The sequence below is a fragment of the Rhyacophila brunnea genome, unplaced genomic scaffold (genome assembly GCF_057557595.1).
Source record: "Rhyacophila brunnea isolate RB1 unplaced genomic scaffold, BYU_Rbru_1.0 scaffold_6, whole genome shotgun sequence".
Taxonomy (NCBI): Eukaryota; Metazoa; Arthropoda; class Insecta; order Trichoptera; family Rhyacophilidae; genus Rhyacophila; species Rhyacophila brunnea.
This window is the reverse complement of record NW_028233276.1, coordinates 15,513,790-15,570,264: the sequence shown is the minus strand read 5'-3', so window position 1 is coordinate 15,570,264 and position 56,475 is coordinate 15,513,790. Positions and strand designations below refer to the sequence as shown.

The following is a 56,475-nucleotide window of genomic DNA, read 5'->3' as shown; positions in this document are numbered from 1 at the left end:
TTTAATATAAAAATCAAAATAATATGGCGGCCTTAATTTCAGTACGACATCTATTGTTATAAATTCAAAACAAAAAGATGATGAAATTTCAAACATTTTTACGTCTTTGTTTTTTTCTGTATTTTAGGGCGCAATCATAGACTACGCCTGAATCAAGGTGCAGATTCATTCAATTTATAATAAATCATCTCTCATAAGTCATAACGAAACTATTACACGTTATGAGTAAATCCCCTAAAACAAGAATAATTATCATCACGTTTTTTCTAGGAAATTGCGTTGTTATTCACGTAACCGTAATATTTTGACGTCATCGTAATGCTGCCAGTAATAAAAAATAAAAGAATGTTGATTTTATTGTGGTAATAATTAATTCAATGATTTGATTTACATTACAAAAATTGATCATTTGATAACGCTATCTCAATATTTTATATTTAAATAATACTTCTTTATAAGTTGGTTGAGAAATTACTTTTCCAAGTCGCGTGTGGAGATTTTAAAAGAATATTGTGCAATTTTCAAAAATATATTCTCTTAGTCATGGCAATATTCCTTCAAAACAACTGACGAACTGACAATTTTTACAAAATGGCTGAATAATGAGTACTTACAAAATTTTATACGTGTGTTAAATATCTTAATAATGGAGTATTCTTGTGTAAAACGTAGAAATATACATCACAGTGTGCGTCGATCTAACGGTGTTTCATCCAGAAAGTGTTTTAAATCCATTCGTTGCATCCGTGTATCGGAAATTAGCAAAAATATTGCAGTTGGACTTTTCCGTACCAAGTGTTCTGTGAGGTGCCCTTTCACCTTGAGATCCCAAAACACTATCTGTACACAAAGAAATATGTTCGCGTCTAAGTGGTATCGTATTCCTTGAGACTGTATACATTATATCGTTATAAGATGCCGTGAGGAATACACGACGTAAACAAACAAAAAAAAAACAATCCATTTGTCTTAGGGGCAATATTTACTTATAATAAAATGGATTTTACTAGTTTCTTCGTATTCAGTAAACCCAATCAAATGAAAATGAGACAGCCAAATCACACACGGTCTTATGGGACCATTTCTGATTCACATAAAAAAATGGATACTTGTTACAACAATCAATCCTTAAAATTAACAACACCAGCTTGTATGAGTTTGGTAGATAGTAGCTTCAAAAGTAGTATCAATATAAATAACATCGTTATAGATAAAGGGTTTAAACCCACGGATAACGGTAAGACCAATATGGGTATTGGATCATTACTCAATACTACCCTAAGGGAGGATCCTGATAATCGTCTTCTGAGTGCTTGTCATGTCATTGCATTCAATACCTGCACGCCAATCAGCCGGTCTAAATCCATGCCGCCTGATTTGAAAAAACAGGACGGGAGTGAATGGGATTTTATTACACACATACAAGATTCATCTATGGATGCAGATACCATGGATAATTCCAAGAAAGAGAATCTAAATTCGTGCAAGCGTACAAAAGATATTAAAGTATCCAATTTTACCCCGAAAGAAAAAAGACAGATGTTTAAAAATGCTCATAGAAAAATGAACAAAACCAATATTACTGGAGTATATTACTCCTTAGATGAAGTTAATAAGCAACAGGAGTATTTAAGTACTGGTATTTTGTGCAATAATCTTTCTCGCCTGTTTCTTGAGATGACACAAAATATGACTGGTGAACAATTTTTTCTAAAATACCCCTGCCGCTGTGCGACGAAAGATTTTTGTCAACACACTGCGGCCGGTGAGAATGACAACACAGCAATCAATTTTTGCCATATGGCAAATGACGATACTGATTCGAAGAATGGCAACGGATCTGACAGAAATAATATGCAATCCATTGATACGAATAATTGTTTACACAATTCAACTCAAACTATAAACAACAGTAATATTACGAATGATTTACTTTACGAAAAAGAGTACCACGTTTTAACAGAAGGAAATGTTCATACGGAGGCGAACTCTAAAAAAGAAACTGAAAAAATAATTGCCAGTGTGTCCCTCTTAGATTCTAACGGATCTCAGTTGGCGGGGAGCCAAATTGACAAGATCGAATCGAACATAACGGAAATTAACGCAGAATGCGAAGGCGTAACGGTCGTCTGTCTCGCAAAAATTACAAGATGCGAACCGAAATATCGCAACGGCTTTGTTGATCGAACGTTATCTTTGAATATTGACAAGCACGGGGAAAATTATCAACCGAATTCGGATGGAAAATCAAGCGAGGCTCCGCTGTCAGTCGACGTCGTTGATTACGCTGCCGTCCCCGAAAGAGCCTCACAGTCCCGTCAGGTGTCTTGTGACAAATCGCCTGCCATGCCGTACTCTCTCCGACATCTTGAAAACCAAATCGACCGCAACAGCAGATATGCATCGTCTTCGTCGAAGACTAATTCTGAAGTCGTCGATAAGACTTACCAAGTATCTGAAGGAATCGATGCAATACTCAAAAGACTCGGTCGGCACGATGACAAGTCGCTCGGCGACACCATGAAGTCGCACGACAACAGTTTGCACCGGCTGTCGGCCGGAGACGGCGCCCACCCGAAAGGCAGCCGCTTTCTGCTCAAGAGGGCGCAGGAGAAGGAAGCGGAGGCCGCTAGAAAAGCTCAAAAAGAGGCTCAGGAACAAAGAGATTCCGTTTCGAGCTGCGAAGATAAAATGAATAGATTAAAACAGTTGTTTTCCTCTAAAAAGACGGACTCGTTTAGTGATAATGTAACGTGTTGCGGACCCGATCCTTTATATGTTGATTCATCAGCGACTGTTATATCCAATCGTGATACCCAAAGTAGTGTAGATAGTTCAATAACCGATAAACCAAATTCAAATAATGACAAGCCGACATGTAATAGTGATGAAAATTCCGATAAACAAAATAGTCTTCTATCAAAATCTGACCACAACTTTTACCACACAGAATCTGCGGATGATCAAGATTGTTTTTGTGAATCTGGACCGAACGCTACCACCATTCATTGTAGTGATGAAAATAATATTTGCGAATCTGTCATTATTGCTACAGAAACAGAAATAATAGACGAAAAAGAAATCAAATGTCAGATAATTCCGCCGGATCCGATTTTGCCTGAAACAGATACTGCCAATAATGAATTAAATAGTGCAGACCACTTGAACATCGTTGACAATGAAGGTCGACCACCGCCGTGTTTGGAAATGTGCTCAACGGCTGTCAGTGATGTTGTCGAGTTGGATTGTAGTCCTAAATCAGAACCCATCAGCTCAGATGACTCGAAATGTGTTCCGCCGATTAATGAAATAATGGAAAATGTAAAGGAAGATATTCATCATGATGTTGAGAACGAATCTTTGAAGTCAGCGCCGACTAATCATTTAGAAATAAATGTGGAGAGCGATCCATCTAAATGTAATACAATACCCATCGCACAGTCGAATAGTGCTGACAGCTATCCGATCGAAACAAAAACGGTTCTTGTCAAGCAGCCGAATGACATGGACCACGAGAAACCTGCAATCATTGACAATTGTGAAGATAAAATGGCCAAGCTGAAAGCTATGCTAGCGGAAAAGAAGACAAAAAAAACAAAAAAATATATTTCAAAGGAGGTTGAAAATGTCTCCGTAGATTGTGAAAAGCTGCAAAAATTACCTGCCCCCTTTGTTATTGACAAATTAAAAGATTCTATAAATAATAAATACGAAGAAGGTAATTCGGATACCAATAGTAAAACAATAGTGTCCAAAGAGATTAAACAGAGTAAAGATGTTCACGGTGTTGAAATTGAACAAATAAAAACTGCAGTTGTTAAACCTGTTGAAGTTAAAATTAATAATCCTGCCAATGTTAAAAGTGTTGAAATTAAACAAATAAAAACTCCTGTCAAAAATGTCGATATTAAACAAATTAAAACTCCCACTAAAACAGTTGAAATCAAACAAATTAAAACACCAGTTAAAATTGTTGAAGTTAAACAAATGAAAGCTCCAATTAAAACTGTTGAACTAAAACATATTAAACCTCTCCTTAAAACTGTTGAACTGAAACAAATTAAACCTCTGGTTAAAACTGTTGAACTAAAACAAATTAAACCTCTAGTTAAAACTGTTGAACTGAAACAAGGTAAAGCTTCAATTGGTAAAAATATTGAAACTAAAAATAAATTTCCAGCTGTCAAAACTTTTGATATTAAACAAAATAAAGTTCCACTTGTTAAACCTGTTGAAACTAAAGAAGATAAAACTACAGATCTTAAGACCGTTGAAGTTAGTAATATAAGTAAGGATCAAGAAAATAAAAATGCTGTTACCGTTTTGGACATTGAAAAGGTATTTATTGTGGCAGAAGATAACAATAAGAAGGAACCTTTGACTAAAAATGATGTTGAGATCTCTAGTCCGTCAATCGATATGCAAAACGATAGTAATAAATCGACATGTTCAAAGGCAGCGAGAACTAAGCGCAGAAAAGGAAAATCGGGTAAACTTGATAGCAAAAAGCACAAAAATGAGCATTCCTCAAAGAGACACCGACAAAAAGAACGGGATGACCACAAAAGAGACATCCGAGAGCACTTGACCTTCGACCCGGATGTCGAGCCTACAACAGGCCCTCTTTATTTTTCAACCGAAACATTGGAACTTCATACGCAATCTAAAAAACCTCGTCACGGAGGGAAGACTAAGTCGAGCGTCCGCGATACGCTGAGCAAGTGTGCCAATTACCTTTCCAACCTCCCTGCAAAGGTGGCCATCTGTAAACCCAATTTGCTGGAGTTCCAAGATGAAAACTCTTTGCCTGGCGAAAACTGCCAAGAGTTTGTCATGGTGGAAAAGGAAGATTTGTCGACTGCAGATAAAAAGTGTAATAGAGTGCGATTGCCATCGGAGTGCGAATCGGAAGATTCGTTTGTGATCTGTTTCCAAGGGTCCCAGGAGGATCTGAGGAATACCCTCGATGAAAGTGATGATGATGATTTTGGTGATTCGGCATGCTCCGAAACGGATTCCAGCGATGAGGACGACGACTCCAGCACGGGCACCTACAGCTCCGATGACGGCTATGAAGGCCTCGCCAAGAAGACCGAAGATATGGATTCCGGAGTCATTGTCGGCATTATGAAGAAGAGAGGGATCCGAGATAGTCCTGGGAAATCGGCCACTAATATGGACAAGAAGGTAGTTTATTCATTACAGTGAATATTTCCTTATTAATTTCTTTTAAAGTCTGTTGATAAAACTCGGGAGCCAGTCAAGGATTCATATCGGATTGTATAAGCCAATGATGGTGATTCAATGACAATCAATAATCCCATTCAATTAAGTTATAACCTGGTACAATTACTTATTCAGAGTTGTTTGTACCCTACTTTATACAGGGGGTGTAACTCAGTGTACCCTACTTTATAGACATATTTTAATTACAGAGAGTATGAAACTTGATAAACAAACTACTTTTAAATAATGGCTTTCCACCAACAATAATTATTAGCTAAGTAATAAAATTAAATTCTACTGCCTGATTGTGATGTTACCTGATTGTGATTGTTGTTCTGTGGTTTTATAATAATAAATATTTTTTATCGTTCATAATAATTAGGTGCTCAGCAATATTTTTGTTGTACTACGTATAGGTATAAAAAATTATAATAGTGATTATGACAAATAAAATATTTACTAATCAGACAAATAAATGTTTTGAGCATAATTACCAAGGTATCTCATAAGCTTTGTAAAATTTACGTTTTATTTCACAAAAATATATTTTCCGAATGAAACCACATAGCAACACATTCATTAAAACACCTCAAGATATTACCTTATGCATTGCTTTATTTATCTTAATATTTATTACGACTTGATAATAATTTTCCTTATCAAATAAGTAATAATAAAAATGTCGATTTCCCACAATCGTCTCGTCTCGGTGAGGTCTGTTACATTTTATGCTTCTTTATTTTGTGAGCGCATTGTTGACAATATTAATGCTCTCTTCATCTCGATTTTATTGCCGCAGGAATTAGAATCTATTCTCTACGGCGGCTATAGAATGAGCAGTCGTTATACTCGGGAGCGTCTGTAGCTGGCACTCTGCCCAAGGGCGGATTCGGGATCATATTTTTTCAGGCGGGAGTAAAATAAAATACGTGACAATAAATAATAACACGCTTAGGATATTATGCCTACCCGACCGACAATATTCTCATGCATTGAATTACGAGCAATTTGAACAATGTCTCTGGTCGCTTCAGTGTCTTGCATGCAGCACCGCCGCGTGAGTGAATTCATTAATTTTTGTTATCCGTGTAATTTTCTATCTTAATTGTTCTAGTATGTGCTTTGGTTTATTTTTTTTTTAAATTCGATGATGTACGTCCTCGGTAAACTTCATAAAATGCTTTGTTGTTTAAAACTCATTCCGAATATTACACATATTTATTTGTACACAGATCAATTCGACGATTTATTACTTACCTATTAATTGAAAAAAAAACTATTTAAGTAATTTTATTTATCTCAATTAGGAACCCCACTACCAGTACTTTCGTACAAAAATTTTTACTGTAATAATTTCATTACTATTTAAGTATTTATGGTGTGGCAACCCTGTATTTAATATTATCATATGTAGGTACCTATATGTTTTCAATGTAAACATCAAATCAGTCCACTGCTAGTCATACATTCTATAGATAAATTGGTTTCTATACGAACTGGTTTAATATCAATTTCTTGCATTCAACTTGTTCATAATTATGTAAATACCTACTACTTAAAAAACTTACTTTTTTATTAATTATTTGTTCTCCACATATTGATTTCTCCTTTTATTATTATAGAGACAATGAAATACTATTCAAACTGAGAAAGCATTATTTGATTGAATATTATATTGCAATAATATTTAGAGGTATTTCCAAATGTAACATAATGTGTATATTCCAATTTTGAAATTAATGACTTCTATTTAATAGTCGACGATAGAAGATTTTGAAAATAAACGAATGTAGCATTTGCTATCATTAGTTACTACATAAATTATACGTACATGTAGTTGACAGTAAATGGAGAACTGTTCGCAAAGCATGAAAAAGATTTGTGAGAAAATTTTAGCAGGCCACTCGGATAATTGTATCCATTGTGAAATCTTTGATACTTCTGCGTAATATGCAACATTTTTCCCGTACTAATGATTTTTCATGCCAGTTTTTTGCCGAGCATTACATCTAAAATTTGTACATCTAACATGCAAGCGTGTGGAGTGGGCATGCTTCATTTTATTGTGTTAATCGCAGATTAGTTCACAATAGTGATATATCATGATGACAATCTTCCAATTTTATATATTAATTATGTTTTCAATACCAAGTAACTCATTCCACACCTCGCCCAGTATTACGTTTGTCGATCATATTAATTATGTTTTCAATACCAAGTAACTCATTCCACACCTCGCCCAGTATTACGTTTGTCGATCAGTATCCATCAATTTAGTTTTAAATGTTATTCTTAACTATGGTTAATCTTAATTTCTAGTTCCTGCAAATGAGTGTTTAATATAAAGTAAATTCAATATTTTGTAATGTCAAGTCATCACTTCTGCAATACAGTGTTCAACTTACATCAGTTACCCCTTCTTATAGTCTTTTTGAAAGTTTTTCTAGTGCAATTGTTTTTGTTTACGTTGAAACATGTGAGTAGGTTGCTCTATGGACAGGCTACATTAAACAAGATACTTATCTGTGCTAGCAAACAGGGTCAAGCTTCACATATGGCTATAATTGAGTTCTATAGAATCAAAAGTATAACTCTACCAGTAAAAATATTGTGCATGTTTTTAGTAATGCATTATGTTATGATATATATTTTTTAAATTTTGTCATAACATAACTACTTGCAATCCCCCTTAGAGTTTAAACAGTGCATACAGAGGTCTATGTGATTATTAGTTTCGTTCATTCAAAACTGTTGTTTTTTGATTTTTTTTTGTAAAATGACTTATAGTCGTAATTATGGAATTTGATACTTATAAGTATAATATTCTTAATAATTGTACCTTGTTATTAAAAAAAAATTACGTCATATTTTAGCGCAATAAATAAAAACAATATTGAAAAATTATGAAAAATAAAATCTGTAATGAAAATATTACGATTTGTCTTTAACATTAACTGTCATAATTTTTTCCGGTTCTGTTGGCCGTGAACATAGTGTCAGTACTTATCGATTATCAACGTAGAGCGTTTGTTTGAGGGGCCGACTATGTTCAGAAAATTTAAGAACATGTTCTGAATAGGCACACTTTAAAATTGAGCATTTTTCCTTTTAACAATTTATTTTCACCAAGACTCATCGCAGATTATGATGGCTAAACACAGAGATCGCAGATAGCAGTCTAGTTGTACATTTCAGGGACAGTTCGTACACGGGGATATTATATGCTGGCGTGGGGAGGTGTTGCATGTTCATTAATCCGCTGCGCAACTGCCGGGAATTTATGACCAATGACCTTGGGTTTTTATTTTCCGACAGATTGTTCAATATACATTGTTCATATACAGATCTGGACTCTGCTTTAGACAGCACACTGGACACTAGTCTATACTGTATTATGATTTAATATAATAAACATATCGTCCCAGGGCGGCTTTGGACCGGTCAAGCAGACATCTTGTGCTCTGTCCTTGGAGTTTCAATTTCCGGATATTGAGTGTGGCCGTATTATTTTTCGTACAATTATTATAATATTCCAAATAAGATTGTTCGATCGGTGTGCTCTGCAACTAGGTAGGTGTATATATAGATATAATTATGTTACGCTGTCAACTTGTCTCTTCGATAACTTTATGGCCAACAGATGATAGGTATAACAAATTCTCTGTTTATATTATAAAGCAAATGATACTTGACTTTTATTACTCTTTGAATGTATCTTTTCTGCTGCCATCTGTCTACTTTTGCCAAGAAATCAGTATATTGTCTGTTTGCACATTTATAGACCATGAACCGCATGTTACGACTGCATACTATCTAATGAATTTTACTGACCAAAAGTAAATCACGTTTTTGTGGAGTACGCATAGTTGTTGTTCACAATGTGAAGGCAATAAATTTTAATATCGTAAGTGCCGCCAGCCTGGCCAGCCTTTAAAGGTCTGTATACCAAAATAAGATGAATTAGCGAATCTTTTGAATGTATTTACATATACTTGATTGTTTTTCTTAATTATTTAAAATCTTTCTAAATATTGTAACCAACATTTTTGTAACACTCTTGTCATATCAAACATATATTGAAAATCTTGCTTGAATACTTAAATTCATAGGATTGGATGGTGAATAATTATATTCGACTTCAGTCTGACACTTTATGCATCTCACATATTGTTGTATCAAAGCAGACATTCGAATATAAAATTTAGCTCCAAGCGGAAAGATACTTAAGTACTTGTTAATTTGATGTAGGCAGCGAAGAGCAATACGTTGACCATTATTTTTAAGATGAATAATCACATAAAACACTGAGAAATGCGTACATAGGTTATGTAAACAAAGTGACAGACTTAAAATTGGACTGCGAGCCGCCATTTTGTATTCAGGGCTGCCGGTAGAAGAATTAAATAATAAACTTGTTACCAATACAACTATACGTAAAATTAGACTGCCTCATAATTCCTATTACGAAATGCGTACAAGACTCCATCCATCTAGAGTCCGAATTCTTTGGCTTGCGAAAATTATGACAGCTGGTATGCTTTTGTCATGTCAAAGGATATATCCAAGTGTGGAGCGTAGATCGATTGCAAACACTTAGCATGCCATTGGCACGGCGGCCCAAAGATGGTTGTGATTTTAGAAAATATGCAAGTAGTGTTAATTAATAGCATTCAGTTGTATTTTACAATGTTTTCATTAGCCCGTATTCTTGTTTGTCCGATGTTTGTTTGTCCAGTACAAATCTTGCAATCGATTTTTAACTAACTTCCCGACTATCTAGACATTTGAAACTTTTAGAATATATCAGAACACGATGCCAATGCATTGTTTTAATACTTTTAGCCATCTTTAAGCAGAATTGAATTCATTTTCAGTTAATTCTGTTTTGTATGGAAAGTTATTTCAGAAAAATCCGTAAAAAGTAAAAGACTATTATTGGTTGTTAACACATCTTGAGCGGGAAGGGTATTTCTACCCGCGCGCCGGACCGGTGTTCGTCGGCGGGACGGGTAGAAATACCTTTTACGCCGGCTCTACTTGAAGTGCGGGAAAGGTATTTCTACCCGATTATTGCATACGAATATTTTATGTCAACGGTTTGAAAATGTTTCAAACTACACACACATCTACAAAAAAAAATAATTTACCGTCGATTCATTTAGTTACACACACACTCTTGCGCAGCCCATATGAGAGCTTGTGCGTGATCAGGAAATTTGTTTAGAGTCCTAAATCAGCGAACTATATTTCTGTAGACGGTAAGAATGCTAAAACTATATGCGTCTTCTTTTTACACTTGTTTATTTTTTGATGGGTGAGCAGGAAGACAACATTTTGTGAAATATCGATGTATTCTTTAAACATGGTTTGTTCGCTGTACTGTGAATGCGATTATATGTATATTTTTATGATGTGTGATAAATACATAGGCCTCCTTTTCATACTATAATATTATCCTTTGAGAGCGAGTGTAAAGACGACAATTTGTGATAGAAGGAATGCATTCTTCGCACGTGTTGTAAGTGATATTGTGCGGTGCGATAACGCAGGTATGCGAGCGGAGCAATAAATTATAACATGAGTGGAAACCAATGTTATTTAGATGTCTGTAATCTACTACGATCTATATTGAATATCAGTATTGAATTTTCAGTCTTGAAATACGGCGCTATAGAACGGGTGTGTTTTTACAAGTGAAATATATTTAAGTAATCGATATTTTATTTAATCTTTAAAAAATGGCTTCAGACAATTATGAAAGCGATGACGAAATATTTGCCGATAATTTGTCTGCCTATTCTGGTGAAGATTTACCAGAATTAGGCAGCGACATTGATAGCGACAGCGATAGTGAAGAGTTCCCTCGCACGAGAAGGGTACCAGTGATACCGTTACAAATCAGTGATTCTGAAGACAGTGAAGTGGAGGAAGAGGAAGTCATGGAATGGTCTGAAATAGACAACCCACCGCATATTGAACCATTTTTAGGCAACGTTGGTGTTTGCGTAGCACCAAACAATTCTGAAAATGTGATGGATATAGTTAGTTTATTTATTGGAGATGATTTACTTAGCATGATGGTAGAAGAAAGCAATCGATACCGCACACAAAATGAATCCCGAATCAAGAAAATGAAGAAATCTATCAAATGGAAGCCTGTAAATCTTGGTGAGATGAAAAAATTCCTCGGACTCATTTTGCTTATGGGACAAGTTCGAAAAGACACAAGAGATGATTATTGGTCTACTGATCCGAGTATAGAAACACCAATATATTCTAAAACAATGAGTCGTGATCGTTTTAGACAAATTTGGCAATCGTGGCACTTTTCAAATAACGATATCATTACGGATTCCAGCGATCGCCTTGAAAAGATTAGGCCAATTATGACATACCTAATACCGAAGTTTTCTTCGGTTTATAAGCCTCAAAGGGAACTTTCTTTAGATGAAGGTATTATACCGTGGCGGGGAAGACTTGTATTTAAAGTATATAATGCATCTAAGATAATAAAATACGGTATCCTAGTGCGCATGGTCAGTGAAGCCACTACGGGATACATCTGTAATATGCTCATTTACAGTGGGCAAGGAAGACCACTATTAGACACCATCCAATTGCTTCTTGGTCCGTATTTAAATTTGTGGCATCATGTCTATATGGACAATTATTATAATAGTGTAAAAACCAGTGAAGCACTTTTAGAAAATAAAATTAGGACGTGTGGAACAATGCGAATAAACCGAGGCTTCCCAGAATGTTTTAAACACGTCAATCTTAGTGCAGGACAGAGTATTTTCCGTCGGCGAAAGGATGTATTGTTACAACTCTGGAAATCAAAGAGAGATGTTCGAATGATTTCAACAATACATCCATCTACCATTTTAGAGAGTCACAACACCGATTGGAATACGAGACTACACATTTGGAAACCGCTATGTGTTATCGAATATAATAAATATATGAAAGGGGTTGACCGTGCGGATCAGTATCTCTCTTACTACTCGATCATACGAAGAACAAAAAAATGGACAAAGAGAGTTGTCATGTATTTGTTAAATTGTGCTTTTTTTAATTCTTTTAAAGTTTATAAAGTATTAAATCCGACCAAAAGGCTAACTTACAAACAGTTTTTGCGTAGTATAAGCAAATTTTGGATAGCCGACCATATCGTTGAAACCGACGCAATTTTGGAAGAAGCAGGGCCATCTACATCACGATTACCAAGAAGAGTGGGTAAAAGTGATCATCCTGGTAGGTTATCACTCGATATGAAGAAGCATCGAATGATAAAAATTGTTACAGATGGTAAAAAAAAATACCCACAAAGACAGTGTCGAGTGTGTTCGGTGCACAAAAAGAAAAGTTTGACTAGTTATATGTGTACATTTTGTGACGTCCCCCTACACAGGGGTGAGTGTTTTCATAAATATCATACTTTATCCAAATATTAGAATAATAATTTTTGTGCGGGAATTTATTTATAGTGAATGGAATATTTTTTACGAAACCTTCCTGTAAATATGTGATTAGCACCATGTACTTATGTTATTTTAAACAATTTGTTCTAAAAAGAAACACAGCACTGAGGAGCAATATATGGTGAGTGTGAATTCCAAATTTCATTTAAAAATAACTGATAGTTTGGAAGATAGAGCGATTTTTGTAAAATTCGATTTTATTTCAATTGCCGCTGGTTTTCGCCCGCTGCGTGTACCTGTGAATTTGTACTGAGGCCCGCGCAAAATGTGTTAAGAGGGTGGTCCTAGCAACTAAATTATTAATATATACCTACGTGCATTACTATGGAAATCAAAATGAAATGTCAAAATGACATTTCACTATTCTACATTTGTTTGTTTTTTATTTACATCATATCAAGTACAAGTTTTAGTATATTGAGCATAATAATTAATAATTCAACAAAAAATTTAAAAACGTTGTACATAAAAAGTTCTTTTTATCTTTTAATTATTTGTATAGAAACACTACATCTGCATATTTACTATATCTATAAAGATATCATTAAGAAAACAAAAACTATCTGTAACCATTGCCATCATTACATTATGTGAATCACTGCATGATATTTTAGTAGTATCTCTTCGATACTATAGTAACCATAATATTTTTGCTTAAAAGTATTTAATATTACACGCGTATGTTATTCATCTGCTCGCTTAGTCAGCGGAAAATTATTTCGTCCCTTGTTAGTACTGATTACTTTATCCTGTGGGAATGATTCACATTTCACAACATACGTACAATATATGGTAGGGATTGCTTGCTTACTAATGATTACGGACATTTTACAATATTGTTTGTATGTCAATGTCCAATTTTTTTATTGAATTTCTATTGTCATTGATTGATGTGTCGTCAGCCTTTCGTGATGCGGATGATGAATAAATTTCTTTCACGATGAAATTGCGCATCATCATGAAAAATTTCATAACCGTTTATCGTATCACATGATAATGAAGTAATATTACAATGCATCCTCCATTCTCAAAATAATTAATCAATAATCTGATCTCTATGATAAATTCTGAAAGAAATAATATGTAACAAGTATCCCTGTGTGGAGAAACGATTTTTCAATGTTTCACAATGGCAAGAAACATTAATGATAGGTACCTACTTAGTTACGTTAGTAGGCGCTTGAGACTTTCACTTAATAACACATTGAATCATTTCAAAAATCAATTTACAAAACCCTCATTAGCCATGTCCATACAATGGGAATACATCATAAATAACCAGCGAAGCTATTGTCACATAACAATCCAAAAAGAGCTACATTACATGTGATAAATATATCACATTTATCACTTTATGTATTCAGGCAGTTAATTATTACAATAAGTAAACCCTCTGAACTGTCAAAAAGTGCTATCTTTTAACAGCCCCTCTCTTGACTGTATTAACTTTTAGGTCGAGATAGAGTATGTCAATTTTACATATTGAGAATTGAGATGCAAGAAAGTTTTGAAAAATAATTACATCACAGCCTCCCTCCGCCTTAATTTATATTTCCTCGCGAGCTGTCAAATATCAAGTGACTAGTAGTAACATAATATTTATTTTACTACATGCTGCAATCGCAGTGACATGACTAATAAAATTGTAGGTTATGTTAATAAGTTTGACATTTCAATACAAAATTTTGGAGTTCGGGTGGATATGTCAGCACGAACATACTCGAATTTGACTGACATGTCTACCGACCTAAATTTTCACCGTATTATGATTTTACCAATTATTGTAGATAACCGCTGATGGCCGTCGATAACCATCTTGTGTATGGAATGCCTTCCGTGGCAATTTGGACCAACCAAATTAACAGAAACATGCTAAAGTGCTAACTGTTAAGAATAGCTGCGCAGGAATCATTAATTTTGTATAGAGAATTTGTACATGATGAGTTGATCATATTGATGAAACACTTGTCATATTATATAATTATAATATTTCTTTAGCTCAATTGAATAATGTTTATCTGACAAAAATATCATCTTTCCACAGTGGTTCCACAAAGTTCAAATTGTCCAAACTTGAAATTGAACTTTATTTTAATCATTGTGACTATTTGACATTTTTTAGATACAATAATAATCGAACCATCGATATGGTGAATATCAATCGATACATTTTATTAATTACCATGAAACACCGCCAATTTAGTGTTGAATCTCTTAAATCTGTACGTACCGTATTACGGGAAAAAAATGTGATTTAATATCAATCTGGTTCTATGTTACTTATAGAATGTTTCAACGTATTATTACAAATTATCCTACCTTGTCATAGACATTGTCCTGTCAATATGTAATTGTCTGGGTTTTTAAAATGTCATGGAATTTAAATTTTCTCTATCCAAATATTATTTAGTAGGAATTTTTATCAGTAATGGGACGAGTCCTTAGACAACAAAATTTTTGAGTACCAACTGGTACAATCTTCTTGAAAGAGAGTACACACTTGTCACAAGTGTTGCGCATGCGATGAAATGTGCTTTGTTTTAATATGTAGTATATTTGCACAGATTGAGCATACATAATATGTCAACGCAGAGGCGACAGTTGGCTAAGTCTTTTAAAACACAAACATATCTTCGCTTACCAGCAGTGGTAATTTTAAATACTTGTTTATAAATTGAGACTCCACCAACTCCGTTACCGATGCCGAGACCTCGTGAATTACATTATGATATCGATCATAGATAAATAGTGTTTGTCTGTTTTTACCTTTACTTTCATATTGTCGAGAATAGTTAATCAAACTATTAATTTAACAAAGCTAATGTATATATAGTTAACAAATAGTTTGCTGAATACTTAATTTCATACTTGTTTAAGATCAAACTAAATGTTGGAGAATTGCCAGAAGAGTTGAAAAAAAAGCTAATTAAAAATATCAACAGCTATGCTGGTAAAGAGAAAATGTATCTTGTTAAAACGTGTGTGGTTCTCGAGTCTAAAACGAACAGCTGAAGGAAATTTGTTAAATGATTTTTTTTATGTTTTCCAAAATAAAATGGGCAAAATGCGCACATAGCAGTTTGAAATATATTGATAGTGATATTTATGATGTATCACGTTCCATAAATTTTCGTTGAATATGAATCGCACATCTAGACGTGGATGATATATTTCCGTATTTAAAGATTCGCTATAAATAAAAGATAAAATAAACATTTTTGTGTGTGCTTATTTTTCGTTTTTACGTGTAAGCGCATTTTTGCTAGACGATGTATTGATTTTATTACAAGATAACAGCCTGAAACGTTCAATAATGATACTTATTAATAACATGGTGTGCGTGGAGGAAAAGATCTTGAATAAATTTATTATTGAGCCACCCAAAAATACTTGTCGGTCTAACGTGGAAAGAACAGCTGATAGTGACAGGTTTTGATTCATTTCTTTACTCGTGAAAGAAATGTGTTTTTTTAAAGATTATTTAAAAATGTATTATTCTCATTTTTCATTTGTTTCTTTCCATGTTGACACCCGCACACTTGCAGTATTGATTTCAATGTCTGAAAGCCATTTTATACATAACCATTATTTTAGTATCGTAAATAAACAAAATGCACAGGAATTCTGCCAATTTTACAATGAAGTATATTGTATAGCGTACCCGTTTACATCATTATCCATACAATTTTCTATTGTGAGCTAGTTTTTATAAAAATAAAATAAAAATTGCGCGGCTTGTTAACTAATTCAGAACATTAGGCCACCGTGTGAATAATGATTGTCTTTTTCATTCACACGTAATCATGTTATTTGAATAATACATTTATTTTTTCATTAGTTTCATTACTATTATTTCTGATGATGATGATTTTGGCTATCTTTTCCCTGTAGTATTACTGCCCTAAACAGGGATTTATTGCCGAGCTCAATTCAGTGTCTTCTACCAAGTCCTCTCGCATACCGGAAACCGTCTCTTTAACGATAAGATGCAAGAATATATAATATCACTCATCATGGTGTGGCCGAAGTATGCCAACATTCTAGTTTTTACATCAATTATTTCTTTGGTCTTTGTCAGCATCGATATTTTTAACTTATGCTTCACTTACATTATGATCACGTCACGGTACTGTCACACACTGGTATGGTGACAAATTTAGTGTATGGTTTCGTCATTCCACAGAATATTTTGAATGATCACTATCTCTATAAATTCTATTATGGAGAGTGCCAACTCTAATGTGTTAGTATTTTGAATTATTATTCATAATTCATGCTAATTTCAATTAATTTTAAGTTTCTACTAAAATTACTTGCGATATTGCATCCATAGATAATATTTTGAAGAGAACCCAACCTGCAGACCATATACCAATAGACAATAATTTAATAGAAAATCCACAGAGAAAATCACTAAAAACAAATAACACGCGATTTTGACTTTGAGGATTTGCTTATGCTCATGTATTTTGTCTTTTTAGTATGAAGGCCTTTTAGGTGTTATTATTTAGGTCTACTAAACACTTCCTTATTAATTATTAAAGTTCAGAATGTTTGAATAACAATTTTAAGTCTGTCAATTTCAATGTATACTATTATAATTGACAGGGCTGAGAACAAAAGTTAGGTGTGTGACGTTTTGACAGAATTTGAATCTGAAAAATTTCACGGTCACATTAATGTGTTGATTTATTGTTATGACTGAATTTTTACTCCTGGTAATTTTAGACAGTGAATGTATATTTGTACTAAGGTTTCACAGAATCATGCTGTAAAATGCATACATTTGCTCAAAACATACAAAACTTGACTTCTAACATCTGTGTAGTACTCCATTAACATTAACGGCCCACATGCGCCACGTAGGTCAAAATGGAGATTTTATGGTATTTTCAGAGCATAAGCCTGGACATTCCTTAAATGTTGTAGATAATCTATTTATATAATTTTGAAGCCTTATTATCCTTTATATTTATTTTAAACATTTGACGACTGCATAAAGTATTTTTATTATATAAAATAGTATTCTTTTAAACCTCTCGATCTAATAAATGTTTTAGAATAAAGTCATATTTCAGTACATCCATGTGCAGTGGCTCTATAAATGTGTTTAAAAATTAATAAACCTAAAAACTCTTTAAACCATGTACTTAATAAAAATACTTTATGCAGTCTTCAAATGTTTAAAATCAATATAAAGGATAATAAGGCTTCAAAATTATATAGATAGATTATCTACAACGTTTAATGTCCAGGCTTATGCTCTGAAAATACCACAAAACTCCATTTTGACCTACGTGGCGCATGTGGGCCCTTAATATAATGACTTGTAGTCGATATTCTTGGGGCACAAACTCAACTTTCATGTCCTGATCTTCCAAATTGTGTCTGGTCAAGACACCGTTTTTTATGTATTGGTCACAGGATTGCTCATGTAATGTCATTACGGTTGGCAACTATCATTGTCTGGTGCGTAAGGCACTGGGGAGTTTTGGGCTTAATTCCAGATAAGGTCACAATACATATTTGTAATTTTCTCATGTTTGAGTGTTTTTGTGATTATTTTACTGCTACTACTACACTACTACTAGTGTCAATCATTACATTGTATTTGTTTAACAAATTATTTGTAATTAAATTGTATTTTTACTAAAAGGAAATCATTAACTATAATTTTTTGGTATCAAATCTTTGCCACTGTTAGAAAGTTATTTATTAGACGACTGACTGAAATGATATTGAACATATTAATTGTTTGGTATAAGAAGCTATTAATCTTTGTTGATTTTTCGATCTAGTTAGGGTTCCTTTACACCTCACTTGCAGTATTAAGTTCATGGTTGAAGGAAACATATTAACGGCCCACATGCTCGTCGTAGGTCAAAATTGATTTTTATTGTATTTTCAAACCATGATCCTGGACACTCCTTAAACGTTGTAGATAATCTATTTATAAAATTTTGAAGCCTAATTATCCGTTATATTTATTTTAAACATTTGATGACTGCATAAAGTATTTTTGTTACATAAAATAGTATTCTTTTAAACCTCTCGCTCTAATGTTTTAGAATATAGTCATATTTCGGTACATGAATGTGCAGTCGTGTTAAGACTTTTTACATTTATTAATTTTTAATCGCATTTATAAAACCATTAGTATAATTTATGATGAGATAATTTTAGTAAAATATTCACGATAAAAAATTATATTGATAATCTCTGTGATCCCAAATTTGACAAGAATTAGGCATTTTATTATTCAAAAAATCGGCAAGATTAAAACATTTGAAGATGATTCTAAAGATACTTATTATAAGCTATGTCTTTGACCATTCAAGTGTGATAAACATCTTATGAATAATGATTGCTTTATAATAATTATTGACCTAAGAATAAGGTAGTGTTTTTTTGAAATACGCCATTTCTTTTGTCATTCCCCAGTAGTTAAGGTACAACATACGGCCGTAGCCATAAATTGACAAATTATAATTGAAGTAGGGAGTAAAATGATATTGACGCGCGTGTTTGAACATGTACCGTTTAAAAAAAAAATTTAAAAAAATTCGGTTAGGTACATGTTCAAACACGCGCGTTAACATAATTTTACTCCCTACTTTAATTATAGTTTGTCAATTTATGGCTACGGCTGTATGTTGTAGCTTAACCACTGGGGAATGCCAAAAGAAATGGCGTATTTCAAAAAAACACTACCTTATTCTTAGGTCAATAATTATTATAAAGCAAACATTATTCATAAGATGTTTATCACACTTGAATGGTCAAAGACATAGCTTATAATAAGTATCTTTAGAATCATCTTCAAATGTGTTAATCTTGCCGATTTTTTGAATAATAAAATGCCTAATTCTTGTCAAATTTGGGATCACAGAGATTATCAATATAATTTTTTATCGTGAATATTTTACTAAAATTATCTCGTCATAAATTATACTAATGGTTTTATAAATGCGATTAAAAATTAATAAATGTAAAAAGTCTTAACACGACTGCACATTCATGTACCGAAATATGACTATATTCTAAAACATTAGAGTGAGAGGTTTAAGAGAATACTATTTTATGTAACAAAAATACTTTATGCAGTCATCAAATGTTTAAAATAAATATAAAGGAAAATAAGGCTTCAAAATTATATAAATAGATTATCTACAACGTTTAACCTTTTAGCAGCCCAGCTGATAATACTAGGTATAATCTCCAGGGCCCAAGAATTAAATAATATATAAAAAAAAAAATTATCAGTGGAAAATTTTATATCTAGCACTTACATATTATGAGACATCATTTGAAGTTCGTCGAAAGGGTTTTTCATTCATAATTTCACGAAAATGTCGGAAAATTCGCACCAAGGTTAGGGTTATCACAACACTGCGAATTTACAAGAAATAGTTCAAAAATATTTTTAAAAAATTCAAAAAAAAAATTTATATAGTTTATAAATTTTACAAATACACATTTTTTTTTGCAATATCAGTATTATTTTCACTGTCCACATAAACATCTTTAAAAGTTTTCTTCCGTATGGTAAATTTCGAAACACGGTTCAAAGCATAGTGCAATGTCACATTGCTTGCACACAAACCGCGTTTCCCTACGTTTCTTATTGTTTTTTGTATTATAACATACGTAACACCTTTTGGTGGCACTATTTTTTTTGTCCGTGGGTGGTATTTTACCCAGAAAATGCCTCTCCGTAAGCCTAGTGGGTAGCGGCACCTTCCGCTTCAAATTTGTCTTTGGCTGTGTCTTGTGTTTTTGAATCAGTTGATCAATAACGTTCAACTGAAAGTCACCTAAGGGCTGTTTTTTACCAGTTTTTTGTTGGTACAATATATGCGCATTCAGTAATGATAAATCTAATAGATGGAAAAAAAGTTTTTTGTACCATTTCAGGGTTTTTCGTGATGAGTTTACGGATGAAAGCATCATGTCACTTTGGTCTACAGCGCCCATGTTTTTGTTGTAGTCCACGATGGACTCGGGTTTTGAAATAGGAATTTTTGTCACATAGTTTACTTTTCCCGTCGGTTTGAATACATTCTTGTGCACTGTGGTCAACATTGTCACGTCTTTTTTGTCTTTCCACGCCAATGCCATTATTTCGTCAGTGTGAAATGCCTCGGTTTCCCCTCTCTTCAATTTTTTTACGAATTTCGGCATCCCAATTCGATTTCTTCTCACGGTTCCGCAGGCATTTGTCCGGTTGTCATACAGGTACTTGAACAATGTTGGGCTGCTGTACCAATTGTCGATGAAAAGCGTATGTCCTCGTTCCAAGTACGGTTCAAGTAATGTCACCACAACGTTGCCTGATATTCCGATGTAATTTTTCTTCTGAATTTCTGTTTGTTTCCCTGTATAAATTATTATATCTAACACAAAACCAGTTTTACAATCGGCCATTACAAAAATTTTAATGCCGAAACGACTTGCCTTCGTTCTGATAAATTGGCGAAATAAAAGCTTCCCTTTGAAGAGAAGAAGACTCTCATCGATGCACAAATTTTGATAAGGATACAAGTACTGTTTGAAAGAAATTTTCAGCTCTTGCAAGACCTGTCTTATCTTGTACAATCGATCTCCGGGAATTTGGGTTTCATTATCGCTAAAATGCATCATTCGATGCAAGAGCTCAAAACGATTTCTGGACATTGATTCGGAATAATACGGTGAAAACAACGGTCTTTTGATAGACCAGTGTTCAGTAATTTTGTTGCGAGAATTACGTGACATGAGCATGCACACTCCCAAAAATGTGTATATATCGTCTGTTGTGCAGTCTACCCATCGTCGTAAACGATCACTTAGAACCGTGATATTTTTTGTAGCAAATTTAAATTGTTTATTTGTCTCTCGCACTATCATTTCAATAAAGGAAATGTGGATAAAACACTTGAAATAATCCATTTCAATTGCATCCGAAGCTAAACTATCTGCTTTGCATCCCGATTCAGTATCATCGAATGAAAATGCGCGCGGGTCAAATAAATCCGATTTCCACTCAAATGTCGGCCTTTCAGTAGCTTCGGATGTAGTTGGTTCATTTTCTTCAACTTCCAAAGTATCGTCAACTTCATCAACTTCGGAATCATCACTATCGTCTTCAGATTCAATCGTTTCTAAAAGATTGTCAATTTCACCATCTTCACAATATTCATCCATTTTGAATTGGAAAAATTGGTAAACTAAACTCGTAAATATAACACTTTTGTTTGTCCAAATTGAATGCAAAATATAAATAAAAATAGTCACAGTACTTAGTCACTCGACACTAATAAAATTTTCAATCTGAAAACATCGAAAATGTTTCAACTCAATAAGTAAACTCGTAAATATAACACTTGTATACGCAAATCATACGCGAAATATAAATATAAATACTCACAACACTTCGTAACTTAACACAAATTAAATTTCAATAAGAAAAAATGCAAATTCTTTCAATTAGAACGCAAATCAGACTATCATACCGACGACCAATTATTACGCGATAGCGGTGCGAACTAATGAGTCAAAAATTTCTCAGTACATGGGAAGAAATCGGTAACCCTGAACGGGCCTCTCGGGAATCCCCTTTATTCTCGCGATGTATTTGACTTTTCAAACATTTCTGCCTGCAGTTTCGCTCGTCACGGGCGCACGAAAGTAGACGCCCATGACGAGAACCACTCGTCAGTGGCTGTTTAAGGGTTAAGGAGTGTCCAGGATCATGGTTTGAAAATACAATAAAAACTCAATTTTGACCTACGACGAGCATGTCCCCCCTTAAGTCATTTCAATAAATTTCTAATTATCAGTACTAAGTTTAAGACAATGTCTTTACCTACCAGAGGCACCTAGCGGAAAAATACGAAGCTAGCCATTTGAGACATTTTTTTGATAATTTACAATTTCAACTGTGTTAATTAATATATATGTATCTGAAAACATTAAAAGAAAAATATTTTTTAATTCAAGTCAAAGATAAACTTACAATTATTGTAAAAAATGTAATAAAATTTGAATTTGTTGAATTGGACCCCATTTTATTATTACATATATTTTATGGTCATATTTATTTTATTATTAAAGCTTAGTTCATTATGTTTTCTAAGCATCGCCTAAGAGATTTTTGACAAATTCATAGTTTTAATATTTTTTATATTTATTTTAAAAAAACATCGATTTTTATAAAAATATAAATGTGTACAACTTGAAATCCTTTTTATTTACTTGAAAAATATTTTTCTTTTTAATGTTTTCAGATACATATATATTAATTAACGTTGAAATTGTAAATTATCAAAAAAATGTCTCAAATGGCTAGCTTCGTATTTTTCCGCTAGGTGCCTTTGGTAGGTAAAGACATCGCCTTAACTGATATTTCGTGCAATATTGGACCAACATACTGCATGGTCTTAATAAACCAATATTGCCTTCTTAATTAAACTTTGTCCTGATATTTTCAAATTTATTGATATGACTTAATATGTTTCCTTCAACCCTGAACTTAATACTGCAAGTGAGGTGTAAACCTGTGTATATTTGAATTGAAATAATTCTACGTCTCCCTAAAGTTGGCAACGCCTATTTATGATTTCAGGTGAGCTTCACTGCCAGCCCTCCGAAGGTTCACAAGATGATCACGTGGGCGTACGCTTACCGTCAAGCCAGAATCGGTACGTGGGAACGCTGCGCCAGAGATGCTGAACGCTTCCGACAACGAATCACCGACACTTCCCTCTGCCTAGATTGGGTTCTCAAGCGGGAGCATAGGGCCAGGGTCTACTTTCAGCGGTTTAGACCCCTGCTTATGAGAGCCATCAGAGAAGAGAAGGAAGCCAAGGCTAAACGAGCGAAGGAAGACAAAGAAAGAGCTATAAAAGAAAAGGAAATGGAAGAGGAACTGATGAAACAGAGAGAGATAGAAGAAAAAGAGAAGGCTGAACAGATAGAAAGAGACGGCGCAATGATTGTCGAGGACATATTAAATACTAAAAGTCTCAATAGTCTTGACGATATGAGTTTGACAGTTATCAATGACAGTGATTTGGTGGTCGTGGGTAATTTGAATGATACAAATAAAATAGGCGATGAAAAATATTTAATTGTGAATAATAATGAAAAATGTGATTCTAATAATAAAATTTTAAACGTTTCGAACGGTAAAAAGGGTGGTTTGACAGTTCACCCAGGTAAAAATGGCACTTGCAATGTCAAGGCGGTCTCGCCGACCAAATGAATCTGAATTTTTTCTGTCGGATTCTGCGTGCTCACCTTGTCTCGTGGCTTCATCAGAGAAACGTCGAATTTATTCAGGAGAATATAAGTTTATTTACCTACCACGGTGTGGCAGCTAACAGATTCCTTAGATGTACAGCCATTTTCAGTATATTGCGTGGGATAATCTTTCCATTAATTTATTTTGTACAATCATTTATAACAATGCTAAAATTTTACATTTACCATTGGTGAAATAATACGCCCTATTTTATAACGAGTATTAATTTTTATTTCTGTTAGCTAAATATTTTGTAATAATATAAAAAGCAATGCTTTCATATACTACAAAATGTTTTATTTTGTAGGATTAATTTGTTTAGAAAGAAAAAAGGATCTGCGTATAATCTACATTTATCAGTATTAATTTTTTGCTGCCTTACTCATAGTCCTCATAGCATAGTCTGTAAATGTTATAGTGAATTATCCCCATGCTACTGAAAATGGTCATTATTGAAATGACTCAACAATTATATTATTTGCTACACAAACATAAATAATCTTGTGTAGGTAATTGTGCAAGACAGAAAAATTTGATGGCGTACTTCAAGGCTCCAATCTTGGTCCAGGTGTTTTTCCAAAGGTTGTGCTGTTGGAATTTCTTCCCGCTTGGATGTTTCCATCTTGATTCGAATGCGAATTAACCATATATTTAGTAAATAATGACTACTCATGTACCTTGGTTCCTCGTGGGAAAAATTCTAACAATTTATTGTGTTTCTATTCATTAACTATTTTTAGTTGATTGTAACACCCATCTGGATCAATTTTGAAGCATCAATTGAATATTATTTATTATTTTGCTCCTAATAATTCTTGCTATTGACATTCATGATAATGTTTTTAGTAAATGTCATATTGCTTGGTACAAAGATGCCGAATGATGTCGTCAAAAGCTAAAACAAAAATATTTCAGTTAATAATTATCGCTGAATCAAAATTCCGGAGAATGATGCATTTTGTAAATAAATACACAGGTAAATTTATGGATATTTGGCATATATTTCCAAAAACTGATACACATTAAATATCACTTTGTGGCAACAGGCTATATAAAAAGAAGTAGATCAAATTTCACATATGTAAAGGATCTGTACTGCCCTGCTAAGTAAAAAGATAATGTTTTTGGTTTTAGTGAAATGAGAACCCAAGTTTTAAACTATCTTTTCTCCTATAGTATGTATAATTATTGGATTGTTTTGACATAATGTGACAAATGAGAGTGTCTATATGATTATGTCAAAACAATCCAAATTTATTCAATAATTTTACATAATATAAGAGAAAATGTAGTTTAAAATTTGGGTTCTCATTTCACTGTCTTTTTACTTAGCAGGGCAGTATAACTTCCATAATCTGCCAGTAGCATATGAAAGAATGTTTAAAAACTTAATGACTTACAAATGCTGATACATTCTATTTATTGTTCTAATTTTAAAATAGAATACGGTGGGAAAAACTCACGTCTAAGGTTAATCGCTTGAGGTACAAAAACATCTTTTACCACAAATATTGAATTGTGGACTTATCGGTATTTGGAAATAGAAGCCGCATATTTTGCAAACTAGAAAGATGTCTTTCAAGTATGGCAAAATGGTCATCAAATTTTTCTATCATAATGAATTTAAATAAATTGTAAAGATCTGTAATTAATGGTAATATCCATCACCAAATACCTGTGAAGGCTTGAGAACTGGTTTTCCTACAGCCATTGGTAGACACGTTCTTTCTGAATGCCCGACAATCTGTGATAATATCTACATACTGTACATTAAATAATCGGTGTTTGGGTACCATTCCTTATAGACACAATTTTACGATGGTAATAAATTTTGCATCATTATTGAAGCCTCTGATAAGTATTCACAGAGAGGACTATTTTTTTATGTAAATGAAGCCTTGAATTTGAATTATTCATATATTTTTGACCTGGCAATAATCTAGTCGCACTGTATTTTTTTTTTTTGTTTATTTACGATTGATTATATTAAACGGATGTATATTAATTTGCAATGTTGATCTAGAGAACTGTCGAAATGCTTGTTTTATCGTCTTTAATAATGGAATAGAACAGAGACTCATGTATGAATTTTTTTATGCAGGCAGGCACTACTCTGTTTTCCTAGTCACTCATTATTTGTTCATCGTAGTTTTATTTTTTATGTAATATATCTTAACAGTGTTGGGTTAATTAAGTGGAATATGGGATCCTGTGATTATTATCATATCATCAGGGAGAATTTGACAATATTTTTATGAATGTTAATTTGCAATATAAACATGAGTAGTTAAACCTACATACATTTTGTATCTTACCTGTTCACACCATAAATCTCAATTCTAAGGAGCAAGTATATTATCTTAGAATTCGATGGGTAATTAACACAAAAACGTATATATATAAAAAAATGCATTTTTCAGTTGAGTATGCAAAATTGTTCACTATAATCGGTTCTATCTGTAACACAAAGATGTATCTCCGTATATACTATGAGTAAGGAAATAGTCTAAAGCGTATCCCATAATTTAAACGAAAAAAAATTAACACAAAAACATATCAGCTGATACATTTTTGTGTTTATGGATTTTTTTTCTGGAGTTGGAGTCTGAGCCTTGTTTTTCAACTGTCAAACTGTTTCTTTTTAATTTTGAAGTTATTTTACATAGTTTTTTCTCAAGAAATAATACATAAAAATAAAAAGACAATATTTGGTATGGTAACTCAAAAACATAGGATGATATCCCATCTTTTTATAAGTAATGAACATCAGGTATGATGAATCTCTAAAAATTTTTCTAATGTTGTATTTTTTTCTTCGTATTGAAAGGGAAAAAAAATCATTCTGACGCATAAAAAAAAATTATTATCCATACTAGTTTTGCTAAGGTTTAATCTTGAAACAAACTTATTTTGTCCATTCATTAAAACTTGCCAATTTGTCGTTGCTTTTTTGTTTTAGGTTTACAAACTGCAAAGATAATTTGAAAATTTATTGGTAACAAAAACGTAAAGGGGGTGGGTCTATTTTTTTTAAAACAGTATTTTTTTCACATTTTGTTTTTTAATTTATTTAAAAGAGAAATGATTATACTTTAAGAAGATGAAATTTCATCCTTCTATCATTCTTAATTTTGTTAAAAAAACCTCTTGAAACAAAAAAAAGTTTGTTTTATCTCTCTTGAAAAATCAACTTTTTCTAGATAGGTTTTTGTGTAAATCACCCAATTATTGTCCCTTCAAATTTGAGTAGTGTGAAACACCTCTATTTAGTATTTATACCAGTGATTCCGAACCTTTCTCGCATGGCGAAACCCTTGAAACATTTAAAAAATCTCTCGGGGAACGCTAGCTAAAATCGCATAATATGCGTAGGAAATGACATGCATATCTAGGCGATGTGCCGGCTTTATGCAGATTTATAATGTTAATTTTTAGTTCCAAATTTCATCTAATTTCATTACCTATAACATTTTATTATTTCTATGTGGCTACTAAATATTCCATTAACCATGTCCGATTCTAATAGGATCTCTGTGAAGGCCCATAGTGGAGGTTTGTAGTGACATATTTTATATTTTTACGAGAAATGGATGTTAGACACTTGCTCAACCTATTAGGTCCATACTCTGACTCCAAAAAAAAATCGAAAAACAATATGTGTATTTGCCAGACTCAGGATTCGAATCTGGGACCCACGACATAAGCCAATGCATAAGCCGCTCGGCCATTGTGGGTGTCAAATAAATATCACTAAAAAGATTTAAATATTTTCCCAAGCTTTTGCGAACTCTCGCGGAACCCCTGACACGTCTTGCAGGACCCGGTTGAGAATCACTGAATTTTATACTTCTGCAGAATCTCACTCTGATGCCAAGTATTTCAAGAAAGATATAGAAAATTGAGAATTCGAGTCATCAATTAATGGAATAGATCACTGTTTATTTGTTGTCATTTACTAATTAATATTTTATGTGTGTATGTAGTAATATGTCAGTTGACCCATCAGCACCAATCTGGCACCGCTGAGATGGATGCAGGAAATGATGAAGATGTACATATCATTTTATGATGCCACTAATATAGACCTTGATATACTGTTTGAGAATTATTTGGTTAGTATGATCGATTCCCATTTAATATTGAAATGGCGACCGGTTTGGCGGAGTTTGAGAAGGTAAAAAAATGTAAACTAGCCCTCTATCTTCTGAATATCTTGAAGGGTATTTATAACCTTGTTACTGTTTTAGTATATATTTTTGACATATTTCTTGTTTCCACTGAAGACTAATTCAAGAAACTTTTTGAATTCATGAACAATAAATTAGTTATATCAATTTTAATATCGCACCGTGAGTGTAAAACCAAGGCATAAAAAAAGACATATTTTTGGATATATGTATTAGGGTTTGAAGTGAGAAATAGAGTTTCTAAAAAAAACCATATTATTTGGTTTATATCTACATTATATTGTATGTTCTTTCAGTTACTTCACTTTTACATTATCAAGTTCACGACTTTTGCAGTTGTTTTGCATTTAATCTCGAAATTGAAAAATTTGCAGATGCCTTCGTTTTACACTCACGGTGCGATATAGCCATGATGTTCAACTGCGAACATGATGATTTTTTTCCTCTATACTTCTGTGGGTTCACTGCAAAATCGTTTGTCTCAATGGGTTAACAAAATAGATGATTCCGCAACATTGGTTTGTTATAGAAAAGCTTTTAAGTATTCTAAACTGTTTCTCAACCTTTTTACACCTGCGGACCACTGAAAATAAGAGACTTGCGGAATGCTAAATTTTGCTAATGCAGAAATAAAAAATATTATTTGTATATTAATGTGTGATCAGGGTTGATTTTGTCATGTAAAACTATTATTTTATTGTAAGAGCAAAAACAGAATGCACAAACACTTGCAGGTGCACGGGTTTTGAAGATTTTATTGTAATTTTTAACATAGGGATGCCGAAAATTCGCGGAACACCGGTTGAGAAACACTGTTCTAAAAGTCAACAAATGTAACAAATGTACTGTATAATGTACTTTATCATAATTATATTAAAATATTATTTACTTATTATCAACAACTCGTGCCCATATAAAAATTAAATGATATTTTTTTTTAATAAATCGACATAAGTAAAAATATTTGTAAACACAGTATGATATTCCAAATTCAGACTGATTTTTACAAATCCGTTACCAAAGTATCTAACTCTCAAGAAGTATCATTAAGCAAGGTATTAATTCGGGTGCTGAAGATTGAAGGAATAAAAGTGCACCGGTAAGCGAGTTGAGTTAATGTTGAATATTATGTGACTATGACTGTTTTTCAACACTCTGTAAAAATGTGGTCTTATTCTCAAACGGTCCATTATTACTATTCCATGATTATTTTATCTTTTTTTATGTTAATGTTTGCGAGAATTTTTCTGATATGAGGGGGGACTGAGTCTACTACACTCTCGCTCTCGGCATTGCTCAGGTAGTCTCAGCGAGATTGGGATATGCACAGCATTTTCTACACCATGACCATGTCTGTGGGATAGTATCAAATGCTAGGAGTATAATGCTTGCAAAGCAGCAACATGTTTTAATTGCGGTGATGTGAATTATGTCAGTTGTACCCATTTAATTGTCAGCACCTCAATTTTTATTGCTTTATGTTTTAATGTGCAATATTTCCCGTAGAATAATCACTAGTATTTAAATATGGGGTTATTGTTTTTACTTTGACTGAAAAATTCTATCGTGCACTTTTTTAAATAACATGAAATTTTGAGTTACTTTGGATTTCACCGATTTGCATCTTGTTTGGACCCTGCCATGTGTTTTTTTTATAAATGATTAAGGGGGGACATGCTCGTCGTAGGTCAAAATTGAGTTTTTATTGTATTTTCAAACCATGATCCTGGACACTCCTTAAACGTTGTAGATAATCTATTTATATAATTTTGAAGCCTTATTATCCTTTATATTTATTTTAAACATTTGATGACTGCATAAAGTATTTTTGTTACATAAAATAGTATTCTTTTAAACCTCTCGCTCTAATGTTTTAGAATATAGTCATATTTCGGTACATGAATGTGCAGTGGTGTTACGATTTTTTACATTTATTAATTTTTAAACGCATTTATAAAACCATTAGTATAATTTATGATGAGATAATTTCAGTAAAATATTCACGATAAAAATACATATTGATAATCTCTGTGATCCCAAATTTGACAAGAATTAGGCATTTTATTATTCAAAAAATCGGCAAGATTAACACATTTGAAGATAATTCTAAAGATACTCATTATAAGCTATGTCTTTGACCATTCAAGTGTAATTATGTAAAAACACGTGCGTCAATATAATTATACTCCCTACTTCAATTATAGTTTGTCAATTTATGGCTACGGCCGTATGTTGTAGCTTAACCACTGGGGAATGACAAAAGAAATGGCGTATTTCAAAAAAACACTACCTTATTCTTAGGTCAATAATTATTATAAAGCAAACATTATTCATAAGATGTTTATCACACTTGAATGGTCAAAGACATAGCTTATAATAAGTATCTTTAGAATCATCTTCAAATGTGTTAATCTTGCCGATTTTTTGAATAATAAATTGCCTAATTCTTGTCAAATTTGGGATCACAGAGATTATCAATATAATTTTTTATCGTGAATATTTTACTAAAATTATCTTGTCATAAATTATACTAATGGTTTTATAAATGCGATTAAAAATTAATAAATGTAAAAAATCTTAACACCACTATTCATGTACCGAAATATGACTATATTCTAAAACATTAGAGCAAGAGGCTTAAAAGAATACTATTTTATGTATCAAAAATACTTTATGCAGTCATCAAATGTTTAAAATAAATATAAAGGATAATAAGGCTTCAAAATTATATAAATAGATTATCTACAACGTTTAAGGAGTGTCCAGGAGCATGGTTTGAAAATACAATAAAAACTCAATTTTGACCTACGACGATCTTAATTTTTCTTACAGGGACAATATTGCCATACATTTGAAAAAAAAACATTAAAATTTGAATTCTAGATTTTTTTTTGACAGAAAGTGTATTCAAAAAATCTGCCAAATTTTATCGTAACTCTTGTCAAACTGAAGGGAAATTATAAGGAGAACAGTATTTTTCATAAATCATCTTGAAATATTAAAGAAAATGGTTCAATGTTGTCACGAAAAATCATAATCTTACTTATCTTTACAATAAATAAATAATTTGGTGTCACCCTTTATAAATTTATTATAAAAATATATTATATAGTTTACTTTACTTGCCTTTTTATAAATATGGTGACACATTATTGTTAACATAAATATTATTTTAGGTTTTTTTGGTTTTACATAATCCAATGGACTGACAGTGAAAAAAACAATTAAAATTATAAATTACCTTTGTTTTTTTTGAAAATTTATTACAATTTTATCTATTTCGATGAGAATATAATAAATATTTAAGTGTCTATCTATTTTATTTATAGCTTTAAAAACGTTATTACATTATTGTAAAAATATAATTATAATTTCAGTTTTTTAGCCTTATTTAGATTATTGTAAAACATAAACACTATTCATACAATGAATATTGGCTAAAATTGTTGGCATGATAAATTTTATTCTTGATTGTATATATTTTAATATTAGGTGTGAATATAGTTATCACAATTAAGATGTACTTGTAGATTGTATCAATTATTTGGTGTTATTTTTTTAACACTAGGGTATTTAATTTGGCACATAAAATCTTTGTATAGGGTTAGAATTATAAATAATATGTAATAACTGTACTTTTACTGTTAGTGGTTCACTTTGTATCAATATGGAAAAATCCTTGTAAAAAATAGTATCTTTATTATTAATAATAATATATTCAACAGAAATGCGTTTTTTTTTATTCAACCATGTTATGGACTAAACAAATTAAGTACCTACTAATTTAAGAATTGAAGAATTATCACAGGAACATTATAAAAGATCGATAAATTGAACTAACTGTTTAATTAGCCGGAATAAGGTGATTCTTCATCGTCACGACAATGCATGCATTTTTACAGTTTTGAGAGTTGAACTGAGAGATTCTAACACACCCTCCATTATTCTCAGGATATCGCTTTTCAAATATTCGCCAATGTAAAAAATTAACTTAATTGAGTATGTATGTATTTTAATTCGAAACTGGCAATGTTTTATTAAAAGGGAATTGAAAAGTTTCAAAAGAGAGAGAATAGTTGATAACTATGTATGGAATGAATGTTTTTTTTCCGGTGCCCCTAATACAGTAAATGGAATATATAGATATCAAGAGTATTTTAGTTGTACATATATACATAATAATTTTTCTATCGATTGACATCACTAAGGCTTTAGCCACATAGGTAGGTGCTTCGCTAGTGCTGAGCACAGTGCTATGCTTGTCTACTAAAAAAACTACTGCTACGTGCTTAGTTACAAATTCATTTGACATTTGGGAGCGCTCAAGTCAACGACGATGTCACTCTCAAAACTAACTAGAAAGCTACTTCTCACAGAGAATTTAAGTTTAAAATTTCGAAAGTCTCAAATTCGAACTTGTTGGGTGCATAATGTCAATTCATCCCATGCGTCATTATTCATAACCTCAAAATATACGGTGTTTGACGTTTGTCATAGTGAAGAAACATCCGCCATCTTGCAAAAACACTAGGTGACACAAAAATAACCAATACGTTTGTTCGCCGGGAGACTCACTAGGTGACTAATAATCACGTAGCGAGGCGCGAAGCGTGCAGTGTGGCCATTGTGATAGTACAGTGTGAATCCGTTCGTTAGGATATGTCACCTAGCACGTAGCCACCAAGCAAGGCACCTGCCTATGTGGCCTTAGCCTAATGATTAGTTGTTAATACAGTCCACACACCTTGGGAGAAAAATGAATGATACTCTCGATTTCTGACTGCTCAGCTCATCGTAGCAGATTCCCTATTTAGACTAGATACTTGACAAAAAGCTCACCGTGATTATAGTTGGGTATTCATTAATATGACAGAAATGAGACTTGTCACATCTCAACGTGCTGCAGATACTTCAAAAGATAATCAACCTGGCCTGCCTATTCTTCAAGCCAAATAGCATTCATACATACAGAGTGTATACCTACGCCAGAAATATTGGTGCTGACATGCCACAGAGGTAGATTTGAGGAAAATGTAGGAGTAATAGATAAGACAAAGATTACATTATTATCATTACAAACCACTGTAGATCTTGGATGGCTTCAGTAAATATCTTGTATATATTTCGTATATATATTGTATCTTGCAAATATCTCTCAGTAAGTCTATATTGTAAGCCTCAATCAAGTCCAAAATATCGTCACTGTACAGGCCAATTGCCGTAACCGTCACTTTTCACCAAAGTGACATTTTGATGGTAACGGACTTATTGCATACTCTTACACAAACTGGCCAAGTATCATAAATCCCAAAAAAATATTTCACATCAAAATAATTCAAAACTTATTTTTTAAACCATTTGTAACTTGACAAAAAATATTCCAGTCAAATGCTGTAACCCTCTCTAAACGTAAGCCACAGGGTACGTACAGAGTAAGCCAATCAATTTGTAATAAAATAATAAATAAATATTATATAAAATAATAAGTAAATCCAACGCCCACAGTTTTTTCACTTCCTGAACAATAATTTGATATTTGAGGGTTACGCTACTTGGCCTGTGCAGTGACAATATCTTATTTTTCATGAGGTTCAAAATTCTAAAAATAAAACAAAGTAAAAACTATTCAAAATGATTCCTCGTATTGGAGAGGTTTGGAAATTTTTCCATTATATGGATGTAGAATGTTTTTGTGTATTGTACTAGAATCTTACACAAATAAGACTAAGTGTACGGCCTGAGTGGTCAGCCTTTGGCGAGGCGTGAGCGGCGTACGTGATATTGTGTGTGAAATCTTTGTAGACTGTTCTTTTTGGTTATACGTTTGAGTTGCGTACGCCTCGCCGAACGCTGTCCACTTATGCTGTACACTAACGCAATCAACGAAAGCTTTAATTTAAAAAATGGAATTTATAAGTTTTGCTTGATAGAACGACAATATTTTCAATCACTTCTATTTTGCCACCAACTGTGTTAGTTAGAATTTGTGATTTCTTGATCTTAATTTTTTAATATATATATCGGCCGAAATTATTTACCGAGGAATTTAAGATATTCTGTTATAGGCCTTTTTTTCACCAAGATTTTCTTAACTGGTTCTATGCCTTTGAGCGAGTTTTATCGCTCTATGAGTCCGTGATCGACAAGACGTACATACAAATTTCGCGAGTTATCTCATCCGACTTTAAACTCGAATACTAGCCTTGATTTGCATAATCTAAAAAATTAAACACAGTGACATCTGTCAAATACTAAGCCACAAATTATCGGTATTACAGCGATTGTAGTAAGAGTTTTGCTCTATATTCAACATTTGGCGTTAAAAATCTGCGGCCTGTCAGACACTGCCATAGTAATATGGTGAGCAGCAGCGGCTCCTCTAACACCATGCAAGTGCTACGCACTGCCTGCATTTTTGAAGACATCGCTCAACTTTTCATTGTTATTCATACGTGTATCACTCACTTCGCGAAGTAGAACATGTAGCAGTATAATGAACAATACTCCGTTCATGAGCGCAAAGCGATTGCGATCCAAACAGATTTTCAGTTTGCACAGGATTACAATGAGGTCATTGTATGCTACTTAAACGGTGGTCGAATGTTCCTGTAATGGCGTTTTGTGTAGAATTTTTTACACACTTTTAGGTTGGCGCACGAAACGAAGGACTCTAGAAACAAAAACGCCAGTTTATGTTTTATAGCAATGTTGGCGAGTTAATTTTTAACAATTTTACAGTTAACATATTTAATGAATCGCCAACATTTTACGAAAATACAAACTGCCGCGTTTATTTCTAAACCACTCAAATACATTCAAAATAATAAAAAAAATACATTAGCCGGTTATTTATTTGGCTAATGCATTGTTCGCTAGGAGCGTAAAGCCATAAACTGTGACATTTATATTTCTTTATTGATATTAAATCATTCTAGCTGTTCAAAAACTTTTTTGAGAAATAGTATAAATAAACAAAGATATATTTAATTTACCTTCTGAGAAGCCGGTAAGAGAACACGGCAGCCTTCGGTGATTGAGGTAATCATGAAAAGACGCTATACGACCTTACGTGGCTAGTACAAGTGTTCCGGATGCCGCCAAAGAGTGTGACACTTCGTACTCTTATGGCACAGCCTCAAGGGTTCCGTCGCCATGGCCGGCCCTCCCTCACCCTGCAGCGGTGCCACAAAAGCGACCTACGTGCTGCAGGTCTGACATGGCGGGAGGCGCAAGAGTTTGCGATGGACCGAGGCAAGTGGCGGAAACTTGTGCTTGCCCTATGTCCCAATGCTGGGTCGTGACAGGGTGAAAGAAGAAGATCTTCTTTTTAGAAGGTAAACCATTGCGCACTACCAGAAAATGCTATTCTGAAGACCACTGGCCGCCACTGATGGTGAGGCATAGAAAAGGTTGGAATTCTAATTGGTGTTGTTTAAATTCCGCCTACAGTCGACAGTTGCTTAACTTAGTGACAATTTCTCGAGATTCGAGATTAACCATTTCTGATTATTTCTCGATAACAACCTCTGGTTTTAGCTCAAAGGATACCAAGTGTCTTCCTACACAGTCCAGCTATCTCAGGTCTTCAGGCCTATCTTTCCACACTATTGAAGTCAGTGGTAGACTAATTCTAGTAGACAAATTAATTTTTCTAAAAAATTTTAAAATTATAATAATAAATTTTGGAAACAACATTCTATTACCTATTTTAGTGTTTCCAAAACGTTCTTGTGACTGCCATCTATGATTCTTAAAAGTTAAGTGGTGTGTGGATTCATTCCAAGTAGATTGAAGTTTCATTTTTAGATGGCATTAACAACACTAAAATTTATTATTTTTTTTGAATTTCAAACAATATTTTTTTTAACTATAGATACGGAAGGCGTTCAAAGGGATTCGGGAGGAATAGCACCGTCCAATCTCATAGCTGTACCGGCTTATCTTCATTTTTCAAAAACATATTAAAAATTATTTAGAGATTTAGAGAAGGTGTATTTCATTTTAATAATTAGAAAAAATCACTGCTTTCTTTTAAAGTTTAAAATCTATAAAATGAGATGCTCTGGTTTCTTCAGTCCGGAATATTTCCATTGGGTCTATTCTTTACCTATCGACCGCTAAAGTGATAAATATTATTAAACTTAGGGTAGGTTTGTATAAAAGTATTAGCACTTATTGTAACAATTACAATACGTTGGCTGTAATTGTTGCAATAAGCGCTACATTTTAAGAGCACCTCTCTTGGTGCTGTTAAAATATAGCATTATTGCAACAATTACAACCAACTGATTGTAATTGTTACAATAAGTGCTAATACTTTGATTCAAACCTACCTTAAGTTTGATAATATCTACCACTTTATCACTTTAGCGGTCGATGAGTATAGAATAGACCCACTGGAACCGGAATCGTAAGTTTAGTAAGTATGTTTCGTGTTATCTATGGTCATGTGGTTCGATGGTCGCAAAAGTGTAAACACAGTAAACAGACTGCAGAAAGAATGTAATGATCATTAGCTTAATAAAAAATAAAAATAAATACTGCCGAAAATACCTACCTACTTTATTATTGTGACAGATGAGTCTTGATATTTCATAATATCTGATTATCATGATTGAAAAATAAAAAAAAATAATGACGCTCAAATTAAAAATCACGTTTTTACTGAGAAACTATTTCAAATAAAATGTGTGCCCGCTTTTTTAGTACCTACCTAAGTAGATAAGTAAGTATCCAACCGACGTCATTGCAAATATATTATTTTTGCACACGGCAATATAAATAAATTTATATTGGCAGAGGTTTTAAAATGAATTATTGAAAATAGGCACAACATAAGATTTTTGGGTATTATAGCAAAAATAGTGGTACCTACCCATGGCCCCCACATCCTGAAGCGGGCCCCCAGGCTAGGATCTTTGGCGAGCCCCCCTACCCATCGCTAAAGATATGGCAGTGTGATGCTCTGCAGTAGCGTTTTCCAAATGGTGTACGCACGCGGTAAAATTATTGTGTTTTTTTTTGTAAATTTTAATACATTCATTTGAATTATTGAGTTGTGTAAAAATTGTATCGTATAACCACATAATTTTAAATAAACATTAATGAAGGAAAATAGCGCCGCAGCGACTTTTTTACTATTAGTGAGAATTTGTGATACGGTCGACTCGACACGCCGGGCCCCCAGGCTAGAGCCCTGTCAGCCCCCCCTTTGTGGGGGCCATGTACCTGTCTACAGAGAAAGCGTAAAGAGAAGCCACTTTATATTGTGCTGGAAAGAGGCTGGGGTTGAACTTGTGATCGAGAAATCTTGAGAAATAGTCAGAAAAGACGAAATTAATTTTACGAAATTTCGAGAATTCCTATTTCTCGAGAAATCATCAGCGATAAATCCACCAGATAAATCAAGATATCCAGAGACTTGCAAATAAAAAGTCTACTTTCATTTCTGTCCTAGTAATATGTAAAGTTTGTCCCGTAAAATTTCAATTTCGTCACATCTGAGGTTTTAAGATATCGGTAAATAATTTATTGACAAGGCGAAAGGTTATTTTCTATATTGTTATGAGTTAGGAGTTATATACACTATTGGTTAAAATCAAGCTTCAATTTGTCTACAATATACCTACTCCATATAGGCTATAATTATAGTGTGAAATGTTAAAATGAATGCCTTCCCCCAATATGTATTGTTACCACAGGGCACTTATTCGAGCATAAATCCAGCTTTGGATGCCGTCATTAAGTACATAATTATTCTGTATAAATTCTGGTCTCTATACGGAGAACTACTCTGCCATTCATCAAAAAACGTCTCTCGGTCAACTGCAAGAGACAAGTTCTTCAATTATCCTATTTTTATTATTAATGGAACGGAATCGAAGGGATGAGGACGCGAGGGCGAGGGCCTACCAGATGGAGTGACATCATCAGGAAAACAACTGAACTAACAATGGCTGAAGCAACCATAAATCAACGCAGGATCAGTCTAGAATCTAGATCAATGGCGAAGGGTGGAGGCAAGGTGTTACGATCCGACATAAGTAGTGCACACTAAACTTTGTCACTCATCATGTGTACCTATAGGTTTTCATTGAACTAAGACTAAACTTAAACGATCAAAAAAATTTGTACTTGACATGTCATATTGATTTCCATAGTAACGCACGTATATATTAATAATTTAGTTGCTAGGATCCCAGACCCCTAGCAACCAATAATGGTGTCTAAATAACTTTTCATACAAAACAGAATTAACGTATTAAAAAATGCATTGGCATCATGTTCTGATATATTCTAAAAGTTTCAAATGTCTAGCTAGTCGGGAAGATAGTTAAAAATCGATTGCAAGATTTGTACCGGACAAAGAACCACCGGACAATAATAAGAATACGAGCTAAGAATATGCCGTATATATGGACCGATCAGGGATGGCACCAATTGGAGGAGAATATATAATGCTGAGCTCTACGGGCTGTACGAAGATTGCAGCGCAGTTCAATCAATTAAGATTGGGAGACTGCGATGGCTAGATCATGTGCACCGTATGAATGACAATGAACAGGCAAAGATAGTGATGTCCAGCAATCCAATAGGACGTAGAAGAAGAGGGAGGCCAAAGATTCGCTGGTTAGATGGAGCTGCCAGTGACTGCCGTATTCTGGGGGTACCAAATTGGAAAGCGGCCACACTGGATAGGGACATGTGGAGGGAGCTGTTGGAGGAGGCCCAGAACCCACACCGGGTTGTCACGCCCCCGATGATGATGATGATGCTAAGAATGTTGTAAAATTGCAGATAGTGTTAGATCGTTTTTAAAATTCAATCAAACCCTGCGTAAACCAAGTCATAATAGGTGATACCTATTCAAAAAACATTCGTCTATCTATAAAATATCAAAATTTATATCATTAAATTATACATAATTTTAGATTTTTTATATAAGATTATAGATTATAAGATTTTTTTTTATTTACATATTATGGTTTGGTTGCAGGGCTTAAAGAATTTTCAAAAACTAACCAACACCATCTGCAATAGGTTATTTTCTTAATTCGACGAAAAAAAATATGTAAGTATGTATGACTGAAAAAGTGTGCACTATTTTAGTCGAATCGCCCATAGCATGCCTAAATTATTATGGTTAGTTCAGGCAGGGTTTAATTGATTTTTTAAACTAACCAACACCATCCAGAGGCGCGTTTTCGTAGCGCAACATGACGCAACTGATTCGTGAGAAAATCTAAAAGAGGGCCTCCGAAGTGTTAAACCTGCCATTTAGTTATTAAATCATATTGAAATTTGAAAAAAAGGTGCATATTTCTCACAAACGGAGTGGAAAATAATATAGATTGCCCAAAGCATAACAAAATCTCTACATAAAAGTAGGTAGGGGTTCTAATAGCTCTTGATTAGAAGTAAAAATAGATTAATTATGTAGGCAGATAGCAATGAACAAAATAAAAAATGCGCGCCCTATGTAAAAACGGTTCCATGACAAAACAGAACAACGATATATACCTATAACTATGACCTTTCAGGAAAAATATAAATTTAATATTGAAATTGTCCTATCTCTATTATGTTGATAGATTTTTAATAGCACAGATTTTCAATACGCCATAATAAATCAAATTATATACTTACCTAATTTCTGCATTCCTAATCGCCCTAGCTGTTCTGTTTTGTTACTGTTCTGTTTTGTCATGTTCTGTTTTGTCCGGTTATCGTAAATTTGTATCTTTTAATATCGACTTATTTTCATGTACGTACGAATTCACCCTCAAATATTAAGCAAATATAGATTAAAAAATGTTTGAATGTATGGATTTTTTATCGTAGGGGGCTCAAAATCAGTCAGTGCGTCGGGCATCTACGTCACTAAACGCGCCACTGACACCATCTGCAATTTGAATTCTTAGTTCAATGAAAACAAATAAGTAGGTATAACTGAGAAAATGTCATCATCATCAGCCTGAATCTATCCACTGCTGGATGAAGGCATCTCCAAGCTGAATCCACTTCATTCCACTCCGTCCTGTGCGTTGCGTTGCCGCGTACTTCCGCAGAACTTTAACATTTAATCGATCCAGCAGCCTCTAGGTCTACCTTGCGGACGTTTTGTACCGCTTGGATACCATTGGATGACTAAATTTGTCCAACAATAGTCCCTTCTACGAGCTATGTGTCCAGGCCATTTCCATTTAAGGTTTCTTGCGAACTCTATTACAAAGTGTAGTGTGCACTATTTATGTTTACCTACACCCCTCGCCACTGCTTTAAATGGAAAGATATTGTTGGAACGCCTTTAACCTCAGTTAACACCATGAAGAAGAAGACATGATACAGATCAAGGATGTAGTCGACCGTCTAATTATTAAGTTTAACATCCCCTGCCTGCACACCGATTATTTCTTCAATACAAAGAATCATCGGTGATATTATGATCTGTTTGAGAATACTATTAGTAACATAGTAATAGATATAATCATAATATTATGGTAAACCGAATTAAAAAAAATAATGTCATGAAAAAAGTTTCTATTTACGTTTTGGTTCACAATGGCGTCTTCAAAAAAACTGGGTTTGTCCAGTAGTTACAGCGCTATTTTTAAGTGACAATTGACGTCACAACGACGATTTTGATATGAACGATTTCGCTTCACATGATGACGATCTGAGAACAATCTCATAATTTATTATTTATACCAAGAACTTAGGAAGGTACTTACCTATATAATAATAATATGTTAGTTATAAAACAACATTGGTGAGTAAAATTATAATACGTAAATAGGTAAGGAGAATACTTATATTTTATATTCTGTTTGACGTAATGGGGAAGTTCTTGTTTTAACAGTCATAGCAGAGACAGTAGATAATGGACTACATACTTATGTTATTATTTAGTGTTATGAATGGCGCATGGGGATACCCAGATTGACTCCAAACAGTGGTGATTTTAGGTAAATGTACGCCAGATACATTGTCAAGTGTCGATGCCCACTCTTGGATCACAATTGCAGCGGCAGACCGTCGTAATAGGCGGAGGCTGTAAAATATTACCCAAAACCATCGCCCCCACATCCTGAAGCCGGCACCCAGGCCAGGATCGACGGGCCCTCCTGGCTAAGATTAAAGGCGATGTGACTCTCTACAGTAGCGTTTTCTAAAAGGGGTTCGAACTAAAATTAAGGGTATTCAGTGTATTTTTTAGCGATTTTTAGTATCTTTGAATCAATCTTTGAATACATCCACTTGAATTATGGAGTATCGACACACAATAATCAAAAATTGTAACGCATAACCACATATTTTGGAATTTTCGAAGTAAAATCGCGTCGCAAGCGATTTTTTTACTATTAGAGAAAATTCGTGATGTGTGTTTATCTCACCTATCTGGTCGACCTGCCACGCTGGGCCCCCTCAGATTCCGGCCCCCTAGGCTAGAGCCTAGTCAGCCTATGAGCTATGCACTAAGCATAACAAAATCCATGTAATTAACATCAAATGGGTTCATAATATAATCACTCAAACGGATACGTACCTACTTGTACACAAAAATAAACCACTAATACCTAGGATTATATTATAATAGGAAACAATTATTTTTAGCTGAAATATGTCTTCTATACGGATATCTTCCTAATAAATTTAAGAAGAAAGAAGTAGAATTTCTTCGATAAATAACCCGATAGCCGAGGGACTGGTTCAAATGCAGCAATATGTTGTTGTTCAGACCTGCTGCATCCTAAATGATGATCATCGACCATCGTGCAGCCAGCCAACATCATTTGGAGAGAGGAACCATGGATCAAACTAATTTGACGAAGGTATTTATTTTCGGCTGACTAGTTTAAATTATATTGTTTTTCAATTTGTGTATGAGTCAGAGTATGGACCTAATAGGTTGAGCAAGTGGCTGACATCCATTAAATTAACATCATGCATTCGCACTTCGGTGCAAGGTTGCATCACCAGTCCCGTGCGGCTCTGCTCGGGACAAAATGAGGGCTTAAATTCTTTGATCTGGCACACGTAAGGGTTATGTTAGCCGGCATGACGTGGCTGCATATACATAACGGGAGCGGAGGTGGGAATTTTACACACCATGTTCTCGTAAAAACAAAATCTGTCAATACAAACCTCCACTCTGCGGAGGCCCATATGATCATATTAAGATCGGACATGGTCGAAAGAAGAAGTGTAAATTATATGTAGCTAACACGTCAAAGCAAAATAGCTGTTTTTTGTAGCCATCTTGGAAAAGAAATTAGAATGTTAGCATCCCGGTTAATGGATCCCACGCGGTTACAAGTGGTTACGTTACATGTAAAGTGTACGTATTACATTTCGCGGTATCACAGTTCAACATGAGCTGTCATACCGGAAATAGATGGCCTTTTATTGAGATAAAAACTCAACTCTTTGGTTCTAGATGCACTGTAGATAATAATGTTCCAATTTTGTTAGATTAAATAATAACATTAATAATAAATTAATTGATATTGTTTGGTTTAAAATATCTTCTATTAAATCATTCAGAGTTTCATATAAATAACTATGTACAATGATATGATTATATTCCTAATTTACTTATCTACCTAACTATCTTTTCCTGCCTTTACGAGTACCTTCTATTCCGATGGTAGTGTTTTATTTATACATGGATCTGATCTCAATACCGTACCTACATTTCCTATACAACTCTCATGGTGATTTTCCGGACACGGTTCGAAGGGACTGGGGGCCTAGACGAAATTGAAAATTCCGCTCTTGTTGGGTCCGTGAAGATTGTAGGCAGCAAGAAGAGGTCTTCATCCGACACTGCATTAAGAATGTCTAAGATGAACGTGACATATCTACTAAATATGACATAACGTACATATCTATTATTGGTGTTTTTTTTCTCTCTACTAAATTGATTTACCTGTACTTTTTATTCTAAATGTCATGTTGTGAACGTCTTGAATTAATAATTTGAAATGTGCTCAATGTGACTTTTTAAAATAAATAAATAAATGATTAAGTAATTACACATAGAGTTGTTGCATATTCCAATGTGAAAGGTAGTGGGCCACGTAATGTATTCGGCAAATCGTAACCTTCTTGGCATCGATCCAATATAATTTCCAGTACACAATTATTACAAAAGTAGGCATCATAACCTAGTTAGTATTAGATACCTAGTTATTCTTTTAGCAATTATTATGCGTAACCTTTAATTCGTATAGTTAACAGGTTGTTAATAAACTTAGCCGGCTACGCCCATCTCGATCCGCCCATGGGGCATAGGGAGGCCTCAGACGTCATGTTGATCAGAAAAATGATCACTCATTGATCATTAGTGATGACTAATGACAAATTATAAGCGAACATGGTATTTATTGAAAATACTATTAGCAAAACACTAATTTTGCATAATTGATGTGCATAATAATTTTAACAACCGATTCGCTGTTTGTAAAGGCAGGGCTCGAAATGGAACGGAACGCACCGGAGCGCCGTTCCTGCTCGTGAAATCTGTAAAATTATCGCTCCGTCTCGTGGAAAAAATATGTTGATCGTCTGAGCTAGATATGCCATAGAATAGAAAATCTGACACACTTGTTTTTATAAAATACACATACGATTTGATGACTATGTAAATATCTTCAGAAAATTTGTCGAGCGCTCCGGTTCGTAAACTTTTCCATTTCGAGCGCTGTGTAAAGGTCATTTTAGATGTCATTTCAGTTGTCCGTTCAGTTGCAGTTTCAGTTTAGTTTGAAAACGGTGATGTATAATATTATTACGTATTTCTTATCGACGAATTTTATTTTTATATTAACTTTCCAGATATGTTAAGTGAAGTAATGCATTACCTATCTTTGAAGAAATAATATTATTTCAATCGAAATTAGAAGAGTGGCATGTAAAATGTGACGATACAGTAAAGTCATACTAAAAAATCAGATTTAGTCAAATAGGTACCTAATTTAATTAGGTATTTTCTTCTTCTTGGTCGTTCTCTGGTGGCTGAGGATCGTGACCACCTTTGAATTTTGTCACCTTTTGTAGGTATTTTCATACCTAGTTACAAAAAAACGATGCTTTCATAAATGTGGTAGGTAAGTAATTCGATTTTTTCGTATTTTGATCAAAGTAAATATTGTAGAAAGCTTCTCTTTTAATGGCAGCATGGTGATCACTTTTTTCCGTAAGCATAAACAAATAAACTCTCATAAAGTCGTAGTCTTGACATTGCGATGAATTTGCGTTCGATAGACTATCACAACTGTGACGGTTCGGTTTACATGACAGCTTAAATGACAACTCTAATAAATGATACTTCAACTAACGGCAAACCCATCGAGTTACGTATAGTATAACAACTGTGACGGTTCGGTTTACATGACAGCTTAAATGACAACTCTAATAACTGATACTTCAACTAACGGCAAACCCATCGAGTTACGTATAGTATAACAACTGTGACGGTTCGGTTTACATGACAGATTAAATGACAACTCTAATAACTGATACTTCAACTAACGGCAAACCCATCGAGTTACGTATTTGTGTTTACACATAATTTTAACTGACAACTCTGAGACTGAACGGACAACTGAACGGATTGTTTGAAATAACCTTAATGGATTGTTGAGAGGATGAGATCAACCATGTAACAACCAACTATTTGTTGGTTGTGAGTATAGAAAGTCGAAAAGTTTGGCGATGTGTATGCCAGGACTGTGATTGTGTATTGTTTATCTTAGTTCTCCGTCTAAGACAGTCGAGATTTGAGTTCATAGAAAGTTGATCACATTTTTTCCCGGAATGTAGAAATAAAAATCTCAAATAACAATGAAGTTTCAAACGTAGATTAGTCATGTCAATATTGTGTTGTAGTTAGTTATGTTACCGTTCCGTGTCACCGTTACGACTGGTGGGGCTGGTCAGATAGTGGGTTATGTATGCTCCGGTAGATAATAAGTCGAGCTGCGGACGCAGTTTGAGGGAGTTCGATTGGAGTTTGACGCAGCAAACGCTGTGTGTGAGAGCGTCATATGCAAATAGTAAGAAAAATACAGTGCGAAGATGGCTTTAACTCGTAATTGAAGGTGTCCTTCGAAAAGGGGTCTATGAAACAACCAAAATGTTAGAAGAAAGAAAAACATACTTATGAAAATAAATAGCATGAATTCCAGTGATATATGGTTATATTTTTAACCATTGACATTAATTGCCTTAAAAATCATGGGTAGATACTATAAATCACTGAAATCATTGTTGTTTATGTTCCCTTCTCCTATATAATTTAGTTTTTGCATATATACCCCTTTTCGAGGAACACCTACAATAATATTATATCCGCGCGGTGTTGTAGTGATGCCGTACGTACAAGTATCTAATCATTCTAATCGATCAAAATTATCATTGACATTATTGCAAGAAGATGAGAGATTCGCAGACGCAGGTCACGTTTTATGTGTATTATTTACAACCGGTTCTGTACATTTTGCAGATTCTTAGCGACCTGTTCTCACGTTTATCGACGGGGAACATCACCACTGACGACAATATTTTATAATAAACGAATAACAATATTATTTTATTATTATAAAACCGAATCAGGTGAGTAACGTAATCAGCTGGGGGCAAGGTAGCTTAAAATGTAGAAACTGTTTTTAAATCCGAGGTAATGACCTTGACAGTTTAAAATTTCGAATAAATTTAAAGTCACGATGTCGGAATCTTCGTGATCTCGTTCTATATTATATATAATTAATTAATCATGCTTACCCACTTGCCTTTATGTCGACAATAACATATATTTTTATCTGATACATACTACTGTTGTCAAACGATATTAATTTATTCCTGAACAGCTTAAAAATAGAGCCTTGGATTCCATAAATAATAAATTACTCCACTTATTATACATCCTCTTTCCGGTTTTTGATATTCACTCTTTTGAAAATACAACACTTGAAACGAAAGCTTTATGGCGACAACTATACCTTTGACTAGCCTTACCATAATTATTATGAAACTCTAAACCGGGACAGGAATGGGAGATAGGGCAAAGAAACAAATTTAAACAACAAATAATGTTTATTATTAAAAGTAAGCACAAAAGAAGAATGCAAAAGGTTTGCTGCAGCAGAAATTTAAATAAATTTATTTATTGGACCAGTCGTCGTACTTCTCGCTGGAATGAACTTTGTTCAGCACTTAAGGCTATACCTCAGTTGAGGCACGGTCTAAAAAGATCGTGGCTAGGCGATGCGCGGATTGCGGGTCACAGGTGCAAATGACGCATGCCAAACGAAATATAATTTGTCATATAAATCCAACATGCAACCATTTAATGTTCTATTAGTATGTTTTCTTTTTAAAGTAAATGGGTAACGTTTTTAGTCATCTTTACACGATTAAAGAATTAATACGCCCGTCGCCATCACGAAACAAATTGATGTGTGCCCAGCTCGACGTTCTCTCTCAGAATGCCAGCGAGTAGTGAGCGATTCCTAAATTTCGTCGCGCTTGCAGTTGAAAATTATTTGCCGTTTCACTGATTTTAATTAATCATAAATAATTGCTCATAAAAACTTTGCATGTAATAGTTATATTTAATCTATATATGTAATGGTAAAATAAGTTCAATTTGCAGTATAGTAGTGTCCGTACCGTAGAGTCCTGCATACGGCCTCACGAGAAAACACGCTCCAAAGCTGCGAACTCCCTGATAGACACAACATAATAATAATATATCGTATTGAATATTTTTTACTATATTGGGTACATCGATGTGTTGCTCTTGAAAATGTTTGAATAATTGGACCCACTTGTCAACATTTTGGGATATGAAAATATTTATATATTTTCACAACAATGACAATTTATTATCGACAATCATTCATACGCGGAACAACAGCCGGGTCAAAATGCCAAACCGGCCGGGACCAATGTGTGAAACCGGGGCGTATGATAAGCCTACCTTTGACCATCCCACCCGAAGAAGATAGACTATCCGCGTGGGAGGCGAACCAAACCTCTGAGGGTCTCGAAGATTGGGTAAAGCCAGCAGAGTATCTCCCACCCGGAGCCAGTCTCGGGTGCCCTACATGGAAAGCCCTAAACAGACTGAGAACCATGGTAGGGCGCACCCGAGACAACATGGTGAAATGGGGGTTCTCCGATGACCAAACCTGCGAGTACGGTGAAATGCAAAGCATAGGGCACCTATTTTCATGCAAGGCTTGCCCAGTAAGCTGCAATTTCGACGAGATCCTACAAGCCGAGGAAAATGTTGTTGCCTTCGCCAACTTTTGGAGCGACACATTGTAGCTATTGAAGACCCGGAATGAAAAAGAAGAACTTGAAACAGTATCATAAAGTCATAAGAAGAAGAGTTACATGGTTATTTTTACTATGTACGTTGGTAGTTGGTAATTATGGTTATTATTAATTTATTTTTCATCGTGAGGGCCTCAAACACACCACTGCCTTTTTGGTAGCTATCTAAACAACAATTAGTAATAAAATTATGCATAGCAGAAGTATGTTGGTACAAATGTTTTCAGACTTGTAGAATCTATTGGAATGATTAATCAAATAGCTCTGGTCGTATTATTAATCTATACAAGTAGGTATATTATCAGGAAAGATATGTTAGATATTTACGTAGGTATGTTGAAACGTGATCATTTTCAACAATTAATAATATACGTACATAATATTATGTAGGTACCTTAGCCATAGAAATATATTATTAAATAAATCATTTTGTTGACATATTGTGCGGGCATTTTAATTGATTTCTTCAAGTGTTGCCACGTGCAGAAACTGTCATTTCATTGGATTGATATTGATTTTATTATTATTAGGGTAACATCAATTTCAAAAAGTTTTACTGAGTATCAGGAAAATCTAGGGTCGACAATGGTTGATATTGGTGAGATTGGTGAAAAAATAGTGCTTTTTAAATTTAACCAAACAATGGATTCAGATATGGAGTGATGAAAATAAGGGGCATTTAATGTCTACTAAATATTTAATGGCAGTTTAGCCATTTCCCATGATGGCCGACCGGTTTACACGTCGGCTTATAATGTCGTCATGTCCCAGGATCGAATCATGGGTTTGGCAAATACACATAATTTGTGTTTGGAGTCAAAGTATGGACCTGCTAGGTTGAGCAAGTGACTAACATCCATTTCTCGTAAAAACAATAAATAATCTGTTATTACAGACCTCCACTCTGTAATATATTATGATCCATTAGGATCGGATATGGTCAAATAATAAAAATAAACATTTATTGATTTTAATTTTAAATATAGTTTGCGAACAGGAAGTCTGGTAAGTTGACGACGTATTTTCAATGTATGCGTAGATTCAGAAACTTCTCCTAATAGGTGAAATGTTGATTATTATTTCCCGTAATAATTAATCTCGTTATATCAGAACCCATCCCCACCCTAGGGGCATGACGTCATCAATGGACGATCTTGTAGGTAATATCCGATGAAGAAATATAATGACGAAGGACAAGGATGGTAACCCTACCCAGTTCATTCTGTTAAGTTAGACACAGACACAGTTTTGAGAGGCATATTAGTAATAGATTGTTAGACTAAAATTAATAATAAATAGCATACCTACTATATAATATATACCTACAAAGACAACGTTGTCGGTAATCATAATAATATATAGATATACAATGTACGTATTCAATAAATAATGCAATGATTTCATATATTGCATAGCCTCTGGCCAACATAGCGACATTGTGTAGACTCTAGAGATACATGTTGTTCACTTATTAATAAAATGCTATCATATTAAAGATACGTAATACAATTTCATTGCGATTTGTACAACTTTAAACAGTCGCTATTTAACAAACTGGTTTTGTTCATTTATTTCTATTGACCAACAATTCACTATAACGTATGATAACATTATTGTTTCTAGATATAATAGTATAAAACACAGACCCAATAATCAATCCTGGACTTGTGATCGAGAAATCCTGAGAGAACATGATTCTCTTTTCTCGAGATTTTTAAATGAAATTTTGAAATTCTCCATTCTCAAGAAATTACAAGTGAGATTAATTGAGTTTTTATAACTGAAATAATGCTTTTATTTGTTTCAAGATTACGTTAACATGAATACGTGTGATGAATAAGAAGAAACAAACAATTTACGAAAACAAAAGAAATCATATTTGAAAAACAGAACAAAAGAGTGTCGTGTCCTTCAGAGCAGTGTTGCCAACAATGTAACAAAGACAATTTAGTATAAACGTTTTTTTTCCACTAGATACGTGAGATGTGAAATTTTCATAACATGACGTACAGGTTGATCTCCAATTCGTGACTTACGAGGAACTTTACAAATATTTTTTTTGGAATTTTTGTGAATCGAAAAAGTCGAGAAATCACAGACCCTACCCTAGATTGACGCCTTAACGTCTGCGCTAAAATGATCCACCGAATGCAACCTAGAGTGTCGACCCTTCCGCCGTAGGAAATGTAGAAGCTAGTCGGCGCGGTATGCGTGCGCGGGTAATAAAAAAAAATGCAACCACCATACGGCGTAATGAACGGGCCAGCCTTATATAATATCATATTTAGACAAACGATATGATCTGATAGCAATAATGAAACCATATACCTATATATATATATTATAATCGAGTGGCGAGGGGACTGTTAAGATTCGATATAAATAGTGCACACTAAACTTTGTCAGTCATACTTATTTGTTTTTATTAAACTAAGATGACAATAATATTTTGCAGATGGTGCTGGTTAGTTTTAAAATTCAATAAGCCGCCCTGCCTAATCAAATCATAACAGTTTATGTGTGTTATGGGGATTCCGACAAAATAATACACACTTTTCAGGCATCCTTATTTGTTTTCGTTGAATTAGTAATAGGTACATTCTATTATTACAGATGGTGTTGGTTATTTTTTTTTTAATTCATTAAGCTCCGCCTAACCAAACCATGATCGATAAAAACATTCTTCTATCTTCAAAATATCTAAAATTATGCCATTAAATCATAAATTTTAGTTATTTTATAGATAAACGAATATTTTTTTTACTATGGCTTTGATTATGCAGGATTTAATAGAAATTAAAGAAAATCTAATAAGCACAGTCTACCCACTGTAGTCTTAGTTCAATGAAAATAAATACGTTTGACTGACAAAGTTTAGTATGCAATATTTATATCGAATCTTAACCGCCTACCTCCACCCTTCGCCACTAATAGAATCGTAGGAAATTTAGTGTGCATATCCAAACCAGACGAGGCGATCGCTTCAATTAAAGTACTACAATAATGTTTTTAGTATTTTAATATAATTTATATGTAATAAAGGATGTAAAAAAAATATTAACAACATATACCTAACTAGTTATATATTTTTAATGATCCTTGTGTATTTTTGTACCTAATTAATAACATACTATTTAACTTAATTAAATAGGTATCCAATAATATAAAAATTCATTTTTAATCATATAATAATAGGCATTTACCATAACCGATTAATTCAATATTTATCTGGTTACTAATTTTATTCACTTCCTATTTTGTGAGTCACGATTCTCTATTTTACCTGCACAAAAAGTTGGTCAGATATTTTATGTTGTAGTTCCGAGACAAGAAAATGCCCGACAAGGTTTATAGGAAATAAACTTCCGCTAATCAAATGTCACTGGGGATTTTATAATACGCAAGTTTAGTTTATCGGCAGTTTTTCCGTCACTTCTGTATTATGATCCTTGTTTCTGGCCATGCAAACTAGTCAATTGTGCTTGGTAATCGGCTGGTACCTACGTCATTCTGCACTACGTCTTCTGAACTACATACGTTTTCTTTCTGATCCACTATGTATTGAGACGAGTACGTGAGACACTCAGTTCTTGATTAATCATCCACAGTGACATTCCGCGGGGGTAGGCAGATTGAGCCTCGCTTGGGGGCGGCAGTTACTCGAAGGGCGGCAAATTGAGGAGAATCATTAGGTATGTATAGAAATAGCTAAGTACCTAAAATTATAATAACTGAAATATCTTTCCATTAAAAAAATCAGCTCACTCGTAGGAAATAAAATGTATTACTTAACATGAAAGGTTTAACAGGACTGTATTTATTTTTTGATCGGGTTCGCGATGTCTAGTTTACTTCCGTTGTCCTTGTCCCTTCTCGATGACCAGCAGTGACACGTGCAGATTTGCGAATTATATTTGAATAATAGATAGGTACATACTTACCTAATTAATGTATCCAAATATTTTTGTCAGTTTTCAAGGTCTGGTGTATTTTTGAATGTATCTGCAACCGTGGACTCGCAATATTGTCTATTGAAGTAGAGATGGCATTTAAATTAGATTTAATGGTATATATCATGTTAGTAATGTATCCATACAACATATTTCTTAGATATTGGAGTCATGAAAGGATGATAAAAATGGGGTGGCATTTTGGCACTGTCTACGTCTAGGGACGTCACTAGGTACATCAGCCAGCAGCACCCTGCACTACGTCTTCTGATCCACTATGTATGGAGACGAGTACGTGAGACACTTCGGCAGTGCTTGATTAATCATCCAATGCGTCATGTGCCCGGTCCACAGCAGGAGTTGCACGTTGTTCAATCTGACGACGTCAGACTCATCAAAGAGATTTTGAAACTCATGAATGTAGTAAGATGCCAATTTGTGGTGTGGTTTAAGGTGTGGCCAACGATCTTGATCTTATGTAATATAATACAACCTGCTCCCATTAACTTCTGGGACAATTCATACCGAGGCTTGGACGTGTAGCACGATACTGGATTGTAGGCACTAATTTTGTTTATTATTTATCTATATGATTTATTAATAAGTAAGTACCTATATTCAATAAATAAAAAAAAAACACATTTTTGTAAGTACATAATCGTCGGGAGTATTAGCGCTGGATGTAGGTTATAGATGTTACAATAATTAAGAGAGTAATGTCATTTACATTAATTGATAATTGATTACAACATACCAGTGGCGAAGAGTAGAGGTAGGCTGTAGATATTTGACATAAATAGAGCACGCTACACGTTGTCAGTCATACATATTTGTTTTCATTGAACTAAGAATACAAATTGAAGATGAAACTTGTTATAAAATTCAATTAAGCTCTGCCTAGACCAAACCATAATAATATAGGTAAGCTATGGAGATCCGAAAAAAATAATGCACACTTTTTCAGTCATATTTATTTGTTTTCATTGAACTAAGAATACAAATTGCAGACGGTTTTTAAAATTTGATTAGACCTTGCCTGACCCAAACAATGTAAAAAATATTTTTCTAACTATAAAAAATCTAGTTATGTATGATTTAATGGCATAATTTTAGATATTTTATAGATAAATAGTTTGGACAGGGATTAATTGGTTTTTAAAAAATTACTGACACTCTCTGTAATTCGTATTATTGGTTCAATTAAAACAAATAAGTATGACTAACAAAATTTTGTGTGTACTATTCATATTGGATCTCCACACCGTATCTCCACCCTTCACCACTGCGTCGCTATAGGATTGGTTTCCCGAATATCCGTTTTTGTCGAAATCGAACTTTTAATGAAGAATGTTTTTTTGTATCTAATTGGACTAGAACCATCCCTTTCTTTAAATTACTTTGTAATGGCAATGAATACATCATTCATGTGCTGTAAAAATAACAATTTAAATATCTCCATGTATTTAAATATAGGATTATGAAATTTGTTTTTCGTCTCCTGAACATTTGGTCTATTCGGGAAACCAATCCTACAGCGACGACTGGTGAACATACTCAGATAAATCATAGTTATTAGAAAATTATTCGTACGAACCATAGACGGATCGATAGCTGAAAGCTCGGCAAGTGAAAGTTCGTGTGATTTTTTTCTAATAGGTTTCTGAGGTTTTTCAAACATTATGTATTTTCTATAACGTCACTGTTCTGGCAGAAGACACTAATTCTAAAAAATTACATATTGAGTTAGTTATACCAAAATTTTCCTTATTTCAAACTTCACCGTCTGGAAACTTTCTTAATAAATAAACAGTCTTTATTTTAAATTCATCCTTTTTATGATTACTTAATAAACTCACATGATAGAGCATTTCAAACATTTTAACAACTTCAAAGTCAAATTACTCAAAACAAGTATTCTCCAGTTAGTGTGTTCTGCCAGAACAGAGACGATAATATAGAATATAAAGCGCGAACCAAATTGAGGTGCATGTCGCCCACTGTCACGCCGTCGTGGCGACAAATTTAGTAAGTATATTGTTTCGTCATTTTGCAGAATATTTTGAACGAGCACCATCTCCGTAAATTCACTGATGTGAATTATGTCAATTTCAATTAATCTTCACAGTTTCTACGTGTGTGTACATTAAAATGACTTCCGACATGACATCCATAGATGATATTTTGAACAGAACCCAACCTAGATAATAGACAACATTTTTATAGAAAATACATAGTGCCAACCGCTAGAAACAAAAAAAACGTGATTTAAACATGACAGCCGAAAAGTGTAGGCATGTAGAAGATGATATAAACGTTCATTGAGTCATGCATGTGCCGATGCAGTGCAGTTCAATGTGGGGTGACCTCATTATTGTTCTGGTGATTTCGGCAGATTTTGGTAATTGACAATGTTCCTTTAAAGGTTAAAAATGTGCTACGGGATGGGAGCATCAGTATGATAACATTTTAAACACCAAGAAAAACGACATTACATATTTTTTTCCCGTAGCGACAGCTTACTGTGACGTCACGTGATAGTCCGCGACATGCACCTCAATTTGGTTCGCACTTAACGTTCTAAATATTGAGCATAGTCAGTATTAAATACAATAAATAATGAATGTATGAAACAATCTTTGCTGATAAATAGGCATTTGAAAATGTGAGTGTACTAATTTCATATAACAACTGAAACGTCACATAGACATGTATTCATTTCCACAGCAACCCACGTTTACGAATGGCATTTTTGGTAGGGGAACAGGTTTGCTACAATATAGTTATATTTATATACTTATTTATATCTATTATATTATACAACACCTTTCTTTATTTGGAAAAGTAATTTGACGGGTATTAATTCTTGTCGAATTACTTTTTCAGAATAATATTCCCCTGTGTAGGTTTTTTCCGTTCAAAATAATTTTGACAGCTTCAATCGAATACTAGATAAAAAATATTTTTGAATATAGAATGCATTTAATTAGACGTCAGTGATAAAATCAATATCTTAATTATATGATGAAAGTATCTTCAAAAAACTTGATTGATTATCATGAACCACGGCTTCATCTGGTGTAAAGGTACAAAAAAGGTGCAAATGCAATACTTGTCTATATAAATACAGCATCGTTTAATTAGACTAACAATTTACTTATTATAACCGCTACATTCTAACTATTATAATGGAATCGAATAAGACACGATCACGAAGAGTTGAATGAATACAAAATGTCTGCAGGAGTCAGCCATTTTGAGGTCATCTCAATCTTCTATAAGTACATTTTTTGCAGTGGCGTATATTTTATAATAAATATGCTTTCATTTACAATGTAGATACAAAATGTTTATTATAAATACCTACAAATATTATATTCTTAGGTGAGAAGATATATTTTTTTAACACTACAACAGGCAGCGGTGTAATATTAGTAATATAAGTGAAACAATCACAAACACCCAGACTTTGAGAAAATCACATAGATATTGTGACCTCACCAGGAATCCAACCCGAAGCCCCCGGATGAAAGGTTAGCGCTCTAACGCACTAGGCTACGACAACCCCTTGACATGACATTACGAGGTTTTGCTTTGTGCTATTCGCGCATGGAAATAACATGACAGATATTATATAAACTTGACTAGCGAAATAAATAATACTCACTATTATATTATGGTAATACTTATAGCACAGCACAACTTTTAATAAAGTGTTGTTTTCCTCTGCATTATCTTATTTCTGGTTTTTTAGCACAATAAGATAGGTAAGTACTATACAAATAATAGTACCTACATACGTTTCAAGTGCACAGTTTATTTTCACCTAACTCTCCTTTCCCGTTAGTCAAGATACAAGTAATTCGCTGGTTGATCTGGATCCATACATTGAAAATGACTTGGTCTTCCTTGCCATGCGATTTTGATGGCCTGGATAGTGGATAATGTGTTCATAAAATTCTTTGTCTATGTAATTCGTTGTTGTAGCGAATGTAGCATACGACCCAGTAGTATCCAAACTGTGCCCGTCGCTCTTCGACAAAATAATATTTACTTACATACAATCTCAATTCAATGCACGATCACAATGATATACTTACCTATAATTTGTATACTTCCAGAGGCTATTTTCTACAGGCATAACAAAATATAAACTAGTTTTCCCTTATCACTCCTGTTAACTATTCGTTGTTTATTTTAGTGTGATGTTTTTCTTTTACAAAAATACGATAAGTACCTAATAATATTTTTTTCAAATCACAATTTATTCACGAAAGATAAAAAATGATGAATCGTTTTAGGACACCGTGAAAGACTTTTTGGTTCTTGTCGGTTTACGTTTACAGGAAGCCAGCGGCAAACAAATTTTGAAAATAGCCGATATACTTACTAAAGTATTTGTTAGGTTAGGTTAGGTTTTCATTCTTGAATTCATGAATCTTGTCAAAATCGGCTATGAAAATTATCGCGGTTTCCACCTGGCTCCTGTAAACCGACTACCTACTACCGATTTTTTGTATACCGAGATCGCCATATAGTGAGAAGTTTGAAAAACACTGCATATCCAATTTTTTTATCATTCTAAATATCGATCTTAAAATGTTACGTTTAAATACATACTTCTTTGGACTTTTTCTCAGACCACCAACTTTTATCTACGCTACTGTACAATGCAGATGCTAGGCTAGACTATAAAAAGTACTTCCATAAAACAAAAACATGGAAGTGGTGGTGTTAATCTAATCACGATATGAATATATGGAAACTTGATTTGGTCAATCACATTCAAAACAGGCTTTCCAAGCTAGATTTTCTATGGATTGTTTTATTTCTATATTATAATAAAGTTTTTACTATTCGGACCCTCAAAAAAAATTGAAGCATCTGTACTTAGATTATAGAAAAATACATCTGTATAAATTATTATCACAAACTATAGGTGAAAAAATAGATTTAAGGTATTGAATTGTGAATCTATACTTGACTCATTTATGATAAACTTGGACTTAGGA

General features: G+C 33.7%; 1 protein-coding gene across 2 annotated transcripts; it reads left to right on the top strand.

Moving 5' to 3' along the window:
- The first annotated feature begins 267 nt into the window (after positions 1-267).
- Positions 268-26,833, top strand: PPP1R15 (Protein phosphatase 1 regulatory subunit 15). 2 transcript variants are annotated; one of them, XM_085956353.1, is made up of 3 exons: positions 268-362; positions 542-5,187; positions 23,311-26,833. In XM_085956353.1, the coding sequence occupies exons 2-3, from the start codon at positions 997-999 to the stop codon at positions 23,947-23,949; spliced, it is 4,830 nt and encodes a 1,609-aa protein (XP_085812479.1). In that variant the 5' UTR covers positions 268-362; positions 542-996; the 3' UTR covers positions 23,950-26,833. The 2 variants fall into 2 exon arrangements, with proteins under 2 accessions (XP_085812479.1, XP_085812478.1); XM_085956352.1 differs by lacking the exon at positions 268-362 and having other exon boundaries at positions 458-5,187.
- The last annotated feature ends 29,642 nt before the right edge of the window (positions 26,834-56,475 follow it).

What these genes read in the sequence shown, in the direction of transcription:
- PPP1R15 (XM_085956353.1), top strand. Translation starts at nt 997, where the DNA reads ATGGATTTTACTAGTTTCTTCGTATTCAGTAAACCCAATCAAATGAAA. An exon ending in CCACTAATATGGACAAGAAG is followed by an intron (nt 5,188 to 23,310) that starts GTAGTTTATTCA and finishes TTATGATTTCAG; the next exon opens with GTGAGCTTCACTGCCAGCCC.